The 72,089-nt window shown below is 37.7% G+C and overlaps 1 protein-coding gene across 1 annotated transcript; it reads right to left on the bottom strand.

Moving 5' to 3' along the window:
* Positions 1-28,945: 28,945 nt before the first annotated feature.
* LOC149234407 (ATP-dependent RNA helicase DEAH11, chloroplastic-like) lies at positions 28,946-67,029 on the bottom strand. The gene is given in 4 exon segments (XM_089371835.1): positions 28,946-30,184; positions 42,337-45,490; positions 65,790-66,349; positions 66,352-67,029. Coding segments are annotated over 4 exon segments (5,121 nt in total). The 5' UTR covers positions 66,542-67,029; the 3' UTR covers positions 28,946-28,967.
* Positions 67,030-72,089: the final 5,060 nt, after the last annotated feature.

The raw sequence follows: 72,089 nt of genomic DNA, 5'->3' as shown, positions 1-72,089 counted from the left end.
GGGTGGCATAGCCGGACCTAAGTGTCGTGGTGACATCAATGTCCGCCAATTTCTCCATGTTGATTGGGTCCCACATAACATTTTTCCCCTACCTTTTCAAGTATTTTCATTAAGCACAATTGGGGAATCCTCCATTGAAATGCATAAGGTACACTCAAGTTCCAACCCAACTGCCATGTCACCTCAGGAATATAATCAGGAGTTTCCCTTGGGGCTCCCATCAAAATCTCTCAGGATAAATTTTTTGGACATGTGGACAGTTTTGACGTTTGTGTCATTTGACTGTTGTGATCTCTCCACTTTTTCTCGTGGGCATGGCTGCTAGCCATATGGTGCTTATGTGCAAGTTCCTTCACACGTCTCAAGGTCCATTATCCCATGAACTAACTGGCCAACTTGGTTGTCAACACACATTAACACGGGTCAACTAGAATCAAGGTTTAGAGAACTCCTTGCTTTTAAGCAAGCATGCATGAAATTTCAACAACATTTGCATGTAGCTAGAGGAATTATTTTATCTAAATAATTCCCTTTTTCCCTTTCACTTTGTTGTTAATACCACACTCTCAGTTGTTATTTTTACTAGCACTATTTTCATAGACAAATTCCAACCATGTATATTTCCGCATTTATTCCTACTATCATTTTCAAGAGTAGTCTCAAGGCCCCCAAGCACAAAATTGAGTCTAGGCATAAAAGAGTACTCTTGAGCGCCCCAAACAAAAAATTATGGGCCTCAAGACTACTCGGCGAGTTGGCATAGGTCTCTCTCAATTTGTATTGTTCTATTGGTCATTTTCATTTATGCCTACTATCCCAGTTGTATAAGAATACAATGCTTAATCGGTAGTGCTAATACACTACAACAATTATGCACAAAGTCAAGTAGGTAGTTTTACAACAATTAAAGAAATAATAATTATCCCAAGTCACAGTAGTAAGTTGTCCTGACCTTCAGCATGCAAGATAATAAATGGCATAAAAGAGTAGTCTTGAGGCCCCCATGCACAAAATTGGGGGCCTCAAGACTACTCAGAAAGTTGGCATATGTCTCTCTCAATTTGTATTGTTCTATTGGTCATTTTCATTTATGCCTACACAGTTGTATAAGAATACAATGCTTAATCGGTAGTGCTAATACACTACAACAATTATGCACAAAGTCAAGTAGGTAGTTTTAAAACAGTTAAAAAAATAATAATTATCCCAAGTCACAGTAGTAAGTTGTCCTGGCCTTCAGCATGCAAGATAATAACTTCATGAATTGTTATCCCTCAAACGACATGCTAGCAGCATTATAGCAATCCACATGCAATTCTATAATCAAATGCAATAAACAACATAAAATCTGCAATCAATGTTATGAGTAGTATGCAATCATTATTTACCTTCATCTAGGCACCCATAGCTTATACTCCATTCCATATCTAGGGATCTGATCATTTGATTTAGTGCTATTAAATTTCATAACAAGGCACCAATTTTATTTCCAAAGGTTTAAAGTTGAACCTTTATCTACATTTCTTCTAAGATAAAACCCATCCAAACCAAGTGTTGAATCTGGAGGCTCTCATACCACTCTATAACATACCCCCTATTATCCCTAGCCCCAACTAAGGTTAGTAAGAGGATGTTACTAAGATGCCCCAATCTCCATGGTCCAGTTATGGAAATGGGGTCCAAAATGTTTTCTTTCTTTTACTCTCAAGAAACTCAAAAAAAAGGATACCACCGTCTCGTCGAGATGATTCCGACAATATAAATTTTTCTCTGATCTGACTCAGAGATCCAAATATATGGCCACCCAAATATTAACCATTTAATTAGTACCATCTACCAACCTACCACGTGGTGCCAGCGTGGTCCCCACATGGCATCCATGTGGAAATACTAGTCACCCCTTCACTACCACATGGTTATGTTACCATAGTTTCTGACTCGTTCATCCTAGTCATGTAATTCCTCACTATACAACAGGCGCAACCCAATCCATACATACATGCACTCAAGAGAGGTATTGCGGGTGCGGCCCCTCAAAATCCACATCACCCTGAAAACAATCTCCCCGAAAATAAATCTCGCCGCCCTTTGTCGTTCCTTCTAGGAACAAACCTTTTGGGATTACGTGGAACATGTCACGTAAATTGACACTTCAGCATGGCTCGTCCCACCGCGTTTTCCCACCCTTTCCTACCTATACCGATGGGCTTCACCGTACCACATCATCCCAGGGATAATAGCCCAGTATTTCTCTACCCTGCTCCATTCGAAACCTCTGGGGTCTAAGATGGCATCACTAGACCTAAGTGTTGAGATGATGTCAACGTCCACTAGTTTCTCTATGTGGACTCGGTTCCCACGTAACCTCCGTCCTCTACCTTTTCAAGTATTTTTGTCATGTACAATTGGGAATCCTCCACTGAAGTGCACAAGGCACACTCAAGTGTCGTCCCCACTTCCATGTAACCTCGGGAATATAATCCTGGGAAGTTCCTTTGGGGCTCCCCTCGAAATATTTAGGGATAAAATTTTGAGACACGTGGACGATTCTGACATTTGCATCATTTGAAAACTATGATCTCTCTGTTTTTTCCCGTGGGCGTGGCCCCTAGCCATATGGTGCTTATGTGCCAGTGCTTTCACATGTCTCAAGGTTCTAACTCCTAGCCCTACGCATAAAATCCTGTGTAAAAATGCCCGTCCCGATGCTTAACTCCTAAAACATATATAAGAAGCATTTTCCCAAGCCTCTGACACACAATTTGTAAATACATATAGGGAAATATGGTAAGGCCCTCTTGAGCTAACAAGGCCTTAGCCCATCTTGCGAATACATAGATAGATAGACATACATACATACATATATCTGAATGATATGTCGCCTTAGATTTATTGTTGAATATATCTCTCCCGAGCTCTCAACAGGGCTCAGTTTAGGCCATGAAACGTCTATATATATATATATATATATATATATATATATATATATATATATATATATATATAGAGAGAGAGAGAGAGAGAGATCTTAAGTTGTACCTTCTGAGCTTCATAATATTTAAAAATAGAGCGTAATAACGAATTCTTTCCAATTTCATAACTCATACATAGATATCTACTCATTCATTGTCATTGCAACCCATTAGATGACTTTCAAGTCCTTAACAGCCCATAAAGCTACAGGCCTCTCAACCAATAATGAATGGAAAAGCAAGTCCATGGGCACATACAAGAAACCCTTCCATTTACTCAGGAAATAAATTTATGGACACATCCTTCCCCAAGTAGGCAAAAAATATCACATTTCATGACATACACATTGAATACATATCAGTACAATCCTTGGGCCAACATAGGAACTGAAACCATTCCATATCCATGCCTTTAAATAGGCTCATTCAACTAGGAACACCACATTACTCAACATTATAAGCCATGTTAAAACAATACAATAAACGAGCATAAATCATTCAGTACGTAAGAGACATTAGCAGCAACTTATCTTTGATGAACGTATCTAGGTAACTGAGATTGAGACTACAACTCTCCACCCAACCATAGACACACTGCAGCCATGACTTTCTTGTAGTATTCATCCCCAAGCCAGATTATATAACTTGAGGATGAGTGCTTTAGGAAATAAACCAAATCTGCCAGTTGAAACAAGGAATCAAGAGGACCATTCTCCTCCACCCACCAGCTACTTCATACCGTCAATATATCACAAGGAATCCAGATGTACACTACCTCCATCTTGTAGCTACTTCAATCATAAAATGTGGCTCTATTGTTACAAGCTAAATCAAGGAATCCAGAGGCTCACCTCCACCCAAAACCAAATGAGGGAATCCAGAGGTTTATCACCTCCACCCTTAACAAATTCTTTCACACAATGGTTCCACCCAATACTAGGAATCCATAACCCACTGTATGAACCAGAAAACAACCATAGGGGGCTAAATAACTCTCCTTACCAAAATCCAAGGAACATGCTTCCACACAAGTTGTCAAGGGAATCCAAAGAAAACCATCTGCACCCACCAGTCTTATAGGAAATCCAGAAAATACTTTCCTCACCTGGAAAATATTCTCCCACCTCCCAATTCTCAACCAAATGGTTGCTTTGCTCTTTTCCTTCTTGTAGCAACATAGAGATATGTGTTCTTTTCCTATTGCACTATGCTTTCCTTATTGTTCTACAATCCCGTCAGTGCTTCTGCGAACCTCTCCCTGAGGCTTTCTTTCCTTTGTTTTGTTCCTTGAGCTTCTTTCTTTGTTTTCTTGTGTTCTCTATTGCTCTCCCTTCACTACCTACGAATGCCCTCTTCGTGAATGCCTCTCTTGCTTACAGTGCATGGGGTGTCATCTCCCTAAGAGTATCCTTGTCTCTCCTTGTGTGGGGTGTGATAATCATATCCATTACGTAGTTGCAACCATTTTTGGTTGTGTTGGTGTACATTCTCTGTCACCCCTGGTCTCCTTCTCAGCCATGGTGATTCTATATTTTCTAAGTGGTGGTGGGGATGTTGTTGTGTCAGCGCCTTGCCCCACTCTCTTGTTGGTTGACTTTAGTTGTCCCCTTTGCTAGCCCAACCCATCCTTCTTAATTGTTTCTCCTCTCTACCTTGTGAAATTATCCCAGGAAAGCATGGCATATGTTGTCCTTATTTATTGCTTAATTAATTTATAACACCAACCCATTTAAGGCACACTTGACAACCCTTCAATGGTTTTCATGAAACCAGTTAAGACTCCTTCAAATCTCAAGCAATCTCCTTCTTCAAACTATGGAATCTATGTCCAAATTCTCATGCTCTTTTTAATTTATAATCAAAATACATGAAATAATTGCAATGTATATGAGGAGAATTTTCCAAAATGGGTTGTCACAGCTAGCCACATGATTATGATGAAGAAAACTCTAGAACAGTATATCTTGTAACTCTAGTTAAGTGTTGAGGTAACCAAACCTAACCACTAGTAGGCTATCAAGTTGTGTTATAACTAGACAACTAGGGGGAAAAGAGGTTCCATTATTTTCGAGTTTGTTAGTTCCATAGATGATAAAAATCGCTGAGAGGGATAAGGAGAGAGAACACAGAGAGGATTTGTGTACTATAGTAGCCCAAAAGCCACAAGTCTAATTTATACTCGCGGCCATTTTCTATTCACAAAAAGAGAGTATGGAAGCTTTACCTTCCAACTGGGTTTTCTTCTTAAATGGTTTCCCAGGTTATATCTTGTGTCAAATGATGGTTTGTGAGTTTTTATTTCGTTTCTCTTATTTTTCTGCATAACTTTAATTTGCATGCATATGCAATTAACAGTAATCTACATATCCATAAATCTAAAGAGAAATAAAACCTTAATAGTGTAGATTTTGGTGTTTTAAATATACTTTTAACATATACTTTGTTATGAATTGTCCAATGGAATACCCATGGCAATTTACGGATCATATTGGTATCAAAGCAGAACTCTTTGGGTATATTGTGGAGACTTGCAGAGAATCTAGATCAACTAAACCAAAAGTCATAAAACCCTAATCATATCTGACAAATCTGTGGATAACCCTCATGATCCTACAGAGGAGAATGTTTTGCGTCTAGAAGCACAAATTCCATATATAAGTCGTAATACGAATCCCCTCATGTTAGCCTTAAACAAAAAGCTCAGGGTACTTGAAGAATATGGTAGTTCTTACACATAGGATAGACTAGAAGGGAGATTAGGAGATCAGGAAGAAACGAAGAACTAGCTATAAAAATGACCCAAAAGAGATCAACCTAGTTCGAGTGTTGTGAACCATCCACAGTCCTTGTTCAAAACGAAAGCAAAGGTCGATATCAAGTTGTATCAAGGTGAGATTAATGGTTTAAAGCTTAATCATTTGTTTCAGCGACTAGGAGTGTATTTTAGTATCCATCATATTAAGGAAGCACAAACATTTCATTTGCATGGGTGAAAGTAGAGACACGTGCCTCGACTTGGTGGGAATGCCACAGAGAGACCTTGAATAAATTCACAATTTTACCCTATCAGATATGTAGAGGACCAGTGGATCCGGCGGCACTACTTGAGGCAGACGCAGGGGTGGAGTGTACATGAGGACACCCCAGAATTTAGAAAGATGGCCATAATGTTAGGTATCTCCCCAAGGAACCCAAATGTATTCCTCAAATATCTAGGGGTCCACGCAGCCATTTGCGTAAGCAAGTGATGTTGTTCACGGCCATCTCGGTGGACGAGGCTTGTGTACATGCACAATACCTGGAGAACATAGTTCTGAAGAAAGGGAAATCAAGTGGATCAAAGTAGAAAGAGTAACACGATGCTTATAAGGAGGGGAAGAAGTGGTAGGGGGAAAAGATAAAAATATGACAACTACAGCACCCTTGCGATGAACCTTGGTATTGAAACAAGACTGTTGCAACTCCCAAGGCTACCGACTTTAAATTATCAACCCAGGGTTTGTACAAACTTAAGAGGTATCCGCACTATATGTGCAGCATAAAATGTTTCCTTCCTTTTTTGTCATGATGTAATGGAGTGCATGTACTGAAATCAAACTCTAAACTAATTGCAGAAAATGAACTGAAATGGAAACCCTAACATATTGCAAAAAGTAAAGTACAAGGAAAGAAATATATTCTAATTACATAAAGATCATGAACTAAACGTAAAAGAAACCTAACTTTACCCTATTTATCACATGTGATAATTTAAACTAACTGAGCATGGAATCTGATCTAGAGAGTGTTAATTGTTGTGTGCATGAATAAATATAAAATAACTCTTTCCTTTTTATCTTTTTGTTTGAAAAATGTAAATGCTAATCTCGCTTGGTTCTTTGGTAGGGGAGACAGGTGTGGAGGAAAAGGAGTACAATGGTTCAGATGTCTTGGAGGGCAAGTAGGGGCCTAATCCTAGCTTCTAGTGATGATTTTTCTCAATTCGGGTTCAAAATAGGCCACTACAGGTTTTCCTACAAGATGTCTATAGGGAGTACTAGTTCCTATAGGATGTCTACAGGATCCCCTGTTTTATTACAAAAAGTAGGTCGAAAGCTTAGGAAGTGGTCTAGAAGGTGGAATGGAGCTTGGGAAATGTAGATAATGGAAGAATAATGCATAGAAGTGGTGGACACTACCCAGAACTCAAGCAAGGGCTTCAAGATAGGTAGATTTTCTCAATGGAAATGGCAATTTTTTATTATAAAACAAGAATTCGGGTTGAGACTAATGGATTTTGGCGACATGAGTGGATGAGGCGAGATTAGGTCTCCCTGCAATGTAGAATATCCTGAAACAAGACACATTATTATTTGCATCTATCCACAAATTCCTTTATACAAGGGAAAGATTTATTAAATAACAGAAAATTAATAGTCTAAAAATCATAAATTCGAGAACTAGTAAGCTAGTAAATCTATCAAATGCCTAACCTAATCAAGTGAAAATGAAATGGAGTAAATTTTTTTATTAAATAGAATGATTTTTTAATCTAATGCAAGTGGAACCAACTCGATTGAATCTCGTTAGCATGCTCTAAAAAATAGCAGAAATTCATTGTTCTTTGTTACAAAAGAGTTCCAGAAATCTAGATTTGCGAATAAGAAGACTAATCCAAGTAGCTCAATGATTACTATGACCTTCCAAATCTTTTCCAAGGATGAAATGATATTTGTAATCCTGCACAATAACTTACACCAACCATTTAACCCAATCCTACAACAAGAAATCATTAATACTAAACGCAGGGATAGAAATAAACAAAAACAAGAGATGCATGTGAATAAAAAGTGAAAAGAAAAAAAAAAATGACACAAAAGGGCTCTGAGGCTCCTGCGATGGCCAAGCCCAAGGAAACTCAGAGGCCTATAGAGGAGAACAAGATTTATAAGTTGAACATGACATCAATCTTCATTATTTTCATCAATACAATTACATTCCTGTAAGAAAATACAATGAAGATACAAAAATATGAGTTCTCTTCACAAGAAGACTAATAAAAATCTCTGCGTAGAGGGATATTCAACTTGGTACTTATACAATATGATTAGGAATCATTCCCCATGGAGGAAATTTTCCCCACCAAAATCCCTTGATTAGTGGATCTGGTTCCCAATACTAGGAATCTGCATTAAATAGCAGGGAACACATTCCTAGATTTTCTCAATCATTGGAGTTCCACAATCTGTGTCATAATTCCATAATATCTTGTTGATTTATTATTTAATATTGATCCTCCTGTAGTAGGGAGCAAGTCTCTAAATTATCTCCTCCTCCAAATCTTCATAATCTGCCCAATATTCTCATAATATTCCACGAAAATTAATAATATTATTCACGAATATGCAATTATTCGTAAACCTTCATAATGAATATATTAAAGTTAAAAATACATTATATAATGCAAAAATAGAGGTTTAATATGTTGAATGATGGTTAGATGGGCCATAATTTATGTTTAATTTAAAGGCACGGGCCTTAATTTATGTCTAATTTAGAGGCTCATCATACCCCCTACTGAAAGTGTTGCTCATCCTCTGAGAAAATTAGTGACCTCATTGTGTCTCACTCATGGCCCTGGTGGCATCTCTCTTATGCATTCCTCAATCCTTTCTCTTAAGATTCTTGGTTGTAAGTTTTGCAAGGACAAGCCCAAAAATATATTTGTGCATAGAAAAATCATTGTTTCTTGAGACCATTAGCTTTCCTTCTTTTCTTTTGTGGCCTAGATGATCGCTTGATGGCCTTGGAATTTTCTGTTTTGATCAGGTCTATCTTAGGCACTGCCTTTTTTTGTTTTTAGCACAATTTGTTCATTTCTTCCTTCTTGTAGCAGCATTTTGTCTTCCTGTAGAAGTCATTCCTTCTTCCTTTGGAGTCTTCTAACTGTATGAGAGTGATGAGAAATGATGTAGGTTTGTGAAAATGGAGAGGATGCTCTTCTTCTTTTTTTCTTTTTTCTTTTTTTCAAGAAATTTTCATGGTGAGGCAAAGTGTAGGGTTTGTTTTTGAAATTATGAAATGGTATGGATAAATGATAAATAGATAGTGAATATGAAATGGATGGAGGGCTTGGAGTGTTGTGATGACATGGCCTTCGCAAAAATTTATTCTTTTAACTGTTGTCCTCATTCCTTGAAATCAACACCCTTCATAATTTGACTTTTCAACATTGCATGAGTGAAAGAGTGAGCTACAATTAACTAATTGAAGGCGGCTGAGACTGTTGACCCATCCTTAGCATATAAAACATCTCTCGTGGATTGACAACAAATTTATAGCTATAATATGCTCAAAAGAAGAGGTCAAGAATATTGCATACATGTACCTATTGATGGTTGTTGGACAAACATGCATGTTGCTGTTGAGTTGATATTGTTGTGTTGCTAATGACTCCGGTACATCTTCTTCACTGTCTTTTTATTTTTTGTTGATCTCATTTTGTTGATGGGTTGTCTTCTTGTTGATGTGCAGGTGTTGGGGACCTATATCAACCTTCCCTCAAGAATACCTGACCTTTTAACCCATTTCTCCATAATATTGCCTCTTGTAGCTTCTTCTCGGCCTTCCTGTAGAGATCTTGTAGTAATTTAGAACTTCCTGTAGAGATCTTGTAGTAATTCAGGATAGCCTCTTGTAGCAGACTTGTTTTGTCCATATCTTCCAGACGGTAGAATGGATTGACATGAAATTTTATGAGCATGTTGTCGTCATCATTATGCACCTTCCCATAAAAAAAACTTGGCCAATGAATGCATGAATCTTGAGAAAAAATAAAAATGGTTGAAGGTGATGGAGGTCGATTTCTTGGAAATCGTGCACTGGAATTCGCTGAAATTGCTTGGGCATGTTACCATCATCCATATGCATCTCTCCATGAAACATATTTTTAAATGGATGCACGGATATCAAGTTATGGAAAAAATAAATTTATGCTCTGTGTATTTTTGTTTCCTGTAGTAAAACAGAACATTCATGTAGTTTTTTAGGACATCAAGCAAACTAAATGGGAAAATTTTGAGAATGATAGGTGGATGGTGGAAATAGATGAGGGTGATGTATTTGCATGGCCTTGGCCTTGTTAGAGCATTTGAGCAAAGGAGGAGAAAGTCAAAATTTGACTTCTTTTGATTAAGCTTGACCAATTTTTTCCTTTTGGTACCAACTTGTTTTTGTTACTTGCAGATGTTGGAGAGTACATGCATTCATCGAAGAGATACATAGAGCAAAGATTTTCTTTTTCTTTTTTTTCTTCTAGGCCTACTAGTCACCTCAAGGAGGTTTTCAATTAGTAGGGCTGCCTAGGTGCCTCAAAGGAGGTTTTCACCTAGAATCTTTTCTTTTTTCCTCTTTTTTATTTTTTCCCAACCCATTGACCGCCTCATTGAGGTTTTTAATCAATGAGCCAATCTAAGGTGCCTCAAAGGAGGTTTTCACCTGAGATTTTTATTTTTTCTTTTATTTTTCATTTTTTTCTACCCTATCCTACTTGAAAAACAAAATTACTTTCAAGTATAAAAATACTTCCAATGGAGCCATGTGCACATCAAGATGACAGAAAAACTGATGTGTAGGTTTGAAATGTATGCTTTGACATGTACCTAAATTTGAGTGATCAAATGCTTTGACTTTGATGATATCAAGCACGATTGAAGAAGAGAGTATTGTTGCAACTTAGTGACTATCTGGAACCATATTTCAATATAGTTGTGATGCCCCTGGTCCACTTGCTGATTTGGATCATCTTGGATGTCTTCTTCTTCCATGACCTTCAAATCTTCCTTTTTTTGTTGATTGTTCTCTTGAATACATGGAGGATTTGATGGTAACCATGAGGGAGTTTTCTCAATCTCTGATTTTGATGTCTTCTCTTCATCAAGTGCAACCCATGATCCTGTGGTCTTCTCATTTGAATCATCTTCTTCTGGATGTGGTCCTTCAATGATATCAAGATAATCTCTTTTTTGCAATACTCTTCTTGAGCTATGGTGAATACCATTGATCTCAAGAGGAGATGTTTGGAAGTGTTGTACTTCAACATTGTAAGTGGGCTAAGCGACTTCATTGTGTGGGGTTGGAAATGGTGGTACAGGTAGTTGAGTGGGAGTGGATAATTGAGATGGATGTGGTTGGGGTTGTGGTTGTGGTGGAGGTGAATGGTAGGGATAACATGGAGTTGGGTATGAAGGATATTGAGGAAAATATTAAGTGTAAAAATTTCTGTTTTCCCACCCCGGTTTTCAGTTTCTCCTTATTTCTCTCATGTAGTTAAATGTCCATTCCCATAACCATACATTTAACAGACTGAAAAAAAAAAATATTGCTGAAAACACAAATTCTGGAAATTTTTCAGAATGCTGGAAATTGCAGAATTAAATATCAGCAATCAAAAACAGCCATTAAAACACTGATATTTTTGGTCAACTTGACCCTGGAAAAACCCTCTACAACTCTTGGGGAAAACCAGTTTGAGAGCTCTTCTTTATTTCTGAAAATTGCCTTTTTACAGTGAGAATTATTCAGCGAAAAATCAGCAAGCAAATTTACAACTTATCTCCTTTCCCGTGCCTCACAGCAATCTGGAAATTACAGCAAACAGGACAGCAATAAATGTTGTACGGCGTCCGTTTTGTGTGCAGAAAAATCAGCAAACTGCTCCTCGATTTTTGTGCAAAAATCTGCCTTTCACTATGTGCTGAATCAGCTGTACAAATCTGCTCAACTACTGCCTTGGAATGTGTGCCAAGCTACTGTCTCCTTCTCCTCCCTGCTCAGAAATCTCTCTTGCTCTCTTGCTCTCCTTCTCTCAATCTGCTCATGAAAGAATGAATGACCTTTTCCTCCTTTTCCTCCTTTAATATAACTCCAAGTGACTTTTGGGTGATCTCTAAATCCAATGGCTGAAATAGATTTAGATCAATGGCTGAGATTAAATGCTCATTTAAATCTCACTTTCTATTTTTTAATTCACCCCACTTTAATAAAGACCCACTTAGTCATTTATTTCCAAAGTCACTTTTCCTTTCTAATTTTTCATTGACTTTATAAAAGTCACTTTAAAATTAGACTTAATAACTTTATCACTTAAAGTCACTTTTAAATTAGATTTAACTTTATAAAATTATAAAGTCACTTTAGGAGAAAAATTAAATTCTTTTGGACACTTTTCCCTAGGCCAAAGATCAAAGCCTAAGGGAACCACCTGTCCTCCGGTACCAAATTTCAACACTCCCTCTTACCGAGAAAGGTGTTCCTCACCACACCCATCTTGTCCCTGAAGTAGACATGCTTGCCCCGTGGTAAGGCTTTGGTAAGAATATCTGCAACCTGCTCATCAGTGGAAATATACTCAAGCTTCACAACTCCCTTCTGAACATAATCTCTGATGAAATGATATCTGATCCCGATATGCTTTGACCTGTCATGAAATACTGGATTCTCCGTGAGTTTAATGCAACTCTGATTATCACAGTAAATCACTGAAGGTCTCAACGGCTGACCAAATAAGCCAAACAACATCTTGCGAAGCCAGATGGCCTCACAACTAGCTAGACTGGCTGCCATATACTCTGCTTTCGCTGAACTCAGTGCTACTGACTGCTGCTTCCGGCTGAACCATGACACTACTGCTGAACCCAACCCAAAACAACACCCTGAAGTGCTCTTCCTATCAGAAGCACAACCTGCCCAATCAGAATCAGTGTATCCTGCCAATCTCACTCCATCTCCCTGCCTGTAGTCCAGACCATAATCCACTGTCCCCTGCAAGTACCGCAAAATGTGTTTTGCAGCCACCCAGTGAACCTTCCTAGGCTCACACATAAACTGACTCATCGTGTTGACTGCAAAACAGATATCTAGTCTAGTGTTGACCAAATACATCAAGGAACCAATCAGCTGCCTGTACAATGTGGGATCCACCAACTCGGAATCCGAAGCATGAAGCTTCTTCCAGTTGGTGATCATCGGTGTCGACATGGGTCTACAATCCTCCATGTGGAATCTGCTAAGGATGTCCACAATATACTTCCCCTGCCCCAGGAAGAAATGCCCCTCCTCCTGCCACACCTCCAAACCCAAAAAGTAATGCATCAAGCCGATGTCCTTCATCTCAAACTCCGCCGCAAGATCTCTCTTGCAGTGCTCTATGAGTCTCTCTGCACCTGTAATGACCAAGTCATCCACATACAGCACCAGAATGAGAGGCTCCTCACCAATCACAATAAAGTAAAGGTTCGGATCTGCCTCACTCTTTGTGAAACCCATCCCCTGCAAGTATGTATCTATCCTGGAGTACCAAGCTCTGGGAGCTTGCTTCAGGGCATAAAGGGCCTTCTTCAATCTGCACACATGGGACTCCTTCCCATGCACCTCAAAGCCTTGTGGCTGCTCAATGTACACCTCCTCCTGTATGAAGCCATTGAGAAATGCGGTCTTCACATCCATCTGGTGGATCTTTCAACCCATCTCTGCTGCTATCGATATAATGGAGCGGATCGAAGTATATCGAGCCACGGGAGCGAAGGTCTCCTCATAATCAACTCCCTCTACCTGGGAGAACCCTCTAGCCACAAACCTCGCTTTGAATTTCTCAATGCTGCCATCTGCAGCATGCTTTCCCTTGTAAATCCATCTGGAAGTAACCACGGATTTGCCCTCAGGCCTCGGCACCACCTCCCAAACATCATTCTTCATGATAGAAGAATACTCCTCCTGCATGGCCTCTCTCCAGACCTGCTGGCTAGCTGCCTCCTCATAGCTAGAAGGCTCAGAGTCAAGGATGTTGGTAACCATCGCCATATAGCTACAAAACCTCTCAGGTGGTCTACTCTCTCTGACCGGCCTCTTCGGCTCAGCAACAGATGTGGCATCTCTCAAGGTGTCCTGAAGCCACTTGGGCTTCCTCTTCCCTGAGCGCACTTCTCCCACAGGAGAATGAAACTCCTCCTCATCATCATCAGTAGCCTGAACTCCTGACTGTCTGTCTGCTGTCCTCCTGCCTGCACCTGAACCTGTAGAAGTTGAGGTACCGTGTGAACTGTCCATCAGTGGACTCCCTAGTGAACTGCTCTGCATGCTGCCCGGAGCACCACCCCTCTGGCTCGGCGAGCCACTGCTCACTGATGGACCTGACATCCTCATAGATGTACCTCCGGATCCTCCTGATCCCTGCCCACTGGATCCCTGCGACTGACTCAACTGCTGCTGAGGGTCTGGCTAATCCAGATACTCTAACTCCCGTGACCTCCTAAAGGCCCTGTCCTCCTCGAACTTCACATCCCGTCTGACAACAACTCTCCTCTGTGCAAGAATGTAAATCCGAAAGGCCTTTGAGGTCTCATTGTAGCCCACAAAGATACCCTTCTCTGCGGTGGGCTCTAATTTGGTCCTCTTCTCCTTGGGTATATAGGAGTATGCAATGCATCCAAAGATATGAAGATGACCAAGATCAGGCTTCTTCCCAGAGAAAGCCTCCTCCGGAGTCATGTGCCCCAAGGCACGATGCGGACTCCTGTTCTGCAAGTAAACAGTTGTGTTGCAGGCCTCTGCCCACAAGAACAATGGCAACCCCTGATCATGTATCATGGCTTTGGCAGCCCCTATGATGGATCTGTTCTTCCTCTCTGCAACCCCGTTCTGCTGGGGGTTGTAAGGAACAGTGAACTCCCTCCTAATGCCTGCCTCCGCACAATAGTCAACAAACTCTCCAAGGGTGTACTCTCCTCCATTGTCCGACCTCAAGGACTTGATCTTTCGACCTGTCTGAGTCTCCACAAGAGCTCTGAACTCCTGAAACCGCTTGAAGACCTCACTCTTGGTCTTCAAGAAATAAATCCAAGTCCTCCTGGAGTGATCATCAATGAATAAAACATAGTACTCATATCCACTCAAGGAAACATGAGACATCCGATCGCTCACATCGGAATGAATCAAATCAAGTATCCTCGTCGCTCTGCTGTCACTGCTGGGAAAAGGGGATTTGGCAAACTTGCCCATCGCACAACCTCTGCAAGTATCAAAGTGATCAGTACTGAAATCTGGCACACCTGTAGTGATCTCCCGCAATGTCCTCAAGGCTCCATGATACATATGTCCCATCCTGCGGTGCCAAATCTCACACAGCTCAGAACTGCTAGCTCTGCTGTCAGTACTACTGCTCAATGCCAAAAGGGGTTGGAATGCAAACTTGTACACCTTTGCATGGCGTACACCTATCACTCTAGCTGAATCAGCTGGAGTGCCCCTGGGATACATCAACACCTATCCTCCCCTGAACAGTACCTCATATCCTCTGTCCTCCAAAGCTGAGACGGATATGAGGTTCTTCCTCATCCCTGGCACATAAAGAACCTCTGACACCTTCAAGGGAGGTTTGGACTCCCTCTGAAATGTCATTGTCCCCACCCCGACTGCTCTAACAACTCTGTCATCACCGAGTACTACCTCAATATCAGTGCCACTCTCTGAAAGCTCTGAGAAGTACTCACGGACTCCTGTCATATGACGTGAAGCCCCACTGTCCACATACTAGATACCTGAAGATGCTCCGCTAATCGAGGGAAAAGCATGCTCCCTCTGAACCTGTGTGGCAGGTGATCCTGCACTAGAGGACTCACACGTAGTGAATGCAAACTCTCGGTCAAAACGACCAGCAAAGTCCTCAATCTCTGCATAAGCTGCCACGTCCTGGTTCTTCCCCTTCTTCTTCTTCTTCTCCGGACACACAACTGCATAGTGTCCCATCTTTTGACAATTCCAACACTTCACTTTGGAATAGTCCTTCTGTGTGTTCCCCTGTTTACCTTTACCTTTGCCTTTGCCCTCACCACCGCTTGTGGAAGCCTGCTTCTTCCCTTTGCCTTTCTTGCCTCCTGCCACCAGTGCTACGTCCTCATCCTGCTCAACTGGTTTGGCTGCCCCAAGCTGTCCTTTCCTGATCTCTGTCTGAATGCAATCATCCCAAAACCTCTCCCATGTGGGAAGGGTCTCACGTGCACAAACCCCATCAGCAAAGTTCAACCATGAACGAGGGAGGCCATTCACTGCAATCCGCACCAACTCAGTGGGTGGAATGGCCTCTCCAATCGCTGCCAACTCATCTCTCACATTAGTAATCTTTGTGAGATATCCAGCTGCACTATCATTACCCATCTTAATGTTCTTCAGCTTCTCCTTCAGGACCATCTTCCGGTTCTCATTGGTACTCTGGTAGAGATTGGACAATGCTGTCCACATCTCATGGGCATTGCTCTTTCCTCTCACATGAGGAATGCAATGGTCTTTGATTCCGTCTAGAATCAGCCTCTTACCCTTATTGTTCTTCTTTTTATACTCAGCCAACTGAGTAACATCAGTGGGCACAACAACAGGGTTTTGTGCGCTATGCACCATGATATCCCAGCCTTCTGCCTCCTCAAAGATACTCTGCATTCTCTCCTTCCAAACGCTGTAATTTATATGCCCATCCAACCTATCCTCCACCCTCAATCTCAATGACATCCTGCTGTCCTAAAACTGAAAGAATAGCACTGCTGTAGTAAAGATAAAATTGTTGTTTATGAAAAAATCAGCTCGCTGAAATTTTCTAAGTGAAAAATCAGCAACTGTAATTTTTCCTTTTGCTGTCCCAAACTGCCCTTCAGCACTCAAGCTCTGATACCATGAAGAAATTTCTGTTTTCCCACCCCGGTTTTCAGTTTCTCCTTATTTCTCCCATGTAGTTAAATGCCCATTCCCATAACCATACATTTAACAGACTGAAAAAAAAAAAAAAAAAAAAAAAAAAAAAAAAAAAATTTGCTGAAAACACAAATTCTGGAAATTTTTCAGAATGCTGGAAATTGCAGAATTAAAAATCAGCAATTAAAAACAGCCATTAAAACACATTAAAACACTGATATTTTTTGTCAACTTGACCCTGGAAAAACCCCCTACAACTCTTGGGGAAAACCAGTTTGAGAGCTCTTCTTTATTTCTGAAAATTCCCTTTTTACAGTGAGAATTATTCAGCAAAAAATCAGCAAGCAAATTTACAACTTATCTCCTTTCCCGTGCCTCACAGCAATCTAGAAATTACAGCAAACAGGACAGCAATAAATGTTGTACGACCTCCGTTTTGTGTGCAGAAAAATCAGCAAACTGCTCCTCGATTTTTGTGCAAAAATCTGTCTTTCACTATGTGCTGAATCAACTGTACAAATCTGCTCAACTGTTGCCTTGGAATGTGTGCCAAGTTGCTGTCTCCTTCTCCTCCCTGCTCAGAAATCTCTCTTGCTCTCTTGCTCTCCTTCTCCCAATCTGCTCATGAAATAATGAATGACATTTTCCTCTTTTTCCTCCTTTAATATAACTCCAAGTGACTTTTGGGTGATCTCTAAATCCAATGGCTGAAATAGATTTAGATCAATGGCTGAGATTAAATGCTCATTTAAATCTCACTTTCTATTTTTTAATTCACCCCACTTTAATAAAGACCCACTTAGTCATTTATTTCCAAAGTCACTTTTCCTTTCTAATTTTTCATTGACTTTATAAAAGTCACTTTAAAATTAGACTTAATAACTTTATCACTTAAAGTCACTTTTAAATTAGATTTAACTTTATAAAATTATAAAATCACTTTAGGAGAAAAATTAAATTCTTTTGGACACTTTTCCCTAGGCCAAAGATCAAAGCTTAAGGGAACCACCTGTCCTCCGGTACCAAATTTCAACATTAAGGATATTGAGAATGGCTCCCATAATTTCCTTGCAAACCTTGTTGCCAAGATTGGTTTCGGGGTTGAGATGGCCAATGTTGCCAAGGAAATGTGTTTCAATTACTTTGAAGTGGGTATGCATAACCTCGAAATTGTGAATTAGACTCTTGCATCATACTAGGTTGACTAGGTGTCCATGGTCTTCTTGGAGCTACATAACATAGTTGCTTTGGTGATTGACTTGCTCCACTGTCCTTTTGGTAAACTTCCTTCAACCTTGGTAATGATGGACAATGTTTAACATCACGTGATTCTGCATGGACAATACAAATATCAGCATCTTCTTTTTCTTCATCTTGCATTCTTAGCATTTCTACTTGTTTGATTAGATTGCTAAGAATTTCTGTTTTAAAATCATCAAATAAATCTCCAATTTTAGCTTGACTCACTGATCTTGATGTTAATTGGCTTACTTTGGCCCTTCCTCTTAATATGTGTTTGCATATTTCACAAATTTATTCAAACAATAATTGGTATACATCACCTATACTCATGAAATTAAGGAGATTAATCCATTCATCCCTAATTGCTCTAAGTTTTTGGGTTTTTAGTGTGTCGGATCCTAAATGATGTAGTTTTTACCTTTTAACATTATACATGAACTTCTCTATTAGATACTTAAGACTCATATTCTTTTTAATTCATTCTAAAGATTTCTTCTTTAAGATCATGATTTTTATATTTTTCTAAAAATATATTTTGCATATTATTCCATGATCCTATTGAATTAGTCCCTAAATTCATGAACCATTTAAGAGCTATATCCTTCAATGTTGTCAAAAACAATCTCAGTTTTTGAGTTTTTAATAAGTAACCATAAGATCTACAAACAATTTCAAATCCAAAGAGAAAGGTTTTCAGATCCTTTGACCCGAGACCATGAAATTTTGGAAGAAAAATGAAGGAATGTTCTTCATGTGCACACTACCATCAGTATCTTGAATGGAAAATCCAAGAGGATCTTCCTTAGTGTCATCATTTCCATCCATTTCTTCTACATTCTTTGCCATCTTCTTCTTCTACCTGCAAAAATGAATGGTGATGTGGCTCTTACTACACCACGTGATCAAATGGGAGGGTTGGTGTTAGAGATTTTTTTTTAATGATTGAATGAAAACACTAATGCAATGCACTTTTCTATTTTTGAAATGAAATATACCTAATGCAATTATTTTTTGTTTTTTCAAAAATTAAAAAGAAATGAATCAACTAGGGAAGAAAACAATGCATACTTTGACACCTACCCGGAAATGGCACTAAAAAGTGTTGAGCCTAGGTATTGCAACAAGAATGATATAACTCTTAAGGCTACCGACTTTAAATTATCAACCCGAAGTTCGTACAAACTTAAGAGGTATCAGCACTATATGTGCAGCATACAATGTGTCATTTATTTGTTGTCATGATGTAATGGAGTGCATGTACTGAAATCAAACCCTAAACTAATTGCAGAAAATGTAATGAAATGGAAACCCTAACCTATTGCAAGAAATAAAGTACAAGGAAAGAAACATATTCTAATTGTATAAAGACCATGAACTAAATGTAAAAGAAACATAACTTAACCCTATTTATCACATGTGATGATTTAAACTAACTGAGCATGGAATCTGATCTAGAGAGTGCTAACTGTTGTGTGCATGAATAAATATAAAATAAATTTTTTCATTTTTATCTTTTTGCTTGAAAAATGTAAATGTTAATCTTGCTTGGTTCTTTGGCAGGGGAGACAAGTGTGGAGGAAAAGGAGTACAACATTTCATATGGCTTGGAGGGCAAGTAGGGGCCTAATCCTAGCGTCTAGTGATGATTTTTCTCAATTCGAGCTCAAAACAAACCACTACAGGTTTTCCTACAAGATGTCTATAGGAAGTACTAGTTCTTACAGAATGTCTACAGGAAGTACTATTTCATATAAGATGTCTACAGAGTCTCTTTTTTTATTACAAAAAACAGACCGAAAGCTTAGGAAGTGGTCTAGAAGGTGGAATAGAGCCTGGGAAATGTTGATAATGGAAGAATAAGGCATGGAGGTGGTGGACACTACCCAGAACTGAAGCAAGGGCTTCAAGATAAGTAGATTTGCTCAATGGAAATGGCAATTTTTGCTTATAAAACAAGAATTCGAGTTAAGACTTTAGTAGATTTTGACGACATGGGTGGATGAGGCAATATGAGGTCTCCCTGAAACGTAGAATCTCCTACAACAACACACATTATTGTCTGCATCTATCCACAAATTTCTCTATACATGGGAAAGATTTATTAAATAACGGAAAATTACTTGTCTAAAAATCTGAAATTCAAGAACTAGTGAGCTAGTAAATCTATCAAATGTCTAACCTAATCAAGTGCAAATGCAATGGGGAAATTTTGTTATTAAATAGAATGATTTTTATCTAATGCAAGTCGAACCAACTCGATTGAAGCTCGTTAGCATGCTCTAAAAAATAGCGGAAATTTATTGTTCTTTGCTACAAAGGAATTCCAGAAATCTAGATTTGAGAATAAGACTAATCCAAGTAGCTCAATGATTATTATGACCTTCCAAATCTTTTACAAGGATGAAATGATGCTTGTGATCCTGAAAAAGAATTTACATCAACAATTTAACTCAATCCTACAACAAGAAATCATTAATACTAAATGCAGAAATATAAAATAACAAAAACAAGAGATGCATGTGAATAAAAAGTTAAAAGAAGAAGAAAAACATTATACAAAAAGGCTCTGAGGCTCCTGGGATGGCCAAGCTCAAGGAAACTCAGAGACCTATGGAAGAGAATAAGATTTAGAAGTTGAACATGACACCAATCTTCATTATTTTCATCAATACAATTACATCCCTACAAGAAAATACAATGGAGCTGCAAAAATACGAGTTCTCTCCACAAGAAGACTAATCAAAATCTCTACCTATAGGCAAATTCGACTTGGTACTTATACAAAATTATTATGAATCATTCACCATAAAAGGAGGAAGCTTTCCCCACCAAAATCCCTTGATTAGTGGATCTGGTTCTCAATACTAGGAATCTGCATTAAATGGCAAGGAACACATTCCTAGATTTTCTCAATCATTGGAGTTCCACAATCTGTCATAATTCCATAATATCTTGTTGATTTATTATTTAATATTGATCACCCTGTAGTAGGGAGCAAGTCCCTAAATTATCTCCTCCTCCAAATCTTCATAATATGCTCAATATTCTCATAATATTCCACAAAAATAAATAATATTAAGCACAAATATGCAATTATTCATAAACCTTCCTAATGAATATATTAAAGTTAAAAATACATTATCTAATGCAAAAAGAGATGTTTAATATGTTGAAGGATGGTTAGATGGACATTAATTTATAGGCATGGGCCTTAATATATGTCTAATTTAGAGGCCCATCACCTTGTGCAAAGATTTCAGCAACCACTGCAACATTATCGGTCATATAGAGGAGAAATGTTAGAAGTTGCATCTAGAGCTTACCGTGAAAAACAAAAAGAAAGACAATAAGAAGAATCTCATTCAAGCAACTAAGTTGAAAGCAGCGCAAACATGGATGAGAAGATCGTTTGTACTTTAGTGCAGAAGGAGGTGAATCTGAGTAGCCTCCAACAACAGGGAGAAAAAAAAATGACCAAACTCTTCCACATAAAGATATAGGTCAAAAAGACAAAGATTGATGCTCTATTTGACTCAGGATTGCAGACAAATCTCATTGCAACAGAGCTGGTCAACAAATTGGGATAGGAATTTCATAATAATCCAAGCCCATATCCATTGCAATGGGTAAATAAGGATGCATAGTTGAATGTAACAAAACGGTGCAAAATTAGATTTGCTATTAATGTCAATTTTATTGATGAAGTAGAACTAGATCTAATTCTCCAAGATGTATGCGGAATGGTGTTTGAAAGTCCCTACATGTACATGTGAAAAGCAATATTCATGTCGAGATTCAACTAGTATCAACTCGCTAAGGATGGAAAATCATTCACCATCAACACACACAAATATAAGTCGAAAAATTCACTAGTAGCTACCAACCAAGCCAAGGAATTGATAAATCCTAGCAAGAAGTATGCTTTATTGTTTTTAAGAGAAAATCAATATGTAGAAGAGTCAATAAGAGGAAAGGAATCCCTAGAGTGTACTATGAAATAGAAACAACCACTGGAAGAGTTGCTACAGGAATATAGGGATGTGTTCTTAGAGCTTAATGGGTTACCACCCAAGAGGGAGGTGGAGCACAAGATCCAGCTATTACCAGACTCCCCATTGTAAAACATTAGGTTGTACAAGTAGTATGTTATAGATGCAAGTGACAGGAAGGAAAAGTTGCAATAACTACTAGAACAAGGTGTCATTCGACCTAGTACATCACCATGTGGGTCACCCATCATCATTGTACCAAAAAATGATAGGACTTGGAAAATGTATATTGATTACATGGCATTGCACAAAATCGTACTTAAGAATAGGTACCCCGGCCCAAAATAGATGATATATTAGATTAGTCGCAGCGACCAAATGATTCACCAAACTAGACTTAAAGTCTGGATATCACTAGGTTCGAGTCAAAGAAGAAGATACTTGGAAGACCGCCTTCAAAACTAGGCATAGTTTGTATGAGTGGTTAGTCATGTCATTCAACCTATGCAATACACCAGCTACATTTATGAAATTAATGAATGATATACTATTTTCTTTCATAAATTCATTTGTTATTGTCTATTTGGAAGATATATTAGTATACATTGTTACGTGGGAGGAGCACATCTCACATTTGACGCAGGTACTAGAGACATTAAAGGAGCACCAACTGCAAGCACAACAGTCTTTGGTGCCTTTGGGGTATGTGATAGGTGGAGGAGAGCTTAAAATAGATCCAGCGAAGATGGAGGTCATAATGAAATTGTCAGTGCCTACTAATGTTTCTGAGATTCAAAGTTTTGTTGGCGTAGCACATTACCTGAGGAAATGCGTAGCCTCGTTTTCAATAGTAGCAGTGTCACTCCACACCATAATAGCAAGTGGAAAGAGTTTCCAATGGTAAAAAGGTCAACAAAGGGCCTTTGAGGAGTTAAGTAAGAAGATCAGTCAAACACTAGTTCTGGCATTACCGAACTTGCAGCAGCGCTTCACAGTGGAGACATATGTGAGTGGGTATGTTATGGGAGCGATCTTGAAGGCCTATATACTACCATTCTGAAGTATTTCATGGGGCATTTCTCACCTACCTTACCTACGACAAGGGGTTTTATGCCCTAGTGCAAGTTGTGAAGAAGTGGAAGCACTATCTAATGGAAAATGAGTCACTAATCCACACATATCACCATTCACTATAGTACCTGCAAGACTAGAGTAAGTTGCAACAAACCAAGCATTACAAGTGGATAAGGTTTCTACAGCGATTTCATTTTGTGATCAAGTCCAAAAAGGGTAGCACAAACAAGTTGGTCGACACACTTTCAAGGGCACCCACATAAAAAATCACAGCTTTGGAAACTTTGATGCACATGGAGTCATTCACCCACAATGCATATAGAGAGGCATATTCAGAAAACGAGGACTTCGAGGAGGTGTTTTAGTAGTTGTAGAGTCGAAGTCATGTGCACGATGGTGACAGCACCGTTGACTACCATCTCCAGCACAAGGTACTCTATAGATTGGATAAGTTGTGTCCCTAAAGGTGAGCATTTGTCGTTGATCAAAGACGCTCACACCTCCAAGGTTGCATGGCATATTGGTGTATGGAAGACAGTGGCCAACTTGTAGAGGTATGTGCATCGGCCAAAGATGCAAGAACATGTAGTTAGGTTTATAAGAGGATGCATGCTTTGTTGTACCACCAAGCCTAGTAATATGAAATAGGGGCTATATCATCCCTTACATGTACCCACTTGTCCCTGGTAAAATATTTCCATGGATTTTCTGGGATGTTTACCAACAACCAGAAAATAACATGATTATTTGTTCGTGGTAGTTGAAAAATTCAGCAAGATGTTTGTTCTGGTGCCCTATAAAAAGACCAGTAGTGGGCAAGAAGCAGCGAACTTATTCTTTGGATAGATTTGGGTGCACTTCGAGATACCAAAAAGCATTGTTTCAGACGAGGACATGAGATTTATCAGTGCATTTTGGACTACATCATGGGAGAAGATGGACACTAGAAGAGGTCTATAGCATTCCATCCTCAGTGAGATGGGAAAACAGTGGTTGGCAAAAATTTGGTGCAGCGTTTAAGGGGTTATAATGTGAAGCATCTGAAACATGCGATGAAAATCTAGTATATATAATACACTCTTATAACGGAGCAGTTCACACTTCTACTGGTAAGTCCCCATTTGAAACTTGTTTTGGATATTTGTCATCTTCACCTCTGGATATTGCATATGAGTGGCATGGAAGAGTGAGGACCTTACAAGGGGTGCTTTGAGCACTGAAAAAAATGTAGAAAAGTTCTAGTTGATTCATATACAAGTACTGGCGAAGCTGCAGAAGTCACAATAAAAATACAAAGCCATGCATTATCAGAGCTCTATGATATCGTCCCTTTGAGACACTAGAAAAGGTGGAAGAAAATGTCTACAAACTCAGTCTACCCCCATACTTGTGTATCTACTCAGTGGTAAATGTGGAGAATTTGAAGCCCATATTAGATCAAGAAGAGGAGCAAGTCCTACCTTCTGTAGAATATTTGGCACCAGATGTTCAGGGAAAGTTAACATAACATACAGTTTTGCAGGAGAGGTCCAGAACTACAAGATGGGGGCAGCATGACCTTTGGCAGATTGGGTTGAAATGACAACTTCTAAGCAAAGCTCAATGGTACATTAGAAAAGTGGAAGAAATTTTTCCTTGCCTCATTCAGTGTAAGCTTTTAAGGACCAAAAGCCTCCCAAAAAGGGGAGGTGTGACCCAGATTGGATCATTATATTTTTTTCATCCAGCGCAATGCTTTCAGAGTGGGAAAAGTGGAGGAATCAAGTCACAAGATTATTTTTACTAGTAGGACCCAGTTTGGCAAATTGGGGTTTGAAACCTTCCGGGGCCATTTTGAGACATCAAACAATGTTTTTAGGGGTAAAACTTTGTTGTTTAAGTGCCACACTTCTTTTTTTCACATTCTACACATAGAGACATTTCCAACAGTGCAAGAACCACTTATGCCATGCGAAAGTTGACCTTTATGTTTTCACTATCATAATTCAAGAGGATGGTATGTCAACCCCCATTATTCATAGAGAGAGTTGGGACGTGATTATGATGAAGAAGAGTCTAGAAGAGTTTATATTGTAACTCTATTTAAGAGTTGAGGTAGTCGAGCATAACCACTAATACGCTATCGAGCTATGTTATAACCGGACCACTAGGAAGGAAAAGGGTTCCATTCTTTTCGAGTGCACTTGTTCCATAGACTAGCAAAATAGCCGAGAGGTATATGAAGATAGCACACAAAAAGGATTTGTGTATTTTGGTAACCCAATGCCACAAGTCTTACTTCTTTGTACTCGTAGTCATTTTCTATTCAGAGAAAGACAACATAATGGTCTCACCTTCTAGATGGATTTTCTCCCAAAAGGGTTTCCTAGGGTATATCATGTGTCAAATTGTTGTTTGTAAGTTTTTATTTCGTTGTTCTCTATTTTCTACATAATTTTAATTTGCATACATATGCAATTAATAGTGATTTGCAAATCCATAAATCTAAAGAGAAATAAAACTCTATAGTGTGGATTTCAGCATTTTAAATATAGTTTTATTAGATTTGTTGTGGCGAAATGTCTAGTGGAATATCCATGGCAATTTATGGACCAACCCACCCACTATCACTCTTGTAGTAATAGGTTGGTAGAAAAGCGATCAAAAAGAGTCTCACTTTTCATCTCGCTCTGTAATCATATTTTGTACTCTCTCTCTCTGAGTCTTGGGTTCATGAATTTTTTTACAATGTCCTTCAAACTAGGGTTAAGGTTTATCGGTTGAAGATTTGGAAATTAAAGTTCAGAGAAAACCCTATTGTTGAAGTGAAAAAGAAAAAATGAAAAAATGTGTTGTGTTGAAGGGCATGCTTGTATGATACACACTTGTAGTATCTGCTTAACGTGCATTTCTGTTTTATTGGTTTTCCCTAGATTAAGTTTTGGAAAGCTAAAGAATTGTAGTAGTGTTGTGATAAGCCTATATATATATATATAAACTTTATACATATTAATGATATTTTCAGCTGTCAAATAATTATGTAAATTGCTGATATGATTTCAATTATCTATATTCATAATTTATGGCACATTGTGTCTTGTTTATGAAGGGTCAATGTGTTATGTGATTTATGTTGAATTTCTTATTGGATTGAGGATGTTAAATATAACCTCCTATTACGACTTTTTTTGCTTATATTTTATAAGCATCCTAATGCTGAAAATTCACAGGATTAAACTCTGACCAGTCAAGATGTACCTTTTTGTTTATATTTTATAACAATCCTAATGCTGAAAATTAACAGGATTAAACTCTGACAAGTCAAGATGTACCTTTTTGTTTATATTCTCTGACCAGTCAAGATGTACCTTTTTGTTTATATTTTATAACAATCCTAATGCTGAAAATTAACAGGATTAAACTCTGACAAGTCAAGATGTACCTTTTTGTTTATATTCTATAACAATCCTAATGCTGAAAATTAACAGGATTAAACTCTGACAAGTCAAGATGTACCTTTTTGTTTATATTCTATAACAATCCTAATGCTGAAAATTAACAGGATTAAACTCTGACAAGTCAAGATGTACCTTTTTGTTTATATTTTATAACAAAAATAATACTGAAAATTCACCGGATTAAACTCTGACAAGTCAAGATGTACCTTTTTGTTTATATTTTATAACAAAAATAATACTGAAAATTCACCGGATTAGACTCTGACAAGTCAAGATGTCAATAAAAATTTTGTTTTGCATTAAAAACCATTTTTCCCAGAATTTTCACACAAGTTATTGAACATACATATCAAATTTGACTAGATTAACATTAAACATACCTAATAATATAATAAATGAAAAAATAAATAATCTAGTACAAACCTTAATTACATATAATAACAATATCTGCAATGCAACCATTTGTACAAATTACACCAATAATTCCAGCATTGTAAGTAGACTAAATACTGAATGTTTAACGAGTAATCATAAAGTTTACAAAAAGATCGCTCAATTGAAGGACTCGCCCATAAAAATAGAAACAATGGATTTTATCATTAAAACAAAAAAATCATACGCATTCACAAAGATCAAAAACCCACATTAACAGGTCTACAAATAACCTCTTTCAAAAGTTCTCATTTGACCTTTGACAACAATAAGATGTAACTTGTCTGAGCCACGGATCATCTTTCAAAGTATTCATTTGGCCTTTGAGAACAATAGGATGACGCTGGGCATTGGGGGCTAGATGATCATTGTGGAGGTCATCCGAAGAGAGAATGCCCCAGATTGGTAGACTGATAAGGTTACCCACGATGCTCTTAGGCTTCTAAAAACTTTCAAGGTGTTCAGAATTTCTCATATTTATAGAGGTCAGTAAAGTAGCAGATTGACTCGCAAGATTGGGAGTTGGTTCGAGTTGGCTGAAATTTTGTTGAAGAGCTAACTCTTGTATTTAAAACGAGATAAAGAAAGATGGTAAAGTTGTTGTATAGTTATATTGTTTTCAGGGAGTGCCTGGGCTGCAACCCATTCAATAGCTGTATCAGTGAGTCCCAGGGCTGCAACCCATTCAATAGTTGTATCAGTTTCAGTGCTATGATGATTTCAGTTGGAGGATGAATTTAGCCTTGTTATTCTTGTTTAGTCTGTGGGTTGTCAATAACAAGTATATCTTGCTGGCAAACTCTTAAGGGACCCCTTGTATCAGGTGTCACAAACGTCAGATATCACTAAGACTCAGGGCCCCAGTAGAACCCCATCTTTTACCAATTTAAAAAAACAAAGCAATACTGATTCGGAAATCCAACATTTCTATCATCTTCCTCAGAAATCTCGAACGTACTGAGAAAACTGAAGCCAAAATACGACATATAATACAATTCACCGCTCTTTAACTTAGACCTACGAAAAAGTTGTCTCATTATGGCTGGGGTTAGAACTACCACCATGTGTAGAAGCAGGTGTTGGAACCTTAAACCAAATGCTCTTTTGCAGCTGTGTATCTGTATTTCCAATTTCCTCTACCCGTGCAAGTGTTGTCTCATTTTGCTTGTGGCCACAACCACTACCATGGGTAGAAGCAGGTGTTGGAACCTTAAAGCTTAAGCCTCAGCCATGTATCTGTATTTCCAATTTCCTCTTGGACCATTTTGTGCTCTTCAAGTAGTCTTCGGCGGTTTTCTTTTCCCTTCTGTCAATCCCAGACTTGATAGTGGGTGGCCGTACAAGCAAACTTTGTGTTTGTATTAGCTTCAAGTGTGCAGTTTTAATGCAATTTGCCATGGTGGGTTGGTGGTTCTGGCTAATTCCAGATTGCAACACCCTCTAAACGATTGCTTCTACCTGTCAAACATCAATTGGAAAAACTATAGTACAATAAAAATGTATGTATTTTCATGTAAGTTGATAGAAGCCTATGCTCAGCTACATATTAAATTCGGTAAGGCGGGTTTGATAGAAATCACTGTGTTAAACACCAATAGATTGAGAAATCATTTCTTGTTTCATGTCCTAGAAAGAGGTAGGTGACATTATTAAGTTTGATTTAATTCATGAATTTTGATTTGGTGACATAGTTGTGGCAAAGGTCGTTCGATTGAATTATTATTGTGTGATCTTGAATCATGAGTTTACCCCCTGTAATTAAGAAAGTTCTACTTTATAATATACTTCGAATGTCTACTTTTCCTCATCTTACTCAACAGCCCATATCAATCAAGGTTGAGTTTTATCAATAGAGTTCCATATGTTTTAAACACCCCCTTCACCCTTCCGGCACTAGAAGTTTCTTATCCTTTCATGTCCCTTCACCTCAGTTCAATCTACCACAACTAACCTAACCTGAGCTTGTGTGGAGGAACAAAACACATGCACTAAAATATCTATCACAACTCATAACAAACATAAACATCATCAGCTCATCACAACTCATAACAAACATAAACATCATCAGCTCAACATGAAATGAAGAAAAAGAGAGTTTGCAATTAGTAACCACCATGTACAGCACGCAAATGGCTATAACAACTGTCACTGCTGTCAAAGGACTCTACACATACCCAGCAAATATGTTTACCACACTTACAACTGATGTGATTGCAACCTTCAGTTTTTTCAATTGTGAACCCACAACCAGGACACCTTTTAACATCCTCTTTGCCTTTGCACCACTCTTTCAGAGAGGCATCGGGATCTTGCTTGAATTCTCTATATTCTTCACATGACAGGTACGGATGATACTCTAGATGACAGGTTGTACACAACTCCACCGAACAACTGCCACAAACAAAGAGTCTACCAGAAGTTGACACCTCATATATTGATGGGCAATCTGGGGTGGTGCAGAATCTGTAGGTACCTTTGCTCGAAGCTACAAATGCCCCGAGAGAAGCTCTAAATAAGTCATCCAGTGCCTCACTGGAGACCAAGGATTTTAGATCAGCAACTAAGAACAAATGGTTGCAATCTTCACGAGCACAAACAAGAGGAAATCCCTCATGATGACGCATGGCTGAGTTACACTGCTCAACTAGGCATGATCTGCAGAAGGCATGCCCACATCCTTCGAGTCTGTAGCAGTCTTCAATATCACAGAAGCAGATGGGACAAGCATTCCCACTTTCATCAACTTCTTTTAGCATATGATTATGAATCCCCTTGATACTATTTGCCGTTTCAGCAACAACATTGTCAGCTTTAATTTTTGACTCTCTACTGCCATGAACAGACAAAACATGACGACGTGTATCAAGAATAAATTCTGCATCTGGAATGCACGCTTTAAATCCAGCTAGCTCCACACCAAATCTTTTGACAATTTCCTTCATCAACCCATATGGTACCCCTTCCCCTCTAAGAGATATTTGATGATGTTTGTTTTCATGAAGCAACATCAAGTTATGTACCAGATCTTTAATAGCTTTATCACTTTTATTGGCTGGACCAAAAATTTTGATACTATGACTGCGTCTTTCAAATATTATACAAGTCTTGGTCTCCCGTTCTAATGATCTTAGAAGCTGAAACCCCTCACGAGTAAAAAGTAGCTGTATAGCTGCAGGATCGAACTTATCATCTGCTACAACATTTCCTTTCAGTAGCTGTTCCAGTGAGGATCTACATTTTACAACAGCATCCATTGTGTTCGAAGATATCTTCACTCTGTAGGATCCATACTCTGTCTCATTGGCTTGTAGCTTAACATCTGCACAGACAATTTGTTAGATGAATCCACTGTCGGATCAGAATACATGAACTTTATCCTAGAGATGCCTCAATGATATTAATAATCAAGCAGTTTATACTACATACAAACTAACCATTCACGTTTCAAGTGATCACAGCATATAGCACTCCAAAATTAATGTACTTTTAGAAATACATACGATTAGGGTGAAAATGATGATGCGTTTCCTTGGGAAAAGGACGCCATATTTAAGGTGCTTCATATAACTTTGTGATTCGGTAGCAAAGCAGTTAGCACTTCTATGCCAATTATTCTAATGGTTTGCTAGTTTTCAACAGACTTCTTGTACATCACGTACCTATTTTGTACTCGGGACTTTTTTGTTATCTTTATATTTTCAAAATTCAAATTCAACATAACATCAAAATAGTTCTCTGGCAACCTTAACTATGGCCCTAGCTAAAAATAGGTTTCTGTGCATATGATTGCATACACATGCTAAATACAATTAGAACAATGGGCGCTCACTAGCTAAAGCCCCAGTGGATTACAATCATATAGAAAAGCGATGTATTATGATCTAATCAAATTTTGGAGGCACAGGTGTAACCATAGTTTTAAAAACACAACCCAAGATCCCCTTGAGCTGACTATCAACTGGGAAAGTCAATCATCCCACAAGTAATGTGACCACTCGTTATGAGGATCCAGCAAGGGCACCGCAGATAAGAAAACACTTTCTCATTTGGAGGGCGGAAACAAAACATTTGATGCAGGGTGAACCTTAAACATTCATTGCCCGTTTATCACTCAACCCCTATTTTCTATATAGTCAAATTTTGGAGGCCTGAGTGTAGCCATAGTTTTAGAAACTGGAAACAGTCTTAATACCAGCCACCTATCAAATGAAGTTTCGAACCAGAACCAGATCGAACTGGACTCGACCCAGCGGTTTTTATAAAAATACATAAAATAATTAAGTTATAATGAAATTTTTATTTTTAAGATTCCAAACCATCAGAGACACGAGGCAAAATTTCCCCATCTATATACCATGTAACGGTGAATATATATCAAAATAGCAGCAATTATAATACATATCAACAACAAAATACATACTCAATAATGCTTTAAACAGCCTTGAGTCCAAAAACCATGTCACAAGCTATTGGGCCACAAGCCCACTGCAAACCAATGAACAACATGATCACTCGCCAAACTCAACACCACTACTAGAAATGGGATCATCAACAAGAGTCGCATAAATATTATTTGGTTGAAAGTCTTCGAACTCCTTAGATTCCTCAACCTTATAATATGGTAGAAAAAGCTTAACATGCCCTAACCAATTATCTTGTTTTGAAGGGTACATTTTTGTTAGGGCAATGGCAAAGGAGTTCAACAGTAAATAACACCACATTAGAGTAATTCAACAATCAATGCCACCAATTTTAAGGTACTGAAAGGGTTTCATGCAATGTTGCAAACATTGGCATCGGGATAAAATCAACAAGGGTCCGGGAAACCAAAAAATCGAGAAAATATCAGTAAAAATTGGCAAACATCGGCTAGGCCAAAAATCACGACTTTGTAATTTTTTTGTGATAAAATCGGGATGTTTGCAACACTGGTTTCGTGCTCTTGATTAAATGTCAATCCCATACCCTCATACATTATAGAATTCAATGAAAATGTTCCAATCCAACCAATCCTAAAATTCTGAAAACTGTCAAGTCTGTTGAATTTTGAGTGTGATATGAAATTCTACTTTCTCCATATGAAGTCTGATAAGGTCGGAACCATAGTTTTACAAACCGGAACAAGTGACCGGACCGGTCCACCTATCAAACCGGGTGTTCCAAACTGGGACTAGTCAGATCTCAATGAACCGATCGTTAAAAAAATACATGAAATAATCAGTTTTTAATGAAGAAAAAACTATTTTTAAGATTTAAAACCATGATTCCAAACCAATAGATATAAAATATGCAAAGTTTGCTCATCTATATACCAGGTAAAGGTGAATATATCAAATTGGCACCGAGTGCAATACATATCAGCAACAGAATACATAATCAATGAGGTTCTAAATGGCCTCTAGAGTCCAAAAACAACATTATAAGCTATTGGGTCACTGGCCTACTACAAGTATACATATCAGTGATCAGCATGATCACTCCTCATCATGATCAAACTCGTCCCCACTACTAGACAAGGGATCATCAACATGAGCTACATAAATAATCTGGCCGAGTGTTTGAGGACTCCTAAAACTCCTCTGCAACCTTAGCAATAGTGGTAGTAGTAGCAGCAAAAATAGGCATCAAAGCTACAAATCACTGATCAACATGATCACTCATGAAACTCATCATTGATTCAACGCTACTAAAAATGGGATCATCAGCAATAGATACATAAACATCATCTCGCTCAAAGTCTTGAGACTTGGATTGCTCAACCTTATAATATGATAGAAATTGAAAAAGTTTAACATGCCTAATAAAATATTTAACAGCTGAAAATCAAATATCTGAACATTGCATCAATCACAGAAATAGTTGAAAAATGAACAATGGAAGAAATAAAACACATACTCAGATTTTTCCTTCAAATCAACTTTTTACTCCTTTGATCAAAGCTTACGAGGTGACCTCTGCAGCTGGCTTTGAACCAGCAACTGCACAGTCAATAAAATTACTGCAAACAACAATACCTGACTTAGGAAAGGAAAGTACAGCTACAACAGTACAGCCTGCTATTTCTGCCTTTCCTGGACAGCAAATCGTTCTTTATCCCCCTCAATCACTGAAGCATAATCTAGTAATACACTGTATGGCCAGATCTCAAAGGTGTAAGGCCAAATCTGAAGATGTCTAACCTGTGCATGAAGAAAAGACAGTTACAACGGTTGTATGGAGTCTGGACTATATGGCTTGCTGTACTTGCTAGTCTCTTTAGCAGATCTGCATTTCTTTTATTCCAGAAGCACTCTTCCTTCCTCCAGCTCTCTTGCTCTCTTCTTATATGTGTGAGATCTCTCCTATCTTGTCCTATTTATGCTTTGAGTGAAGATTAAGTTATAACTAATCTCCTCAATCCTAATAACTATTCTCCTTAATTTTAGCTGCAACCTATCTCAATATTGAGATATACCTTCTTTTGTTCCTTTCTTTGGTATATCAGTTTACTTTGTTTTGAGACAGCACCCAGCAGATGATCGAGTTCTATGTCACAAGGTTCGTCGAAATAATAAATTTAACCTTGAGGTTCAAATTTTGGCGAACCTTAAATTTTTTAGCAAACCTTAAATTTAACAGTCACCTAGGCTTGAAAATTTTAAGCAAATTTCTTAAGAGGTAATTTCTTTTATCTTATATGAAGGAGAATTAAATGATAAATAAATGCACTTGTTAAGAGTTTTTTTTCTCAGTGCTTGATACATCTGTGTTTAAGATGGATCTACACTGGTTATTCACAGTTATGCTCTCGTGTCTAATGCGATTGTGCAAATAATAGTATATATGCATCCAAAACAAGGATTAGTGCAAGAATAACAATCATGCACACAACGAACACAGAACTATCCTAGAGAAAACCCCAGCTCAATGTAGCTTGCTCAGCTCTTTAACTAACTTAAGAGTGTAATTTTCTTCCTCAATTATGTAATAATGTCCTCCCCTGGAAAGTAAACTAGTGTAGGAATTCCAATTCTTTCTGTGTTAAAGCTCTATGGTGGTTCCAATTGACTGAAACATCACCTAAGAGAGTAAACCCCTATTTTCAGTGTTGTCACCTTATTTGCATTTCATCCCACTGGGAAGTAATGTCCTTCACTACCAATCTGCGCTTTCTCTGGAATGTAAACTAGTGTAGGAATTCTGATTCTCTCAGTGCCAAAACTCTACAATGCTTCCAATTGACTGAATCACCCCGTAAGTGAGCAAATCCCCCTCCTCATCGTCGCCCCCTTATTTGCATTCAATCCCACTGAGAAGGCCGAGAGATAGGCCCAAGAATTAATAACTACATTCATTTCAATGCTCAACAGAGTCATCCATCGTGGATTCAATGTGGATGACAAGGAGGTGTATTTTTAATCTCTTTTAGGCAGCCCAATTGTTCAATAAGTTGTTACTACTTCCATTCGTGTGCCCAACTGAATTGACTATGTGAACCGAGATCAATGTGGCAAATCTCCTCGACATGGACCAGGAGGTCATACATCATATTTTGTCATGGCTTGTCAAATTGGTGGGTTCCATAAATACAGTTGCCCGTGGACATGACATGGAATGGGCACTCAACATTCTAATATCCTTAACTCCCTCTCTACAACCTGATGTAAATTCAATGGATCACAAAAGTTTCAATGTGCAGGTTTGGGAAGGGGGCCTAACAAGCCCGCATGGATGCAAGTTATTCGACCTCTTTAGATTAGACAATACGTGCATTTTCGTGGTTTGGCATCCCAAAAACAGAATGGTAATACACGGGCCATAGAACAAGAGCAAATCCAACAATGCATGCAAGGAGGTCCAACACAACTCTACATCACCCCAAATGTGTTCATAGTGCACACCACAATGTAAACAACTTGTATGCTCAATGCTCTCTCACCACCTTCCCTTTGTGGTCGTAGTCGTATTTTTAAACACATGGTCTCAACATGGAGCTTATACTATACTCCTTGATCCTAGCACCCTCATGGGCCTTTGTCTATCCTCCCAACCAATGCCTAATGTCCACGTTGATGGAAAGACTACACTTATGCAAGCCTAAATCACCATCGTGGAACCATAATGGGAATGTGTTTTTATCTGTTACGTAAAAGTTAATTAACTTTGTAATTATTAGTTAAATTAAGGCAAAGGGGCACCTAAGGCAGCATTTAATCCAGGGGCCTCCCACAATTGTATCCATCCTCAATTCATTAATAAAATATATATAACATTTTTTGTCTAAGACTCTAATGTTGAGTATTTACACTTCATTTGGTATCAAAGCACCGTTGCGCGTGTTCCCAACTATGTTCGCCATATTCTTTTGTGCCATCCCTACCAGTCTCCTGTCAAGCTGATTGTACCCACCGTCGACAAATCTCTGCCTAACGCTCTCTACCCCCTTCTCCGCAACTAATTGTTCATTCCTCCTCCATAACATGTCTCCACTCCGCATCCTGCTTGTTATCCACCCACCATCATCTATCTCCACTTCGCATCCTATCTGTTATTTATCCGCCATCTTGTCCTTTCTTGACTCTTTGCAGTGCCCCCACATTATTGTCCCCTCGCTCACCATCCAAATCCATCGATTGTCTACTCCCTACTGCAATCACGTCCCGCTGCTTGTTATCCACCCACCATCATCTGTCTCCACTTCTCATCCTATCTGTTATTTATCCGCCATCTTGTCCTTTCTCGACTCCTTCCAACGCCCCCGCATTATTGTCCCCTCGCTCACCATCCAAATCCATCGATTGTCTACTCCCTACTACAGTCACGTCCCGACTTGCCCTTCTCACCAACCCGCACATCTTCCTCCGCATCTCTGCACACGCCCTTGTTCCGCCCGCCGCTTCCCTAAGTTCGACATCTCCGTCCACTCTGCCAAGCTAAGGTTTCCGGCTTCGTGCCAATTCAAACTCAAACGACGCATCATTTACTAGTGTAGTTTGGAAAAGGTGCTTATAATAGTTTTTATATAGTTGTTATTATATAATTTATATAATTCATTATATTAAGTTATATAATAAATTATTATATAGCTAACTATTATATAGGTATAATTATTATAATTAACTTTAATTAAAAAATATATATAGAAAGAAAGAAAAAAATCATAAAAAAATTAGGGTAAGTTAAGGAAAAGGTTAAACTGGATAAATATACACCACCGCATACCCGTTCAATGTCGTCGTCTATGACAATGGTTGATTTTAGTAAAAAATTGATTGATCTTGAGAATAAGGTTACCGGGCATTCCAATGAAATCAAGGAGCTCCAGGATACAACAAAGAGAATAGAAAGTCAGCTCGAGCAGAACCATAACGAATTTAAAAAGGAGCATGCAATCCTTTCAAATACGGTGAATCTGAATCATAATCAAGCAATGGTGATGTTGACCTGTATTTGTGACAAGTTGAAGATTACACCTGATCAAATACCCCAGAATAATGAAGCTACTCAACATCTCAATTCTCCAGATTCGTCAAATTCATCAGACTCACATGAGAAAACCGAGTCTCCAAAAGCATCGTCCATACCCCATTAAGAAAATAGTAACATGAATTTTCAAAATATGCAGCTCTGGAAAAAAATTCTCAAATATGCAACTTGCGAATCAATACCCTCTCTTTACTCCAACAGTTGTGACGTATCAACGAAGAGCAAAACTTGAACTCTCCAAATTTGACAGTAACAAGAAGTGCAATGTTGCATGGTTAAATAAAGCAGAAGAATATTTCAAGATTTACGGTATTGACAATGATGACGAAAAGATCAGGCATGCATCCATTAAAATGGAAGGCGAAGCATATAATTGGTATATGTGGTGGAAAAAAACAACGCTTGCTATTAGTTGGAGGAAATTCAAAAATGCATTCTTTAAAAGGTTTCAAGGTGTTAAGGAAGAAGAGTTCTTCTCAACACTCACCAGACTGCAACAAAAAGGAGATGTGGACGAATACACTCGAGAATGGGAAACCTTAGCTACACAAGTACCTGGATTATCAGAAACTCGTCTCATTCAATCATACACCACGGGACTTAAACCCCATCTCCAAGTTGAACTTGAGCTTCATGACATCACTTCTATAGAAGTAGCAAGACAGAAGGCAAAAGCTGCTGAAAAGAAGCACAAAAAGATGCAATGGCCAAAAGTCGAAAGAGTATATTCGAGACGAAGATTTTCCCAAACTACAAACACAGATAACACAAGATATGTTCCACCACATCTTCGTGAAGGAGAAAAAACTAACTTGGAAATGCAAAGAATGAAAGAGGGGAATTGCAAACGTTATGGCGAAAAATAAGACCCTAAACATAGGTGTGTTAAAGGGAAAGAGACCGAGAACCTGTATAAATGTGAAGCAACTAATGACTTAGAGAGTGACGATTCAGACGTAGAAGAAATTGAAGATTCAACAAAATTCTCTCAAGAACTAGATAACGAGAATATTCTGCAAGTGTCATTATCGACCATGACAGTTATATCGCAGAGCCAGACATTAAAGTTAAAAAGACATATCAAGAAGAGCAACGTAATGGTTCTAATCGATACACGAAGCACCCACAACTTTTTGGACTCAACTATGGCGAAAAGACATTTTCACATTTCCCATGCCCAACATGAAGGTTATGGTAGCTGATGGTAAGAAAATTGAAAAAGTAGGGAAATGCCATAAAGTCAAATTACAGATTCAAGACTATAATCTAGAATCTCCATTCTACACTGTACCATTAGGAGGAGTGGATGTGGTCCTCGGCATCCAATGGCTTTAAACCCTAGGTACTTACTTTGCCAACCATCAAAAGCAGTTTATAAAATTTAAATGGGAAGGGTAAAAATACAAGTTATATGGGTTCCAACCCCCTGAGAATCAAATTGTATCATCATCCCAGATGATGAAAATGATTCGGAAGGGAGCACCAGCTTATTTAGTACAGTGTCATCAATTAGAAATGTTAACTTCAAATCTGGTCAACGAAGAAGCATTGGAGGTTCAAGAGCTAATTCAAAAACACAAAAAAGTATTCCAAGATCTTCCAACGAAGTTGCCGCCTAAAAGAGACATCGAGCATACAATCGAAGTGAAATCAAGATCAAATCCCATCAACATCAAGCCACATCGATATCCACATCATAAAAAAAAAAACAAAAATTGAAAGATCAGTCCCAGATCTTTTAAAATGTGGCATTATCACAAAAAGTAAAAGTCTGTATGCTACTCTAGTTGTATTAGTTCGAAAGAAAGATGGATCGTTCAAATTATGCGTCGATTATCGAGGACTAAACAAAATAACAATTAAAAACAAGTTTCCAATCCCTTTTATCGATGAAATGTTGAATGAACTACATGGCGCTAAATACTTTTCAAAATTGGACTTAAGATCAAGGTATTACCAAATCAAGATAAGGTTGGACGTCATTACAAAAATTGCGTTCTGAACACATGAAGGTCATTACAAGTTTAAGGTAATGCCTTTTGGTTTAACCAATGCACCAGCAACATTCCAAGCTACTCTAAATGAGATATTCCGCCCATATCTAAGGAAGTTTGTGTTAGTATTCTTTGATGACATTCTAATTTCTAGTAAAACATGGAAGGAGCACCTACAACATTTGGAGCAAGTTCTTACGGTATTAGAAAAAACATCCGTTCTATGCCAAGAGGTCCAAATGTACTTTTGGGAAGGAAGAAGTAGAGTATCTCGGACATATAATATCCCAGGAAGGACTAAAAGTGGATCCTAATAAGATCACGGCTATAAGAGAATGGCCCAAACCAGTTATTATCTCCAAGCTAAGAGGATTCTTAGGATTGACCGTGTATTATCGAAGATTTATTAAAAACTATGCCCATATAATGACACCCCTAACAAACCTTCTAAAGAAGAACTCATTTCGATGGTATGATGAAGCAGAAAAGTGTTTTGAAGACTTTAAGGAAGTTATGTCTAATGCCCCTGTATTGGCAACTCCAGATTTCTCAAAACCTTTTGTAATTGAGTGTGATGCTTCAAGTTTTGGTATAGGAGCAGTATTAATGCAAGATGGTCATCCAATAGCTTTCGAAAGCAAGAAACTCAATAAGCGAGAACATCTTAAATCTACATACAACAAAAAAATGCTCGTTATTATGCACGCACTTGCCAAGTGAAGACAATCTATGTTGGGAAGTAAGTTCTCCATACGAACAGACCATAATAGTCTCCAATACCTCCTCCAACAAAAAATGCTCTCTGAATAACAACAAAATTGGATTGGAAAAATCGTTGCTTTTGACATGGAAATATTACATAAAAGAGGAAAGGACTACGTAGTGGCAAATGCTTTGTCCAGGAAAGACGAAGAACCATCATTACTAGTAGTGTCGATCATTGTTCCCGAATGGCTTAACGAGATTCAAAGTGAATATGCAAAAGATCCAAAAACCAGTGCCATAATCAATAACCTTCCTCAAAATTCAAAATTTGAATGGAAGAACGATATTCTATGGTACAAAGGAAGAATTTATCTGAATTCAAATTCCAAGTTTAAAGCCAAGATTCTCAAGGAGTCACATGATTCACTGTCAATCGAACATGTAGGGTTCTTTAAAACCTACTATAATGCATGTCAATCATTCTTTTGGAAGGGAATGAGTAACGATATATAGTAATATGTAGTAGAATGCGATAAATGTCAGAGGAATAAAAATGAAAATATTATGACCCCTGGACTACTTCATCCTTTAAATATCCTGAACCAGAAATGGGAAGAAATATCAATGGACTTTATCAAAGGTTTACTTGTGTCAAGTAAGGATAAAATTCTTATAGTAGTCGACAAACTCACCAAGTATGTTCACTTTATTGGAATGAGGAAATCAGACTCAACAAAACAAATTGTTGAGATATTTTGCAAAAATGTTTACAAATTACATGGCTTTCCCAAGCTCACTGTGAGCGATGGGGATGCCAATTTAAGGGTAATTTTTGGAAGGAATTTTTCAATCATATAGGAACCTACCTCAACAAGAGTTCAGCCTACCATCCTCAAACAAAGGGCCAAACAAAGGTTGTCAATAAATGTTTAGAAGCCTACCTACATTGTTATGCCACAGAGAAACAAAATAAGTGGGTTCAGTGGTTACATCTCGTTGAATAGTGGTACAATTCTACTTACCACACATCAGCGAAAATGACTCCATTTCAAGCTCTATACCGGTATGAACCTCCGAAATGGAAGGACTTTGCTATCATTAAGATGAAACTTCCAGTTGTTAAAAACCAATTTGAGTTCAGCCTACCATCCTCAAACAAAGGGCCAAATAGAGGTTGTCAATAAATGTTTAGAAGCCTACCTACATTGTTATGCCATAGACAAACAAAATAAGTGGGTTTAGTGGTTACATCTCACTGAATGGTGGTACATTTCTACTTACCACACGTCAACAAAAATGACTCCATTTCAAGCTATGTTAGTATGTACGAGTACAAACCTCCGAAATAGAAGGACTTTGTTATCATCAAGACAAAACTTCTAGCTGTTGAAAACCAGTTAGAAGAAACCCAAAAAGCCGTCCAAACTCTTCAAGAAAATCTAAATAATGCAAGAAATCGTATTAAGCAACAAGCTTATCGAAATAGAACAAAGAGGTAATTTGAAGTTGGAGAATGGGTGTTTGTTAAACTTCAGCCTTACAAGCAGTTATCCTTAAAGCAGAAGGGAAAAAACAAATTGGCAGCAAGGTTTTATGGACCATACCATATCAACAAAAAGATCAGCCAAGTAGCATACAGTTTAAGCCTTCCTGATAAAAGTCGTGTTCACTCAGCACAAACAACACTTTCGACTTTAGATGATGAAGGAAGGGTCATTATAGAACCAAAAAGCATCATATCCATCAGGGAAAAGAAGTTGCGATCTTGAGTAATCAAAGAATACCTGATCAAGTGGAAGGACTTACCAGAAGAAGAAGCTTCTTGGGAGACAGAAGTGTTTCGTCAACAGCACTCGTCATTACGTATGCTTTCAAGACAAAGCATCTTTTCAAGAGGAAGGCAATTGTATGTAAAAATTAATTATCTTTGTAATTATTAGTTAAAATAAGGCAAAGGGCATGATCTTTATCTTTGTAATTATTAGTTAAATTAAGGCAAAGGGCATGATCTTTGAACAAGAGGCACCCAAGGCAGCATTTAAGCCAGGGGCCTCCCACAATTGTATCCATCATCAATTCATTAATAAAATATATATAATGTTTTCTGTCTAATGCTGAATATTTACACTTCATTGTCGCACTCCTACACAAGCTCATTAGCATATGAGCATGTGAATCTACATAAGAACCTTGAACTACAATTAGATTTGCAAATCATTATCCAATCTAATTTGACATCAGTTCTCAATCTCATCGTATCTTAGCTTACTTCTACCTGTGAACTCAAGCACTTTTCCCTGGTCCTTGAGGCTTCGGGACCTTATCGATCCTTTACAAATCATTCTGCCACGCCCCCCCCCCCCCAAATGGAGGCTTTAGGGCTCTAAAATCTTATCAGTGAAGGAAATGGAAGCACACAACCTCTGCTTTTCTTGTGAAGTCCACTTCTCCATATTGACTAGATGTTGTTGACTTCAAACTATTACCAATCAATCCTTTTGTCAGCTTTATTATTACAAGGGATGCTGTATCTCTTCCTTGTGTGCTTAAATAAAGTAGGCTTCGCCATCTTCAACCAAGCAATATTCAATTTCTCTCCCTGTAAAAGAGTGCATCCCTATCCCACAAATAAGGGTTTCCAAAAATCACTTCACATGCATCAAGTGATGCTACATCACACTCTACTTCATTGGAAAAATCAACATTTGTGGCAAGCTTGATCTTACATCTTTTAGTGATCCTCTTGGCAGATTTCTCTTGGAACCACCCTGATGAACATGGTTTTACTACTTCTACATTATCAGCTATATACTGGAAGCTTCACAAGTAAACATTTGGTTTTGCATTAAGGGGAAATTCTGTCACTGTAAAATAGTAGAAGCAACCTTAGTAAATTCAGATAATATGGAATAGGTGAGTGTGAATTATTTATGTAAAAATGGGGAACAACGTGCAGTGGACCATCTCAACAGTCCACCTTTTGATCAGTTGGCTGTCTAGTTCAAAGTCAATGGCACTCTCATTAAAAGAGATGTGACCTAGTGGCATTCTTACTGCCATTTAAAAGGAGAAACAGGTCCTTTCTTCCCTGTACTCTATCATTGTATTATGTTTTTTTCATATAATACCATAACCATTATTTTTCTATTATGTTGTAAGAGGGGCATATGGATCTTATGGGCTAATCATGCACTAGAATAAAAGTAGAATATCTTGATCTTGATGCTAGAAATTTTTAAGGTCTGCTTTTAAAACTTAGCAAATGAAAGTTAAATCCCCAATTTCAATATATAATTTTGCCACATACCTGCATTTTGCAGTTGAAAAGAGTCGACCAGACTCTGTAATTCAGTCTTTAGTACAGAGTAGATTGGGGCAGGACATAAAACTGTGCTGTAATATGTTTGTTGACAGGTAATCTTTTGCCAAGGCATACAGACAGAAAGCACTTTTCCTTGGAGATGAGACAGAGCCCGTGCTGCCCTCAAATGTACACTACCATCAAATGTAACTAGAGCTCGCGTATAGAAATCCTTGGTGTCTGAATTGTATACAATTACCTCACACTTGTCTTTAGGGACAAATACAGTAAGCTCCTGTAATAGTGCTGCCTTACAAAGCGAATTTGTAGGCTGCAGACCAGCAGGAAGTCGAATAATGAAAACATCCATAATTTTACTGACTGGAACATACCCTAAGGCCAGCCTTAGTTGGTCTTCGGTAACCTCTGGATCAAGACCAGACATAAAAACAGAATCATCGGATTTGCCACGTTTACAATGCACACGAGATCTTCCTATGAGCATGCCTGCACAAGCTAATGTAATTCGATCAACATCATCAGGATCACATCGAATGACAGCCAAGCCCTTGCTTTGTCTCCGAGGCCATCTGAGCATTGCTTTGACAGCTGGAAACCCAGATCTCTTATGGTCCATTACAGGAGATACATTCAAAGGATATACAGACAAAAATGAACCTCCTAGTTCTACATTACTGAGCTGATGCACAGCCGTTTGAGCTGCTTCTGGAGAGAAAAATGTTATTGTACCCCATTTCCCAGTTACTTCTCCTTGTCCTGCCACCAAGTATTTATGGAAACCTGCTATTCTACCAGCACATTTTTCAAACATTACCAAGAGCACTCTATCATCAAGAGATTGTGCATTTGGATGACAAACTTCAACGCTTAAACTTTTACCCTCCAATTCAAGATGTTTAATTTCTGCACCAGCACCAAAAAGTGCCACTGGAGATGCCTTCCCCCGGGATGCATAGAACAAAGACTTTTCTATGCCCTCATTGTATATCCACTTTCTTTCACAGTTCAAGACATCTTCCAGCATGCCATATGCCTGGTCCATTTTTTCTGCGACAGAAAAGAGTTGTACTTCTCTTTTATCATGGTCGACCTCTATACCAATCCGATGGCTGTTGCAAGTTTGTTGAATGCGAGCAACAAGGGAATGTAAATTGCAATTATTCTTCCCACAGAACCTCTTCAAAGCGCAACTTCCAACTCCAGAAATTACTTTCTTCTGCATTGCAAGTTCATTCAACAGACGGATATCATATGTAGGATGAGGTTGAATTGCAGAGACCCAGTCCTCCTCTACTACTGTCACACAAATCAAAAACTGCCTTGTGGTGCATAAAAGTTCACCAAAAACAACCCATTTGGGCTTGTGACCTAAAGCTAACAACGAGCATGAAGGATGCAAATATGCTACCTGTTCTGTAGCAGCTACATCATATCCTAGCCGATCATATCCAGAAAACATGGCAAGGTTTTCCGACATACAGGACAGAATAATTTTCCTCAAAGCTACACCATATGTGTTAGAAACAAATGGAGACCAACTCCAGCGAGTCGGGACAATTATGCCGAGCTCATGTTTGAGACACAGTTCCATTTCTGTTATAGCATCTTTACATCTCACCATGGATTTCGCATTGATGCTATTTTCCCAGCACCATTTCTTCCTACTGAATTTGTGTTTATCCTCCCACTCCTTGAAAACCGAAAGAAGGGTAAAAAGGTCTCCATCCGGATGACAAAAACGAAGTTTTAAACAATCAGACTTTGATTTTTCTGCCTCTGTACCAACCCTACAAAATATACTTCCTGCATTTGCCATCAAAGCTGCAAGTACAAGGCCTTCCCTACCCAAACCCTGAGATAAGCTATCCAGAATAATCTTTCCCAATCGAGGTTCTACACCCAGCTTTACAAGTTTCAAACCAGATTCGGTTAATTTTTTAAAACCTTCCTGACCACAAACCACTGCACCTAACTGGACTAAATTTTGAACAGCAACATGAATTGCCTCCTGGCTTGGAGCTTGCACAAAATCAAAGGATTCAAGGTCATGAATACCCAAAGCAAGAAGTTTTAAAAGAGCAATGCCCAGATGAACTCTCAGAATCTCTGGATCTCTGTGGGGTGCCATACAATTGAACTCTTCTTCTGTGTAAATACGGTAACATATCCCTGGTTGGGTGCGACCAGCACGACCAGATCGTTGAGTAGCTGCACTCTGGCTGATTTGGCCCACCCTCAGCACATTCGTACCAGTTTTGGGGTCAAACCTGCTCTCTTTTGCCATGCCAGAGTCCACCACAAATCTGACACCAGGAATAGTTAGAGATGTTTCTGCCACATTTGTTGCAAAAATAACTTTCCTTAAACCTGCAGGTGCATCTTCAAAAACACGCCTCTGTTCTTCCATTGAAAGCTTTCCATGCAAAGCAACTGTCAATGCTGAAGGTTTCTGAAATTGTTCTCGAGCCCACTCTACTTCAACTTGGGAAGTTAAAAATGCAAGAATGGCTCCCTGTTCCTCTTTGGCATGGATCTCGGCCACAACCTTTATCACTTGAGTAACATATGAAGAAACAGTCAGTTGGCTGTGCTTCATGGCAGAGTTTTGAGAAGCTTCTGCATCATCCCTTGCAATGTACTTAATATCTACCGGAAAATTTCTTCCAGGCACATGAAAAATGCTGCAACCACCAAAATAATCTGATAATGTATGTGCATCTGCTGTTGCAGACATTATGATAAGCCTCAATTCTGGTCTCCTGAACAAGCATCTTTTAAGCAATGCTAGAAGAAGGTCAGTACTTAAGCTACGCTCATGAGCTTCATCCACTATGATACAGCTGATACTTGCCAAGTCTGAGTCTGACATACATAGTTGAAGGAGTACATGGTCAGTCATATAGTTAACCTTAGCTAATGAACGCTCCCTGGGAGTGTATGTAGTGCAACAATCAACAGACTGTATGCCTCCATAGCATCCTTTGCATTCTCCCGCAACTCTTTGTTGTAGAGACATTGCAGCAACTTTCCGGGGTTGTGTGCATACCAAGGAACCTTTGTTGGCAAACCCCGTGTCTGCAAGATACTGTATCAACTGAGTACTCTTTCCAGAACCTGTCTCTCCAATCAGTATCGTTACCTGTCCAAACCATTGTCACAATATAAGTATCTATCAGAATGGCTACTACATAAATTATAAATGTTAATAATATATGTTCAAATCAAATTGAAAAAATAGAAGAAACTATTTATATTTATTACGAAACCACCAATAAATTATAGAAGAAACTCATGGCTGCGCAGCACACAAATTGTATTTGTCGACTGTAAAGTTCAATAAAAAATAAAAATAGTTTGTTATCTTTGTGTACTTTCTAATTAAGTCAGTGACATGCAGGGAAATGGGTTGACAGTTGTCACTAACTGTCATCTGCCTAACTTCCCACCAGTCTTCAGTGTCTATAAACTTTAACAAAACAAGCAGAAGATGCAGAGGTTCATCATTCACCATGACCCTTGCTATTGATACAAGGCCCCTTTGTTGAGTCCATAAATAGAAGATCATTTGAACATATAATATACTAATAACAAAGCATAAACTATTTCCAAATTATTGATTGGAAGGCTTGCACTAACTACACAAAGAACACCAGCAAATTTACCCTATATTATGGAAAATGGAATGTTTCTTTAATAATATTTTTTTATAAGTTAGAAAATGGGAGGATGAGAAATGGTTGGTGATACTATGTAACGACCCGAGAGACTCAAAAAATCAATGATTTTTCTTATAGGATTCTTTGTACTTGATTTATTGCCCATATCAAAACATGTTGAATCATTGAAATTTTGAATATAACTTTTTGAAAACAGTCGGATGGTGATAAAACCATAAAAGATCCAGTCTCCTTTTGTAATGTCCCCGACCACTTAAGAAGCATATGATAGAGTTTGTTAGCCTAACATGGTTCCTGTAGGCTAAGGCAGAGAAAATTTAATAAGGGGACTTAATTTTTCTAGGGAAACATTATAAAAGTCTAACTGATAAAAAAGAGACATTTCCCAGGCAAGTGAAAAGTCACTTTAATTTTATAAAGTGACTTTATAAAAATTAAATGGCTAAAATGGTGGCAAAAGTGGCCACAAGTTTAAAAAAAAAAAATTAAAAGTGAAGAGACTCTGCTCATTCATTCACTTGTGTTTCTAAAAAAAGTGTTCTTGGAGAGTTTTTGGAAATGAAGTTTAGGGTTTGGGAAAACCCTATCAGCCATAGCTGGTTTCAATGTTAAAACTATACACTCTAACTGGTTCAAAGAGTGGAATCACTCAAATTTCACTATCGGAACTCAAAGGAGAAGATGATTTGCAAGAGCTATTGAGGCATTGGGGTGTCATCACTTGATTTTAACCACTGATATTGTATTTTCTATATATTCTTTAACAAGTGGACATCTCAACCCAAATCTGAAGTTTTTCCTAAGGGTTTATCTCTGTCATATATCGAGGACCTGCTTCAGAAGGAAAGCTTAAGCTCAGAGATCAAGTTCCTCTGTTGAAAAAAGTGTGTTCCGCTGGTATTCCACTGCAGGTCGAGTTTCTTCTTGTGGGTCGAAGTTTTTATTCCTCCCTTCAGTGGCACGCATATCTATGTATAAAGTGTTGGGCATATAATCTCTGCTGTGGAATCCTATCACATTAAAGGAGCCAGGATTCTCTGCTGAAGGAAGCCACACATTCCTAGCCTCTCTGGCTGTACGAACTAGTGGGAGAAGAGCGGCAAATGCTGATATTTGAGGGACGAGACTCCCTCTGTCTGTTGTAGATGCTTCTACATTTCCAGCTCAGGGACCGAGACCATTTTGCTGAGGGAGAACCATTGCACTCAGAAACTCAGTGGCTGAGATTAAGTGCAGAAAGAAGGATGAGTTCAGTTTTATGGCTGAAGTAAAATCTGTAGGTGAGAGGGACGAGTTGGACTGATACATAGTGGCGGTATTTCATTTGTTTGTGCACCCAGAATGAAAGAACCAGCAGCTTATTGTAACCATGTTACACTGTGTATTTATTTCTGAGTTATGCTTCTGATATATATATATATATATATATGTTTAAAGTGCTGCACTTTGATGAATAAATGCTCTGTTATTGTAGACTGATATTTTAAATAAAGGAAGGCACATTCTACACTCTGATTCACGTTGTTCATTCTCATAAAGTTATTTTCTGTTATGTGCTAAAGTTGAGGACCAACATTTAGAGACATTAGACCATTGAAAACCACTGTTTGGGAAAATTAAAACTCACAGAAATACCTACAGCAATGTACATGTGATATGTTTGACAAAATGTCTAACTGAAAGAGTCATTGAAAAAAAAAACAGAAATTTGTGGTCATTTGGAACATTTCCTTAAAAGGAAACTTACATCTTCTCCATTAGATAATGAATAAATAGTTCCTTGATGCTTAGTAATTAATTGACTGGAAGGGAATGTTGGAAAATGTAACTAGGTTCAGTCTTTATTAATGTATTTGGGTAATCATGTAATGTACTTGTCAAAAGAATAAAGAAAAGATTTATTATTATTATTATTATTATTGACTTATTAAAGCATGGCTTTCATGCTTGGGTCATCATGTTTTAGGTCAAAGTCCCCATTGAGGACTTTTAGGATTTTTTCCGAGTCAACAGAGTCATTGTACTTTTAAAGAGACCCTTCTTGCACTTTTGAATCATGTAAAAAGGTTAAGTATTGAGTCAAATATGAATTATGTTACCTCCACATCAAGTTGGCTTTAAGATGATCAAGTCAGCCTCAAAGAAGGCTATTCGACCTCACCCAAAGCCTACATATAGAGCTGTTCGAATTCCATTTGGAGAACATTCACAACAAGCAAGTTCGATATCTCCTTGAAGCTGGAAAAAGTGTGAAATAGAGGAAAGGAAGCAAAAGAAGTGCGAGTTTGGTCTAGGAGAAGGAAGGAAGATCGAAGTTTTGGTGCATCTATCTCTCTCTCGTGCCCTAGTTTGGAAGATCAAAGCTTTCTTGTTGATGTCATAGCCACTTGTTGCATGTTGTTGCTTCCAGATCGATGTATAGGTCGAAGTTGATGTTACTGGGTGTTGCTGCCTCAAAAAGTTGTATTGGCCCAAAATCGAAGTTTCTAAGTGAAGATCGAAGTATTCCACTGAAGATCGAAGTCTCCAAGACAAGGTCAAAGAATGTGTTGCTACTACTGATGTTGCTGCCAGGTCAAGTAGGTTCATTTGCAAGAAAAAATGAAGGCTGACTTGGTGTGGAGAAAAGTTTGTGTCAAGGTCTAGAGTCTTGGAACATCTCCAGAAAAACTATTGAAGGAAGAATTAATGTCTGGGTTTTCCCCTAGAGAGGGGTTTTGCCCTAGTTGTGAGCCTATATCTGGTGTCCATTGTTTTATGCGCTATTCAAGGTTCTTGGGAGCGGGAGCGAAAACAGGGATCGGGAGTGACATTTTCAGAAGCTCTCGGTTTGGGAGCGAATCGGGGAGCGAATTTTTATATAATATATATTTTTTTATATTTTGATGCATATATGTCAACAAAAGCATGTAGAATGATGAATTAGATATAAAAAGCATAAAAACATAGATTGAACCATATAACATCAATCATCTAGAAGTTATAATCTTCATCAACCACGTCCACAAGTTAGTAACATACAACATATTGAGTCTCATGATTCATCAATCTTAAAGTTTCAAGCTTTCAAAATTCAATATATAACATTTATCATCATTGATCACCAAAGTTGTACTTGTAAGCTAAGTGTAACCATTACAACAAAGAATACCTAACATGAAATGAAATGAAATGAACTGAAATGAAACAACTTTCAACTTTCACGAAGCATCATATTCATAATTCATTACCAATGAGTTATAATTGCCAACTTCAAACTTAAATTGTCATATATTGTTTACAAAAAATATAATAATAAATATGAAAGAGTCAACAGTTATAAAAACTGCTAGAAAATACAAGTAATAAGGCGGCAATAGCAAAGGAACAATAGTTGGAACTCGAGCACTGGCACTACTACTGGATGGTGGGGGTGGCATGTTTGTTGTTGCTTCATCATCATCTCTCAAAAGTTTTGCTTCCAATTCTTCAAGATGTATAGTGCCATCCTCCAAATTATCCTCCTATGGGTGGTTGTCCCAAATTTTATATTGGATCCTCATAAGCCTGATCACAATAATGACTCAATAACCTCAAGTTGTAGTGCACATAACCCAAGATTTCTTCCCGATTTCATTAAGTATGTTTCTTCTCACATTATGTATGAAGTTGTAAGTGCTCCAACACCTCTTTGCAGAAGAATTATTTACAGCCTATGAGAGAACTTTTTTTGCCAATTTTGGCAAAAGTCCCATCCCGCCATATGCTTCCCACCATGTGAGAGCATCAAATTTGTCTCTATCTTCCATTACATGCAAAGAACCAAACAAACCAGTGCAACTGAAGTATCTGCCTAATTCAAGACGCAGATTAGCACACTCCTCCCTATCAGGGACTAGCTTGTCTAATGCTTTCATATATCCCTCTTGTACCTTTGGATTTGTATGGGGTTTGGCCCTAACCCCACCCCCAGGTGCAGGTTGGCTCAACCAAGATGGAGAGTAGTATTTTGACATAAGGATATACGCCAAGACATGTAGTGGAACATTAAGTTTATTCCACCGTGTACACACACAATTGTGAATCATTGTATACAAGTTGGGATCATCTTCATGAACAATATCTTTTATTTGCCCCAACATGGTATCCATCTGCTCATACACCTCCCAAATCATTGATTTATCTATATCTGCAAAACGAATCATGCTATAAATGGGCTTGGTGAATTGCAATACTTGCCTCACACGTGCCCAAAACAGACCATCAAGAGCAGTCTCCTCCACCTGTTCAAAACCTTGCTTGTCAACTACATTTGTAACCTTGCCCTTTAATACTTGCTAGTGTGGACTTGACGCCATGCTAGCCAATGAGTCTCTTACCTTCAAAAGGCGCCTGAAGGTGAGGTAATAGCTAGCAAATCTCGTCTTTGCAATCTTCAACAGCTCAAATCTTGAGTGACTATAGAAAAGCCCATGGGTATTGCTATGATTTGTAATAAATGTTATCATTTGTTTGCCTCTCTTGTACAAATCACCAATCCATTTGTATTGTTGGTTTTTGTTCTTAATAATATCATGCATCAAAAGGTTTATTGTGTGAACCAAACACCCAGACCAAAATATGTTGGGGTATTTATCCTCAATAATTGCTCATGCTAACTTAAAATTAGCAGCATTATCAGTGATGACTTGGATGACATTGTATGGCCCAATATGTTCAATTGTTTCAAGTAATGGTTTTGCAATGTTGATGTCAGTCTTGAACTTCTCTGAGTAATCATATGTCGAAAGAAAGACGGCACCACTAATAGACACAGCAAGAACACTTATCAATGGCTTACCTTTTACTTTTGCCCATCCATCAGATACAATGGACACCCCATGCTCAGTCCAAGAATTTGTCATTCTACTCAAAGAATGTGATATTTTTTCTTTTTCATGATCAAGTCCAACGGTTCTAACCTTGTCATACCCAGGGCTCTTGTACCCTTTGGGGGCATCATTTATGGCATAAACCATTTCATGCCAATAAGGTGAGCGAAGAACATTGAATGGTATCCCACATGCATAGAGAAACCAGAAAATTTTTGAATCCAGATCATTCCTACGCCCTTCATCAAGGAAATCTGATATGGTTCTACGCCAAAAAGAGATGTTTGTTCATGTGCCTCCATATCCACTATAATGGGAGGATGCTGAAAGAGTTCTTTGTGCATGTGATTGTGACCTATGTTCAAAGAAACCAATTGATTTTTAGATTTGTATTGGGCTTCCTCCTCTTCACTTATGTATTTGGCTCTTTCTGTCACTGACACACTTAAACAAGCTTTGATTCCTATTGGTTTATCTCCATCCCATGGCCTTTTCCCATAGAGGTGCCTTCTGGCACGGGTGTATAAACCTATGTAAATTTTGTTGCAATGGTTGCATGTAAATTTAGTGGTTCCACCCCCTTTCCCTGCTTCAGACCTAGTAACATATTTCCACAATGGGGTTTGGTCTTGTTTAGTTTTTTGGGCCTCATCACGTCCACTCTCTTCCTCCTCACCAAGGTACTTCTCTCCAAGGTTTTCATCAAATCCACTATAACCCACTTCTTCATCTTTTTCTTCATCATGATTAACCCCCCTCTTACTCTCCAACACCATAATAACCAAAAAAGGAACCAACAAGAAGAAAATGCCAAGCCATATAGCCATGATGTTTGAAGTTTTGAGTCTGCAAAAAAATGGAGGAATGGGAATGGGAAATAGAGAATTGTTTTTAGCAATGAACATAAAAAAACAAAAATGCTAGATTAAAGTGTATATCCTACCTCTTTGGCCTTCAATCCCAAGCTCCAATCTCCCTTGCAAGCTCCTCTCTCTTGCTCTCTCCAAGCTCCAAACTCTCTTTCTCTCTCCAACTTAGACAAATGGGTAAATAATGGTAGGGGAGAGGGTCCTTTTAACATTTTCCCACTCCCCTTCCCTCCCTTTCATCTCCCTCTCCGTCCGTCAGCCGTTGCCTCCCTCTCTCCATCACGCGGCCTTTTTTCGGCGCCAATGGGAGCACTTTTTTAAGAGGGGGAGCGATCGCTCCCCGACCACTCCTCCTCTTAAAAAATCGCTCCTGGAGCGAAGGGGAGCGTTCAAGGAGCGATCACTCCCAATCGCTCCCTCAAAAGCAGGGAGTGAAATTATTTTAAAGGGAACGCGCTCCCAAAATTCAAGGTCAGTGTTTTACGAAACGGCCGTACCGAAACGGAAACGGCCGTTTCGTTCCGGGTTATTAAAAAAAATTTCAAAACGGCCTTTGACCCGGCTCGGTTGACCGGGTCAGCTATGACCCGGCCGAGTCAGCCAATGACTCGGCCGGGTCATAGCTGACCCGGTCAACCCGGCCGGGTCCCGTCAAAAAACGGCCGAGTCAATAGGACTCCAGTTAGCAGGGTTTTTTCAGTTATAACAGCATTTTTCCAGTCATTTTATTAGCAGTTATCAGGTTAGTCGGATCAGAGAATTTTCCTGGCCTCGTGATTGCACACAGCAAAGGCAGCTCTTAGAAATAAAAAAAATTATCGAAGGTAGAGCAATTTTGACCCTCATTAGTGAATATCAAAACTTATGGGAACCTTAGCATGAAAAAACTCCTGAAAGAAGTTTCTCAGAATACATTTATCTTATGAAAAGATCAAAGGAGATAGATCTTGGAACTCAAAGATTCTACAACTGAGTCTACAAATAAGATCCAATATGAAGGTGAAAAACGCAAGTCACATTGATAATCATAAGGATGAACTTAAGATCTCTGTAGGTAACTTGGATGCTCCAGAATTAGAGAGGCTCCATCAACATTGCTTCATTTTCTGTTGGTAAGATCAAGAACGCTATTAATTCACCAAGGACTACAGCACAACACACTAAAGGCCATGATGGAGATCATGATGGAGATCATGATTGAGTTATTAACCTGCCAATTAGTTCACAAGTCAACCAGAAGTTGCAGAGAAACCGTGCAACAAAATCTGTTAATGTTGTTTGCTCTCCTTGCAATCAACAATTTGTTAGTTCCATTGTCCTGTCAGAGCTAAGGAAGAAAACCAAATTAACATTGGGGTACAATAACATTGGGGTACAATATCATTCCTATTTCATAAAGCTTAACTCTTTGAATGAAAAATATGTTCAAATTGCACCTTTCGATAGGCAATGGACTATTATTCTTTCCAACAAGCAAAATGATCACTACCAAATTTTAGAGAAGATCCATCTATTCATGACAAAATAACCCTAGTCATGCATCATATTAGCACTAGGTTTGTACCTTTCCAAGAGGTCCAAATGTTTTGATGATCAGTTGACAACTTCATTTAGAAACAGTGAAGGGTTAGGTATTGAGCTATGTTAAAAAAAGAATTATGGCAGGGTGACATAAAGCTTAGAAATAAAATTATGTTTTTTTATAAAAAAAATAAATATTTAATGTATTTTTTACAACGACCGAGTCATTGAAATCGAGCCGGCCGAGTCATTGCCGTTTCCGTTTCCGTTTCCGAGTCGATCCTCGGCCGAGTCCGAATCCGAGTCCGTTTTGTAAAACATTGTTCAAGGTAGCTCCCGAGCAGAGGGAGAATTAGGAGCAAATTCAAGGGGGCGTGCTCCCCCACACCCTGGTGATATTGCTTTGGTAATTGCTTGATGAACTAAAAGAAAGAAGATATAAAGAAATCTAATAAGAAATCAAGAACATCACACGTAATTATCAAGTACAAGAAACTCTTTCTGCTTTTCTGAATTTCTAACAGAGAAAAGATTAGTGTCATTGATTGGAGTAGAGAAGTAAGGGTTCTCCTTACCTAGGTGCTAAGGCTAGCAAAGGGACCCACAAGATAGCCAGCCACCTTAGCAGAATATTAAATTATTCAACTATTTCCTAATGTTATACTTGGGAAAATTTTAAAAATCCTACATTAACTTATGATTTAATCCTAGCCCTTCATCAAGATTTACTCTCAGCCATTGAGAGTGATGTTAGAATTGAGGTAGAGATTATAAGAGGAGACAAACCGAGTAAGTGGTCAATTCAATGAGCACAGAGATTATGTCAATGGCTCAGAGCAAGAGAAGGGTTCTCAGCAATCAGTGATCAAGTCAGGAATTGAGAGGTAGGAAGGAAGAGTCTGAATAGCCTTAGCCCATTTGTAGTGCACAAGGATAGAACTGATTGTTGAACAAAACCCCTAAATGAAGCAACATGGTCTTGGGTGACTTTGATCCAACCTCAAAATGGGTTGTGGAGAGTCAGGCACCAGCATTTGACAATGAATACCATTCTTAGTTGAACTTGAACAAACCTCCACAAGTTCCACAAGGAGAGATATCACAAGAACCACCTTCAAGGCCAAGGGAATCAAGTTGGAATCCCACTGCAAACTTAGAGGCTACTTATTCTGCACATGAAGATAAGTAGGATGATTATGATGATGGCCATTAGGACTTGTAGTTATAGTATTGTAGTATCATCCTTACTTTTGGACTATAGAGACCATTTAGAGTTTGTTTCTTGAGTATTTTGGTTTAGCGATGTTTTGCACTAAGCGTTATTTTGGTTATATGCACTCTTACTTGTTATATAAATGAGAACTTTTGCATGTATGTGTATAAATGAGAGATATCACAAGAACCACCTTCAAGGCCAAGGGAATCAAGTTGGAATCCCGTTGCAGACTTAGAGGCAACTCATTCTACACATGAAGATAAATAGGATGATTATGATGATGGCCATTAGGACTTGTAGTTGTAGTATTGTAGTATCATCCTTAGTTTTGGACTATAGAGACCATTTAGAATTTGTTTCTTGATGTATTTTGGCTTAGCAATGTTTTGCACTAAGTGTTATTTTGGTTATATGCACTCTAACTTGTTATATAAATGAGAACTTTTGCAAGTTTGTGTATAAATGAGAACTTTTGCATGTTTGTGTATAAAGGAGAGATATCACAAGAACCACCTTCAAGGTCGGGGGAATCAAGTTGGAATCCCACTGCAGACTTAGAGGCTACTCATTCTGCACATGAAGATAAGTAGGATGATTATGATGATGGCCATTAGGACTTGTAGTTGTAGTATCATCCTTATTTTTGGACTATAGAGACCATTTAGAGTTTGTTTCTTGATGTATTTTAGTTTAGCGATGTTTTGCACTAAGTGTTATTTTGGTTATATGCACTATTACTTGTTATATAAATGAGAACATTTGCATGTTTGTGTATAAATGAGAACTTTTGCATGTTTGTGTATAAAGGAGAGATATCACAAGAACCACCTTCAAGGCCATGGGAATCAAGTTGGAATCCCACTGCAGACTTAGAGGCTACTCATTCTGCACATGAAGATAAGTAGGATGATTATGATGATGGCCATTAGGACTTGTAGTTGTAGTATTGTAGTATCATCCTTATTTTTGGACTATAGAGACCATTTAGAGCTTGTTTCTTGATGTATTTTGGTTTAACGATGTTTTGCACTAAGTGTTATTTTGGTTATATGCACTCTTACTTGTTATATAAATGAGAACTTTTGCATGTTTGTGTATAAATGGTTTAGATTCATATGGATGCGTATGAATATATATGTTTTTCTTTAAAATTTGAATATTTTGTGTTTTTAGTTGACTAATTTTTAGGTCTAATTTTTTACTAGTTCCCAATTCAGAGGGTTTTTTTATTCGATTACCAATTTGGTTCCCATAACATCGATATATTTAGAGATCATGTAGACATTGAGGATTTGAAATGTTCTTTCAACTCCTCCTTATGGGCTTGTTAAGCATCTATAACACCCATCTTGGGCTTTCTTGGTCTTCTTGGACTTTCCAAAGGACCTTACAGTGGTTCCCTACCCTCTATAAATTGCTAACGAATCTAGATCATGCACATACATCAATATAACAAGTACCTTGATTGTAATTAAGCACAAACTTGGTGTTATAATAGCAAACTAATTCATATCCAATAGGAGATTCAAAATCTCGCAATGGCACTCAAAACAAATCTTATACAGATTTTAATTCCACTTTGGAATCTTTAATTTTATGTGGTCATATCATTGCCCTATGCTCTAAAGCAAACAATAAAACATAAGAATGATTTCGCACATTGATTTACACAAAATACATCAATCTTCGACTAGAGAAAATGCATTCTAAGTTGCAAAAGAACTCTCAACTATATGGCATTGTCTACCTTGTTATAAAACTTACAAACCATTTGCATTTTGTTTAAGCCTTTTAGAGTCTTACAAAGTTCTTTCACAATCTTAGCATTGCTTCCATATTCGTTGGAGTCTTCCTGGTACAAATAGAACCAAGTGACCTCTCTTATTATCCCTTTTGTTGGCTTCACCTAGTGCTTGTTCACTCAAGTTCTCTTGACGTTTATGCATAGAATTCCCATAAGATCTACTCCCTTGTTTTATAACAGTGTTCTCGATTATCACGCTCTAAAAAGTTTATCATCATTCTACAAGCTCCCAAAACCTAACTCCCAAATCCCCCTCTATTATTGCAACTCCACCTTTCTATTCGATCTATCAAAGAATCAATTACAAAAGGAAAACTAATTTGGTTACTCAATCAGGGGCTTCCTAATCATTCTTTGAGCTACCAAATAACTAGAGTTTCTCTTGCCAATTGTCGACAAGTTACATGGTATCATGTGGCAGCTTTCTTATAAACCTACCTTATCTACCCTGGCAACTTTCTTATCTACCTTGTTACAACACTTACAAACCATCTGTATTTTGTGTAAGCCTCCTAGAGTCTTACAAAGTTCTTTCACAATCTTAGCATGGCTTCCATATGCTTTGGAATCTTCTTTGAACAAATAGCACCAAGTGATCTCTCTTACTATCCCTTTTGTTGGCTTCACCTAATGGTTGTTCGCTCAACTTCTCTTGATGTCTTTACATAGAATTCCTATAAGATCTGCTCCCTTGTTTTATAAACAGTGTTCTCAACTATCATGCTCTAAAAAGTTTATCATCATTCTACAAGGTCCAAAAACTTATCTCCCAAATCCCCCTCTATTATTGCAACTCCACCTTTCCTTTTAAGCTATCAAAGAATTAATTACAAAAGGCAAACTAATTTCATTCCTTGGTTGTAGGCTTCCTAATCGTTCTTTAAGCTAGTAAATAACTACAATTTCTCTTACAATTGTCGACAAGTTACATGGTATCAAGTGGCAGCTTTTTTATCAAACCAAAACCTATTTTTACTTGAATTGGCTTGGTCAAGTTCTTGTGGGTTTCCCTTACCAGAGAAATTCTCATCATATTTTCCAATGGTTTCTCACCCATTTACCCAATGTTTTAGCTATTGAGTTTTCACAAACTTCTCACAATCCACCTACTTATCAAGTTTTCTTCCTTGGACCTTTCAAGTCTTCCTCCACATTCAAAGAAACATCAATGACATTTCCTCAACCTTTTACAAGTCTACCATATGCCTTGCTCACTAAAGCCTTAGAAGTTAGTCCTTTGCTCAAAAATTGAATGTCTCTTTTGCCTGACATTCCAACCTTAAGTAGCCAGCCCTTCTACCAAGTAAGGCTTTTGCTCTTGCGCCAAGGACTAAATTTTAAGCAAGGTATTCATCTCCCTTTGTTCAACGAGCTAAAACTTGGCTAAGTTTGTCACCTCTTCCAACTCCTCTCGTCTTCCATTGCTCAATGAAAGCGAGCTCACCTACTTAAGATGTTGCCCACCCATGTGCTTGACATTATGTCTAGTCACATACTGAATTTTTGCATATCAACCACATGCAATGTATGCATAAGCACCAACCCAATGCACCTTATTGTGCACCATCCCTATGTGCCTTATCAGGCACTCAACCCCCTATGCTTAGCTATTTACCCCTTAGCCAATGTCACGAATATTTAGATTATTCGCTCAAAAACGTTCTCCTTGCTAACCAAACCTCTCCTCCTTTGCTCAACAACATCTCCTTGCTTGACAAAATTATCATTTGCTCAACAACGGGGGCTTGGAAGGCAAAGGAGGAGATATATAGATCTTGTCCAACATATTTCTTGATATATAGATCTTGTCCAACAAATTTCTTAAGTGTGTGTGTTTAATTATGGCATGAAACAACGCGTAGTATGCTTTTCCCTTCCAAACATTTTTACAAAAAAAATTGATCTAGAAGTACGTTTTTTTGGAACTACCATAAGGAAGAATGTGATATCCTCCTCCATATCCACCTATAGCCTCCACCATATCCTCAACCCCCTCATGATAAGTTAGGCTCAACTAATAAGAATTTCTTTCTTTGATATCGTATATGAGGAGAGAAGCTAATATAATTGGGATTCTTATTCTAGGTTTTCATGATCGACATGATTGTCGTGAGTTGAGAGGTTTATTAAAAGAACTAGACATCAGAATTAATCAAATAATTCATGAAGGAGAATCTATAGAGGATCCCTCTTCCATATCATAATTTTTCATCTTTTAGCGTGTATGGATCCTCTAAGTAAGCTCTGACAATAATCTGACTCGACAAAATAACGTTTTATGACCCAAGGAAAAGTACTTGCGATTCGTTGGTTATTAGGGGCATCTCGAAAACGCTAGAGTCAATTCCTTAATTTCATTCATGAACTAGTTTAACCACTGAAAGGTGCTCGGGTTAATCCATGGAGGAAGAGCTTAAGAGCAAAGATTGGAATATATATATGTATAATGTTCTTTATATATATATAAAGAACATTATATAAAGATTGGGTTGTCATATATAAAGAACATTAGATATATATATATATATATATATATATATATCAAAGAGAGAGAGAGAGAGAACTCAATAAGATAACTCAAGCCATTAAGTGTTTTAAGCTTCATTCAAGAGGTCTCAAGATTGATTCCCCAAGCTAGCTTCCTCTATTACATGCCTCACATGATGTCCTAACCAATACAAGCACCATAGCCAACACAAATGGGTTTAAAAGGGGTTTCATCCACGAAATGCCAACAAGTGCCCAAAGGTTTCCTACAAGGCTTTCCTTGGAAATAAAAAATGTTAATACACACACACACACACACCCCAAGGAATATCTTACAAGATCCCCCCTGTCTTCTCCAAAATATCAAAATGAACAACAACTAAACTACCAACCACAATCACTCTTGGTAACCCCAAGAGACTCAATTCAATTTGATCCTATGAACTGTGGCCCACTCGTTGACAACGTCACACGTGCCTTGGGTGGATTGTTTAAACAATTGAACTAACTCATGGGTCTACACAAAAATAAATATCAAATATGATTGTGTGTGTACCTAGTTTACCCTAAGTACCATTCTAAGAATGAGGGCAAGTGCCCAATGGGTGCCCTCAAGAAATGCATTCTGCAAAACAAAAAATATATTACCATATATTATAATACACACATGCATGTATATATATGTCAATTGGGTCTAGCTCAAACAATTGTGAGGACTATTATACTTCCCACCCAAGTTAAATCCCTACAAGTGACATGCTAAACTCTTAATGAGTATAATGTTTTCCCATGTTAACAACGACTCAAGTTTCTAGGAAATGCCCAATGGTTTTCCCAAGATATGTATTTCATTGAGAACAAAATGAAAATAAATTAAAATAAAAAATGCATACTCACACACACAGCCCAAGAAAAACCTCACAAGATCCCCCACTCTTCCCCAAAATATCCAAATGAACAGCAAATCAATCACTAACCACAGTAGTCATTGTTAACCACAAGGGACTCGACCCAATTTGAACCTATGAGATACGCCCTCCTCATTGGATGAGATATGACCTCCTCATTGGCAACAGACCTTGGGTGGATTGTTCAACCAATCAAGCTAACCCTTGGGAAAACACACATGCACACATAGAGTTACCAACATCTTCTTTAAGGAGCTCTCTAGACAGTCCTTCACATCCCATGAATGGCACCCAAGGCAAGTGTCACTAGCAAGCATGTCTAGCTAACCTCGAGAGACCCAAATGGATTCAACCTCATGACCTCCTTAGCTCAACTTCAACTTGAGCTACATGTTGGATCTAAGGACTATATGTGTGTATGTAAGTGCACACATGCACAATTCTAAACTACTAATAATTATTTCATCTCTTATCTCCCAACACAAAGTTGGGTCTCATAGCAAGCATAACAACCATTTTTTGCTACAAGTAGAGCTGTTAAACACACATGGAGAGCGAGAGAAATATGAAAGATAAATCATGCAGTACAATTTTTATTAACAATCGATATACATTTATAGTACATTGTTTGACCGTTGGGTTCCACATCCCAAGGTCTCTTGGACTCCTTTTGTCCATTCAGCTTCCACACTAACCCATTGAGGATTAGGTGTCCAACATTCCCCCCCTTAATCCGAAGGGTTATGTATGTGTCCAAGAAGAGAGCTGTAATACAAAATGTGCAAAAATGCATGGCAGCACTAGGCTGAATGTGCTCTCTGAAATGTTGGTATAAAGGGCGGTGGTTTAAGGATGACCACCAACACTGGAACGCTTAGTGCAGTTCCCGGAACTCTTACAAAACTGGCAGGAAGCTAAAGTCTTCTGCTAGAGGAAGTGCTCCTATTGTTTTGAAGAGGGAAACCTTCAACCAATAAAGGGAGGTCTCACCCCGCATAAAAGGGAAAACTTCAACCTGAAAAGGGAAGTCTCAACCTGTGATGGTTTAAGGATAACCAACAACTCTGGAATGCTTAATGCAATTCCTGGAACTCTTCCAAAACTGGCAAGAAGCTGGAGTCTTCTGCTAGAGGAAGTGTCCTCAATTTTGTTCCTGGAATTCTTCCAAAGCTGGCAAGAAGCTGAAGTATTCTGCTAGAGGAAGTGTCCCAGATTGCCAACTGAAGGCATGTTCACGGGCATCTTTGTCTCTAGCTACAACTCTGAAACTGGTGTGGCAGGTTGTGGCTCAGGCTCGCTTGATGTGGCTTTGAAGCTTGTAGATGACCATCATTTCCCCCCCTGTCAGATACAAGGTGAGATGATGGAGAAAACTCAACTGCAAGACTATTCAATACTCTAGAACAAGTTCTGACATGTGTTTGGAATATCTTCTTGGCTGTTGATGCCCATTGCCAAGAAGCGATCCATCCAAGATGAATCTTTGCTCTTGCAGGACGTTTGTTTCTGAAGCATCTGTGTGAAGAATGGCTGGTTTTATGATAGTGCTTACATGGATGAAGATTAAAACAGTGATCTTTCAAATGGCCAACTCGGTCACAGTGTTAGCATTTCACAATCTGTGGTTGTTGTTGTTGTTGTGGAAGAGGGGCACAGTCTGGAACAGCTAGAGATGAACTGTCATGAAGAGCAGTTGAACTATCATGAATGAATGCAGCACTCTAAAACTGAATGGGCTTGGCGTAGTCTGGAATATGAAAGGACAAGTCCTTGTCATATCCAAGACCAGTTCTATGCTTGTTGTGGACAAGCTGTTCCCAAGGTCTGATGATGGGTTTGGGAAGTGCAGACTGAGTTTCTGCATCTGCATGTACAACTGCTGCTTTATTTGAATGAACTGTAACATTATTGTCTTGCTGTTTATGGGAGTCTGTTTCAATCTTCTGAACAGAAACAGGTTCAGAATGATGACTCCACTGCTGTAATTCTTCTTGTTGTAGCTGAGATTCAAGCTGCAAAAAATCAATCTTTTCCTGTGCATTTTGTAGACATGTCTGAATTTCTGAGAGAGATCCTATGCTGATTTGTAATGTGTCATCAACAATAGATTGTATAAGAGTTTTCATGAACTCTAATACTTCACTGATTCTGGCCTTTTTTCTTCAATGTCAGATTTACACCTTAAAAACTGAACACAATTATTACTTAATGCAGAAAAGTAATAGTACACAGCAATATCTTGTATAAATGTGCAGCAAATGAATCAGGGAATCAATGCATATATATGTAGACAGAAACTATAATGGGTTTTAAATACAATGCCACAATTGGGGCAGCAGCAACTGCAAACTTGCTTGGATCCTTCAAGTACTCCTTCAGAAATGATGGCTATCAAAACTTCAATAATTATAACACCATGTCATGGGCATTGGAATGAATCTCTAGCATGCTGAAACAGCAACGATAGACCTCCTTACATGTCCAAATACTTAGCAAACTGTATAGTGATGGTCATATATACCATAGCATTTTACCATGACCTTTCAAGAGCCTTCCAACTATGCACAGTTTCAGGAAAACCTCCAGGAGATTAGAGAATACTCGCCCCATTCAGGCATATGCGCACAATTCATACTTTTCACAGGATCAACCAATAACAGCATTATTACCACCGCATCGACCAAATGAAGTTCATCTGCTTGTAATGTGACTTGATCAACTATGAACTGCACCTTTAATTATACCAAAACAGCATATGTAAAATAATATGGGTAAATAAATGGTTTCATATCAGAATCGAACCATAATCCAGTAAGGCTCGACTTCTTCATTCAACTTTTCCTCACCAGACTTCTCCATTCTCGTTTCCACATAGAACCAACGACTTATTGTATTAAACATAAATCGATATCACTATTTAATTTATTTATAAACAACACTCTGTGTCTCTTCATACATACCAGTCATGAATTCAACCGCGCTTTCTCTTATACCCAATTTCCACATCGTTTTCTCATTCCGCCTTTACACTGCATGTAGACTTGGCAAACTGTTCCAATCTCCTTACGCAGAACAGTTACACAAAGAACCTTCAATCGATTTCCTTGTCCAACGCTGTCCAATCGAATTCCATTCGATTATATACCATCAGGTCTTCAAACGCTCTTCCGGTATTTCTTTAACGCTGTAATTCGACTTTGCCAGAGTGTATTTCTTCAGAGCCTTCAATTCAATGACTTTGCCAGCTTGTTAACTTATGTTCCTCCTCTGCAATTCCAAATGTCAATTCACTGTATACAGAAATCGAATTATTAAACTGATCACCTCCGTATAGATTATTGTGAATGTCAGACAAAAATGGATTCAATCGATTTGACTTCAAGAACAGGTCTGAGGCGCGCTTATATATTGTTGTTCTTAATCACACAGCTATGACCCCACATTCTATTCGATATCGACTCTTTTTTTTTCTTTTAAACAAGAGCTCAACGCACATATAAAGTCAACAAAGGACCAACACAACACTCAATTTAACGCTCAAATCAACAACGTCATACGCTGGAACTGTTACCCACCATGCAACGCATGGAATATGATACACCAATGCAGAGAGCAGTTAAATTTACCAATACAAAACACAGCCCTTCAAAAATTCAACACTTTGTTGGACTCCACATAACTTGTGACTATGCGCTGGACCATTCTACAAACTCAGTTCAATACCATATACCAAGTCAGTTCAACGCATATACAAAGTGAATGCAAGCACTGTATACCAAAGCTCTTCTCAGCCAAATCAAAAGAATACCAAAGTCAGTTCAATGCATATACAAACTCTGATATCCGCATATACCAGCTCAGTTCAACATACAGATTTTGGACGGGCATATGTATAAACCCACGGCGTTAATATATATAAAGCAATACAGGTATATCGGAGTGGCGCAGCAGATTCATTCAACAGCGTTAATACCATTCAATAAAATGTTGATACCATTCAATAAAACAGCGTTAATACGCATTCATGACCCCTTTTTCGCATCTGTCTCCCACGCAGAGATACCATTCAATAAACTGTTGATACTACACAATAATTCAAACGCTGTGTTAAAATGTGACAGCGTTAAAATGGGACAGCGTTACCATTCGCATTCAAATGTCGATACTACTTCCATACCACATTCAACAGTTACCATGGTAGGAAACGCAGCGTTAATACCATTCTATACATACCGCATTCAACTTCAAACATAACGCATTCAAATAGAAACCATATAAATGTCGATACCATTCGACAGCGTTCATATTCAAAACCGCATACCAGGAGCTGGAAAACTTCGAACCTTCATCGATGATGGCGTATCTACCACTCAGCATTCAACGCAAATTCAACGATCTCTGCTTTACTTGATTCCATGTCAGCCTCAGCGCTAAAACAGGAAATGACAGTGCTATAAAAAATTGACAGTATGGACAGATGTGCAGCGCTAGCAGAGGTAGGTAATTTCAGGTCTGAGGGGAATAAGGCAGATTATTACGACTGAGAAGATTCAGAATGGCAGAGAGAGGCCAAAAATGGCGCTGGAGAAATGACAGGTTAGCTGAGAAAATATTCATGAAATGATCTGCACATACACATAAGGGCCATAAAACAAATGGCTCAAAAATAATTATGCAGGGCAGGAATACGCCTGCTCTGATACCATGTTAAACACACATGGAAAGCGAGAGAAATATGAAAGATAAATTATGCAGTACAATTTTTATTAACAATTGATATACATTTATAGTACATTGTTTGACCGTTGGGTTCCACATCCCAAGGTCTCTTGGACTCCTTTTGTCCATTCAGCTTCCACACTAACCCATTGAGGATTAGGTGTCCAACAAGAGCAAAAATTAACCACAAGCCAACAGAGACCAAACCAACTCTAATATCAATTGCTATGAACCAAACAAAACGAGATAATTGACATAAATGCAATGTCATACAAACAAAACAAAGGTAGATGATATAAACAGAATTTAAGGGGTAAGGTCATGATGAAGGGGTGTGACCACTAGAAAGAAATGCCATTGATAAATTAATAAATTATGTTTAGTTATAGGAAATGGTTTAAATAGATCTTGAGGGGTCAGGTCATGATGAAAGTGTGTGACTGTTAGAAAGAGACACCATTGGTTGATTATATTTAATTAGACTAATTAGAAAGATCACAGTGATCAGCAACAGAGGCATTCAGATCTGACACTCTAAATATCCTAGTCTTACAAGGGCTCGATGCAAAGAACATCATTTCTCTCTAAAATTGACAAGAAGGTTCTTCCACATTATCCCAGTATATTGAGCCTTCTCCCACCAGGAGTAAAGCTCAGCATATCCAGTGGCCCCTTTGCCCTTGGTGAAACAATTAATCAAAATACTTAACGTAACAATTCATACCATATAAGTCAAACGGTATTTAGTCTAGGTTTGCCAATAATCTTACCTTACGAGAAAGTGAGGTTCGCTTTAGTTCTAGTATGTGAGAATTCAAAATATTATATGATGTTATATTTCGCCTTGAAAAACTAGGTAAATTGCCTATCGGTGATCACCGAAGGCAGTAAAGCAGTTACATGGTAGCAGAAACCACCAGAGTGCAAACATTTGGCCAACAGCAAAGACTGATTTTGGTTGAGGTGGATAAGCTCGGGGCTTAAACGTCACTGCGTGCTTATTAAGCACCCACGTTCTCACCATCGCTGAAGTGGGTGGTCTAGTGGTCGATGCAAAGCAATCAACAAACAGAGATCCCGCCAATCTCCTTTGGCCAAGTGGTGTTAGTTATTTGATGGCAGTGGCCAAGGTCAAAAGCTCAAACCCATTGGTATCACTTGACGTTGCACAAAATTCTGCCTAGAAACAGCAATTTAATTAAAGAAAACAGTGTGTTAAACTACCATGCTGCAGTCTAGAGGTAAGTGGGGATGATTACCCAGGTTTTTCGTGGTTCTTGTCCGCATCCGCGGAATTACATAGTCACTCCATCTAACAAGGGGTGGTGTTTCACTAGTGGGAAGAAACACTGAAAAACAGTCAGTAAAACATAAAATATCAAAAAACCTGGTTCATGTGGACTCGCTGAATGGCTTCCCATCTGCTGGAATACATGGGCAACGCCGACTCGAGACGACTGCACTCCCTGAGGAGAATATTATGCAATTGATGCCAAGTCCAGCATTTGCCCAGCACGAAAACTGGCCTCTCGTCTGCACAATCAACATGCCCAATGACACTGTCCCCATCTTCGTGAATCAAATACAGCTGCAAACATTCCAGAGCCCTTTCAAACTCCTCAAGCTTTTTCGAGAGCAAATTCCTCTGTACCTTGAGACCCTCTCTCAAACTCTCCAACTCGTAGTATCTCTTCAGAGGATTCCGGCCTTTCCTCTGAGTCGAAGCCTTGAGGATCTCCTTGTCCACAGCATCGATTTCATTCTTGCACTTTTTCGCGGCCTCCCCCTGATGCAGAGATTTGAGGTAATTCATGAAAATCCCTCGCAATCGACGGCCAATTTCAATAATGAGGGGCCGCTCTGCGAAAATTAGTTCGGGAGTCCAGCCGTGGGTACCTAATAAACGCTGCTCCCACAGGAAAACCACACCTTCGACCGTCAATTCCCAGCTTTTAAAAACAATTTTGCAACAACGTGCCCTGTTCCTGTAGATACTTGATAATCTTCAACATCCGGGCACGCTTCTATTATGCATTTCGGGTCGCACTTTCTTCCGTTCTCAGAAGAATCACAAATCCCTTCCCTGCAAAACAGTCTCACTTCCCTGAGACAACCCGTTTGTCTTCCAAACTGCTTCATGGTGGCCAAGCCCGTCAAACTCTTTCAAAATCTTAACACCTTCAGCCTTTAAGCCTCCTAACCCTTCAAAGTTTAGGAGGCTTGGTCTTAAAACCTCAGAAAACTTCCAATTCAGACCCTGAATCCTGAAATTTAACTCTCCCAAGTCTTTAAACCCTCGAACCTTTAAATCTCCGACGTTTCAAACCCAAAGCTCAACCCTTCCGACTTCAAAACCATGACTCTTCATCTCAGCCTTCATCTCCGAATTTTAAGCCAAATCTTCAAACCCTTGACTTCTTGCGTCCGTAAAACCATATGAAAATCCTTAAAACCTTGACCTCCTTAGCAATTTTTTTAGAACCCTTCCGAACCTCGCGCAATTCTGAGAATAGATCAGATTGTGTGGCAGCCACGCAAGCTTGCCCAATATATGCGATGAATTTCGAGGGGCTGTCCTTTCCTGTCCGATCCGGTCTCATCGATCCGTTCAATTGAATTTATACAACATTGGTCAGTGTTTGGTTTTATCTCCACTGGCGGGTTATTACCGATAGTCACTGTCGTCTTGACACGTCTATGGAAATGCTTTTAGAAGACTTTTCTTCTCGAGTATAACACCATCACAGGTGGAATTTTGCTTATTTTAGGGGAAGGTGGTTTTTTCGGGGCGTGAGACTGGTTTCTTTTGTCAAGAGGACGGATGACATAAATTTATGCATGAAATTTGTTTTTTCTGAATGAAGGTGGTTTTTCCCTGTGAGAAGAGTGGTTTTTGGGTAAGTAATTTGAGTTATTTTAAAATAGATCCAATTTTTAATTACAAAATCTTATTATTAAAATTCCCAGCATTGAATTTTGATTTCTGATAAGTGTCCACTAAATTTTAAAGCATTTTTTATTAAATAAAAAAGTACTAGTATGAATGCATCTTATATCATTCATATATTTAAATTATTTTATATTTGTATGAGAATCTTTCTAAATATAGGTGGTTTTTCCCTGTGAGACGAGTGGTTTTTGGGTAAGTAATTTGAGTTATTTTAAAATAGATTCAATTTTTAATTACAAAATCTTATAATTAAAATTCCCAGCATTGAATTTTGATTTCTGATAAGTGTCCACTAAATTTTAAAGCATTTTTTATTATATAAAAAAGTACTAGTATGAATGCATCTTATATCATTCATATATTTAAATTATTTTATATTTGTATGAGAATTGATTTATTTTGTATACAGGTGGTTTTTCAGTTTTCAAGGAGAGGGGGTTTGGTTTTTGGAAAAATAATTTGAGTTATTTTAACACATATTTAAATTCTTAAGTATAAAATTTTACGATTAAAATTCTCCTCATTAAAGTGAAACTTTAACTTTAACTCAAAGTTAAATACTTTAGCTGAAGCTTTAATTTTCAAAACAGTGACACTAAATTTAAAAGCAATCTTTATTAAATTAAAAAAATAATATAAAATTATTTAAATAAATAGTCAAATTCAGATCTAAATAAATAGTTAAGTTTTACCAATTAATTATTTGGAAAGTTCCAAGTATCCACCTTGTACGGACGCTTAAAAATTATAATAAAAAGAATTTAATGGTGAGAGTGTTAATATTTTTGAACAAATTATGTTTTTAAAATTAAATCAAATTTTATTGTGTATATTATTTATTTGAAACTATAAAATAATTGTAACCAGAACTTCAGCGAAAATCACATGCAGTTGACCTAAGATATGGGAGAACCAAGTCTTGAGCGTTAGCAGAGCATGTGGAAAAGACCAAGCATTAGGTTTGTATTGAGGAGGCCAAGGTTGTTGTTAAGATTGCTCATTTCCATCATCTTAAATTCAGGGAAGCTATTGAGATTGAAAGAAAGCCTAACAATCTCAATAGAGATGACGGCTGGAAAATCAGTAGCTGTTGGATTCCTGCCCTGTCGTCTTAGTTTTCTGTGTTCCCCTGGAGCCTTCCTTCCTCCTGGGGTTGATCCGTTTTGCTCTGTGGTGGCTTTTGGTCTTTTTCCTGTCCCTCCCCCTTTTTTGTCGTTCTCTATTGTTTTTATTTATTTATTTATATACCCTATATTTACGTGCATTTATTATTATTATTTATTTATTTATTTATTTATTTTTATTTAATTAATTTATTAATTTATTTATTAATTTATTTATTTGTTAATTTATTTTTTATTTTTTATTTTTTTTCAATGGTATTTTACCTAACTTTATCTAAATAATTGAAGATTATTAATTTAATATATATATATATATATATATATATATATATATATATATATATAACTAAATAATTTAGATAAATAAACTATATTAAAGTTTTTTTTTTAAACTAACCCTTAAAAGTATTTTTATCTATATATCTTACCTAATTTAACTTTTTTCCATAAATAATAATAATAATATTAATATTAATATTAGTATTAATAATATTAAATTAATAATAATATTTTCACTACTAATATTAATAATATATTATTATCAAGACTATTTTACTAATATAATATTGATTATAAATAACTTAATTAAACCATAAATTACCTATATTATTAATATTTAATTAAATTAAATAATTTACCTTTTCTAACTAATCATTTAAATTAAATTATTATTGATATTTATTTTTTTTGTAAGCTTAGGTGGGACCTTCTCATTTTCGAGTTTTTACATGTCCGTTATTCACCCCAATTCCAGGGAGGGTAGCACAAGAATCGAACCCAAGATCTCCGGTTCGGTGAGACTTCATTTCCACGGCCATTGCCACTTGAGCTACCCCATGCGGACTAAATTATTGATATTTTTAACCTTAACTATATGATATATATATTTTATATTAACAATAATCAGTGAATAATTTAAATAAATAAACGAATTATCTTCTTAAACTAACCACTAATAATATTTTATTTATTTTGAATCCTAACTTTTATTAAACCTAATATTATAAAGTTATTATATATATATATAAATATTAATAAAGTAATTAATTAATTTTTTATAACTAACTATTAAAAATATTTTATGTATTAATATTAAAAATAATAATAATATTAAATTAATGAATAGTAATTTGACCTATGGACCGTAGGTCAAAATTAGCCGTTGGAGTCTCTGCTCACTATTTAACATGCTAAGCTGGATCTGTTTCTTCAACTTGTCCTGACGATGAACCACACTGGTTGGTTCGAAACACGTGGACAAAGGTCTTTCCTCATGTGATTTTCGCCCAAGTTCTGCTTACAACTATTATAGATCACAGAAGCCTCAATTCAATAACTATAAAATAATGATTATTGTTTTAAAATATTTTTTAAAATTAGTGGAGTTATATAAATTAAAGATTTAGTGTAACTTATAGATGAAATAGTAAGATTGTGACTTTTTGTTATTTAAAATACATTTTTGAATACATAAATGGATTGAGCTTTCTAAAAACTTGAGACACTCTACATATTAAACAACTTAAACTCAAGTTTTTAAAACTTCTGCTTAAATTTAATTAAAAATAACCACAAAAAATGCTTTAAAAAGGGTCATTAGACTACACCTAAATTAAATTATTGGTAAATGCTCATTATAATTAATTCACCTAACTTTACCATGGCAATTCTTAATTTGTAAATAGTTTTTGTTACAATATCATGGCCCAATATCATAGCTTGCCAATACCACGTACCAATATGATGCATATTGATATGACATTTTCTTTAATTAATTAATTTAAAATAAATTAATTGAAATAGCATAACTACTTTGGATATAATTCTTAACCCTTATTTATGTATGTTACTATAAATATTCCAGCATATTCTATGGAGTTTAAATCTCCACCCTCCACTTAATAATCACTGATAATTAAATTTAAATTTTGGATGGCCAATTCTAAAATAGACATGCCTATTGGCATAAACTATAATTTATTTTATAGTATTTATTTTGAAAATTGAGAGAATACTTTAAACTTATGAGAAAAAGATTTTGGGTACTATTTTTTAATGATTCTTCTTTATTCCAATTTGGTTATGTTTCCCATAGGTGCTCTCCAACCTAGTACGGTAAAGATGATGTAATGTTTAACATTTTGGCTTGGTCAAAATAAAACAAAATTAAATTAATTAACAAAAAAAAAATTTGAGACTAACCCATGTTTTTTCTCATGGTATTCTTAATCCATGGTTTTTCCCATGGTATTCTTATCTAATGTGGTATATTTAAAGGCTAATAATTAAACTAGCCTATATCAATCTTAACTCCAGCCTCTAGCAAGCGTTAAGAGGGATCAAATCTCTTGAGATGCAAACCTATTATAGAGTGAAAAGAGATTTGATCTAGGTTGGTACTAATGTTTTAATTGTCATTGTTAAGGTTAATGTTCAAAGAGAAAGTTAAACATTATAACATGTATCTCTAATGTCTTCTTTATAAATGCCATAAGCATGATCCAATAGGTATCAACCTTGGTCCAATAAGGATAAACTCCCACTAACTTATGTTATGTCATGGTGCACCCGTGAAGTATTCTACTACTATTGAGAGGACAAGTGCCTTGTAGGGAATATTAAGACCAATGATGATAAGCCCATTAAGGATTATCCTTCAATGTGCTCTTTCTAGACACTAAGTCAAGGTATGTTTGGCACTAAGAGGAGAGAAGTGGACAAATTCAACCTTTCCAGGGAGTGTGTTTTTTTCCATTGCTTCATTGTTTAGTTCCAATCTACTCATCTTTTCAAAAAATTGAGGCTCTAGATCATCTCATAATGAGCCAAAGCCCTTGGGTGTAAATCTTTCGTATAAATACTAAGTATAAATCATTATTACATATTCCTATTAGATTTGGATCAATTTTTTTCCAAAAGAGAAGTTGGCTTTGTCTACTAATTAACTTACTTCGTTAAAGAAGGTCTATAGTTTACTAACAATAATTCATAGTCCAATCACCTATCTTCTTTATGACCAACAATTAGTTGGTCTTGGACAATTAAAAGGCCATCATATGTCACTCCTTGGAGACTCGTCAATACAACCTAATATCCAAGGGGAATTATCAAACAAGTTTTAGAAGTTCTAGAATTAGTATTGTCATTCTTAACCAACAATTCCCCGAGCTAGCTACCTATGTTTCATGTTTCACCAGATGTCCTAACTAGGACAAGCATCATAATTAACGCGAATAGGTTTACAATGGGTTTCATCGACAAAATGTCATGAAGTGTCCAAGGTTTTCCTTGGAAATAAAATGTTAACACACACACACACAAAAACGCCTTATGAGATCCCCCATCTTCCCTAAAATATTCAAATGGATTATAACTCAAGAACCAACAATAATAATTGTTGGTGACCTAAGGGACTTGACAAGTTGACCCACTTTGAAGCTATGAACTATGGACTCCTAGTTTACAACATGTATTTGGTAGATTGTTCAAACGATTGAGCTAACCCTTAGGGCTACACAAAGATTGTGTATGTGCGCGTGTATGTGTATTATAATATATTATTGTTGTAGAAATAACTTGAAATTTGCAACTGCTAATGAATTCAGACTAAAAA

The sequence above is a fragment of the Pinus tabuliformis genome, chromosome 8 (genome assembly GCF_031772625.1).
Source record: "Pinus tabuliformis cultivar Carrire ecotype Pingquan chromosome 8, CPIR1, whole genome shotgun sequence".
Taxonomy (NCBI): Eukaryota; Viridiplantae; Streptophyta; class Pinopsida; order Pinales; family Pinaceae; genus Pinus; species Pinus tabuliformis.
The sequence above is the reverse complement of the archived record's forward strand: the minus strand, read 5'-3'. Positions and strand labels throughout refer to the sequence as shown.